The following is a 72,089-nucleotide window of genomic DNA, read 5'->3' on the forward strand; positions in this document are numbered from 1 at the left end:
TTATCCTTGAACGATTCCTGTTATATAAAGCCTGATTTTGAAATCGAAATTTTTGGATCTGAAACTTGAATTCAAAACAGGATGCAGCTCTGAGATGATTTGGGAGGCGATTTAACAGTTTCAGAGAGGATTTGATCGTTTCTTCATCATATCTCAACTCAGGTTACGTTCGAGTGTGTTCTAGAGTCGAAAATTCTTAATCTCAGATTTGAAGAAACCACAAAGTGAGAGATAGATCGTTCCAGGTTTTAATTCGGAGGTGATTTAACAGATTCTAGGAGCTTAGATTGGATTTGATTGCTAATGGAGCAGAGTTCAGCCTCAGGTTAGTTTTCTTTTGGTTGTAATTTAGTCTAATTTTTCAGTTTTTCTGATTTTATGAGTTGATGGTATTAATTCGTATGATCACGAGTTGATATTTTGTTATATACTAGCTTTTGATTCTCGTGATGATGATGATTTACTATTAATACTAGATAAATTTGATTTTTGTTTACTGTTGTTTGATGTTGATTTTTTAGTTTTATGATGCATGATATGAAATCGAACTGATACTAGATTCTAGTCTTCTATTTTATTCAATTATGTGTTCCAGTAAGATTCTGGAGCTTAATTGATGGAGTATTTTTATCTAGGTTTACTGTTACTTGATGTTTTTGGCTTTGATTGAATGTGTACTTTCATGTACACTGTTTACTTTTTAGGTTTTATGAAATTGAAGCTTCAGATGATTTTAATCATTTCTTTTGTAATATGTAGGGATACCAAAGAATCCTGACAAGTTTATTAATGTTGTTTTGAATCATGGTGAGCATTCTGTGATTTTTCGTGTTAATACTAAAATAACCGTAGAAGAATTGAAGAATTTAGCATGCAAGCAGTGGAGGTCTTTGTCCCCTGGGAGTATATGTTTCAGCTATATGGACAATGCTCAAGTAGTTTTTGTGACAGGTGATATACAACTACAAAGCTTAACTGGTTTCATGATTCTTATTGATAATGAAGATGTGTATTTGCGTGTGGGTATGATTCTGAATCATACTTCTCGTTCAAAGTCTGGTTGTAGCAGAAGTTCTGGTTCTAAGTCTGGTTGTGGTTCTTGTTCTAAGTCTGCTTGTGAAACTGAAAGTCCTAAGATGGTAAGGGTGTTAGATCATGATGCAGACAAGGGGAAGCCTCTTATTATCGCTGAATGGAATTATGTATTTGACGAGATTGATAGAGAATTCATGGGTGGTGTTAAAGCTGTTAGGATTGCTCTCGATAAGTACAAGATGGCTACTGGTCACAAGATTGTTATTCTTAAAAATGACACAACTCGTTTTACTGCAAAATGCGAAGAAGATGGTTGTGCTTGGAGGATTCACTTTGGGCCTGTGAATGGTGATACTTCTCGGTTCGTGCTGAAAGATTCTAACGCTCACAGGTTAGTGGTTTTCATACTAGTCCACATTAGTTATGTTTAGGATTTTTGATTTATGTCCATAGTGGTGGACATAGTTGTGCATCTCATATACGTATATTAGTTTTAGGCGTACATTGGGGTGCACTGTACTTGTTGTACTCTTAAAATACATGTTCTTGCTTGGTTTGTGTGTATGTTCATAGTGTTGGTTTTCAGATCTTTATTAGGTGTAAATTGTGGTGCACATTACTTATTCCAGCTTTTTTTTTTTTTTGTAGTTGTGGTGTTGGTTTGAGGTTGAAGAGTCCTACGGTGACAACCAAGTTAGTCAAGCATTTGATCGCTGACAATATACAAGGTGATCCTAGCTTAAAACCCAGACAGATCATTTCACTATTCAAGAAAACTTATGGGTCCAATATTAAGTATCACCATGCCCGTAGAGGGAAAGAAGCTGTATTTGAAGAACAGTATGGCGATGATGAGAAGTCGTATAGTGATTTTACTTGGTATGTCAAAGAAATTGAAGAAACTAATCCCGATAGCTATGTGAGGTTTGAAGTTGAGGATGGAACCAATAGATTTCAGAGGATATTCGTTTGTTATGGTGCTTGCAAGCATAGCTATAGGTATCTCAGGCCTATGATTTACTTGGACGCTACTTTCCTTACTGGTAGATACAGGGGTACTCTGATGGCTGCAACATGTATCGACGGAAACAATGAGTTTTACCCATTTTATTTTGCTATTGTTTCTTCTGAAAACAAAGATAATTGGTTTTGGTTTCTGGAGAATCTTCAAAAACTTGTCGATGGTCGTCCGATTGTTTTCCTTAGTGATCGTGGAGAAGGACTTTTACAGGGCATTCCAAAATATTTTCCTAATTCACATCACACCTATTGCTTTTACCACATCAAATGCAATCTCCCCATTGGATCATGTGATGCGAATTCGAAGCCAGTTCTTGATTTGTTTTACAAAGATGCGTACTCTTACACACTAGCAAACTTTGGGGCATGCATGCAATTGGATGTGGGCATGTTGCTAACTATATCAGGACTATTCCAAAGGAGAAATGGGCAAATGCATTTTTCCCTGTATGCAGATATGGTGCTCACTCTTCAACTCTTGCTGAGTCCTTCAACAACTGGGTTCTTCCTTTCAAAAAGTTGCCTGCTTTTGTTCTTCTCGATGTGATACGGTGAGTTTTATGTTTAGTTTTTTATTTATGTAAGTCTGTCTAAATTGTTTGCATACATGGATTTGCTTTGATCTGTAGATACTTGTACACATGTTTTTATCTGTGAATCTGCAACTGTGTGTACATTGCTGTACACATGGATTTCCTTAATGTGTACATTGTTGTACACATGTTTTATCTGTATTCCTTTTTGGATCATGTGTTTTGATTTTATGTTTTGTGTTTTTATTATGTTAGTTTGAAGGTTATGGAGAAGATGTCTGAGAGAAGGATACTAGGTCTAGAAACTTTCAACACTAGGCTCACTCCTGAATATGAGGCTTTACTAAAGGAAAACATTGACATTGGTCGTACTTGGACTGTTGTTCAGTATATGGAGAGATTGTATGAAGTCAGGTCTCCTCGGAATCATTCTGTAGATCTATTGCAGAAAACTTGTACATGTCACAAGTGGCGAGTTAATGGTTTTCCTTGTGCCCATGCTTGTGCTGCCATTCAAGCTACGAGAGAAGACATCTATTCATTTGTTGAGCCATACTTCACCACTGAATGGTACAACAGGACATACCAGCACATCATCTTGCCAATCCCCAATTATGACAAGCTGAAGTCTTATGATCCTAGTGATAGGGTTATTGTTCCTATTTCTGTTCCTCCACCGGGTAGACGAAGAACACATCGCATCAAGAATGCATATGAGAAGCAAAAGAGGGCTATGATGTGCACAAAGTGCTTCACTCTTGGTCACCACAACAGAACTACCTGCCCCATGATTTGATGATTTTTACTATGTTTCATTTGTTCAAAAGATTCTATGACTTTTGGTAATGTCTTTTCAATTTTCTTTTGGCTTGGATAATTAGTGCCAGTACATGTGTACCATTATGTACACCTTCCTGTAAACTTCAGTTTTTCTTACCTGTCTTTTTACAGGTGTACCTCTATGTACACCTTGGTGTACAATGGATGCTTCTAGTCTATTTTTGCTTAGTAGTATTATATGTTTTCAGATATGTCTAATTAGTAATTACTTTTGCTATTTAGAACGATTATGTACACCTTCTAAACATTTTATGCTCTTGTAACATTAACAGTAACTGTGCACAATCAAGTACACCTTAATATTTCAATACCTGGTGAATGAGATAAGTCAAAAACTTGTAACATTAATATTGAAACTAATAAAAATATATTAATTCAAGGTCTTTATAGTAGTGATAAGTCATAAACAAATTGATAAAAACTGAAATTTGAAAAGAGATAAGTCATAAACAAAGTGACAAGTCATAAACAAAAGAATAAAAACTGAAATTTGAAGAGTTGTCTGAAAGATAGAAAACTATTAGAAAAGACTATTCTTCTTACTCAACGGATTCTTTTCCATACTCAGGCGCCACTGCTTGTGCTCTTCATCCGTTGCTACATCCCACACCTTTTCAAACACTCCAACTTTTTTCAGCATCTTTGCCACCAATTTTGCTCTCATATCCTGACAAATTTTTTCGGCACTCTGCTGATCTCTTTCCATACTCTTTCTCTTCTTCATACCTCGTTTCATAAAGTAACAAGTGTACAAGAGGCAATCTGGATTGATTCCTTGTGTAGGGCACTGCATGATGTTTATTTCGTGCGGTTCTATAGGTGCATCACCATTTAACACTCTCTTCTTGTTGAGTTCCAACTGCACCACATTTGTCAGTTGCTGTGCATCTTTTTTATAGTCTTCATTTGAGTGCAGCGAGTTGTACCACTTCCACTCTTCAGCTATGAAATCAAACTTCAAAAGCGACCAGTGAAGTCCTACTGCCAATTGTACTGTAGAGTGATTGAGGGGGATTAGAAAAACTTCCAGATTGTCAGGCATGTCCCGTATGAAATCTACCACAAGCCTTTGTACCTCGCTGATGTTGTTGTTCTTCACATAATACTGAAATCAATAATTTGTTGGAAAATAAAATTAATTAGGTATACCTAAATCAGACCTATATAAAATCTAACAATCAACCATTCGTGCAAACACTTAACATAGCATTCGTCAATCATATGGCATACTGGTGTATATCTATGTCCATTCCTAAAGAAATCTACAAAGGCATACTGGTGTATATCTATGTCAATCAGGTGTATTAGTATATACACATCATTAAATTATCTATATATGACATTTTTTATTTGTTTTTTGAGAAACTTACACATGCAGTAGGACTCATAATTTCGCATCTCATGTACTTTTGATCATCTGGATGACGGATGATGTCTCTGACCATTGCATTGCAACATCGATGGATGTATAACTGCAGTACCGCTTGATCCAGATACTTGTTGAACATCAGTTCAGCAAGTACTTTTCCCACAGTCATAACATCTTCCCTGACTCTCGGATCTTCGAGCCTTGTTAGTTCCCAAGCTACAGAACTGCGGAATCATAAAGGAAATGTTAACATGGTGTACATAGTGGTGCACATAACTTTTTTTCAATAATATTAATCATTCATATAGTGCGAGGTATTGTTTTGTGAACTTACGTCAGGCTTACATAGTCAAAGAATTTTTGTACCCTTTTTTTGTCCTGTCCTGCGTCCATGGCATGGTAAAGTGATGATTGACGGATATCTGGCAGTGGGCGATAAGGATGATACTCATTGTCCTTTCTCCTTTTAGGTGCAGGATACAGTTGTTGTTCTTCCTCTTTTTGGACCCCCTTGCCTTTTTGATCCACTTTCGTCCTAACTTGTTTGTTTTTACCCTCGACAGTGAAATCAGCAGGAAGTTTTTCTTTGCATTTCTCTTTGGTGGTGTCTTGGACACCCTGCCAGCAGCTATTGTCTTTAACATCTCTGCTTCCTTCATCTTCCCAGCTCTTGTCTTTGCTGGTGGTGTCCTCTGCTCTTCTACTTCTTGACTGCTAAAAAATGCATCTCCATGTTGTTGAATGAACTGCACTTCTTCATCAACGATCCTTTCTCGTACATCGTCATTGGATAATGATCTTTGCGATGACTCTTATTTAGGATCTTCTTGGCTCAACAACTGAAAGCTTAGACATTTGTGGATCACGATTGCCATCTTTTCCTTCACGTCAGATGCTGCCATTCTGTAACAACCTTTTTCAAGCTTTATGAAAACACTTTCATACAAGTTGTCTAGGAGGTCCTCAATTGATGTATAAGGATCATTCTGCTGATCTTCTCCCTGTGTGATTAAAAGCAGATCTTCTTCAATCGGCAACATGCCTTTAGGGTCCAGCTGAGATATGGCTTCAGCTGCGATTATAGTAGCCTCATCAATTTCAGCTGTTTCAGTGGCATCCTTGTATGCAGCTGTCTCTGGCAGAGAAGTTCTGAAAAAATGCATTTTTTGTTAGGTTTACACCTTGGTACACATATATAGAAAATGAAAAGAAATGAGATCATTTTATACCTAGGCTTCTTAGCAGTTTCAGACTCAACACCTTGCCTTGTTCCATCTTTGCCATCCTTCTCTTCATTTGTCTTTGACAGAGGAGTGCTAAAAGATTCAAGTTTATAGAAAGGGTATGAGTTATAGCACACTGGTGTACAACTATCTACACACATAAAAATAAATGACTGCCACATTTAATAAGAGTGATTTTATACCTTCGCTTTTCAGATTTGCCACCCTCGTCATAACCACCTTTGCTACCCTCTTTGTCAGTGTCATCACCGCGCATATCACCACCTTTTCCACCTTGCAGATCATCATCATGAATATCACCACCTTTGCCACCACCCTCCTCCTCATCATCCTGCTAATCATCGCCACCTTTTCCACCACCTTTGCCACCACCATCCTCCTCATCCTCATCACCCTCCTCCTCCTGATCCTTATTACTGTCATCCACATCATCAGCTTTTCCACTTCTATTGCCTTCCTGACCTTCCTCATCATCATCATCACTGTCATCCACATCACCAGCTTTTCCACTTGTCTCACCTTTCTCACCTTGCTCCTCCTCCTTCTCATCATCATCACACTCATCCTCACTTTGTAATTCTTTGTTTAATGAAATGATTTCTTGCAAGGTTTCAACAAATAAATCAACAACATCCTTATCATTTTTCACATTTCTCAGATCAGCTTCATAAATTTTCTTGGCTTTTTCTTCAATGAAGCTAACAAGCTTTTGATGTTTAACCTTCAAGTCTGAAAGTTCTTCCAATGCTTCATCTCTTTGTTGTTGTGCTTTGCACAACTTTTCCTTCAGTGCATCTGTGCTATCTTGTTGCATGCTCTTCCTGTACTATTCCCTAACTTGTTGCTGCTCATCACTCCAAGGTTTTACCCATCCAGGTTGCATCTGAAAACATGCCAAAGTATCAACATGGATAACAGGTGTACATCTTATTACATCTATGTTACAGGTGTATATTGTTGTACACATGACAAAATTTTGTCACCATTTTGTAAACCTTATCAAGGTGTATATATAATGTACACATCTAGGAAGAAATCACTATCGTAAGAAAGTTATCGATTTACATTTTTCATAGCTTCATTAATGTCTTTCTCTATTGTATTGCTGATGTCACTTATCACCCACCTTAGAAACCTAGGAAAACCTTGTTCATTGCTTGGCGTCATGCTGTTGTTGTGTCCAGCAAACCAATACTGCATTGACAAACATGTAAAAGAGTTAGAAATATTAGGACCCAACAAATACAGTGAACAAAAGCATGTAAATTAGTACAACTTAAAACTTGTGTAAAACAATGTACACATGTAAACTCACCAACAGGTAAACCATACAACCATTAACTTTAAGTGGTTCCTCAACATTTTTTCTTATGCTATCCATTAAATATTTATGTATATGCACTGGCCAATTGGTTTTTTTCATTCTTTCGAACGATTCAAAGTAGGGTGCAAATTTGCTCTGGGTAATCCCGCTTCCATTTGCTGTGGTAAAAAAAACAGTGATGCACAGATACATCGCAAACAACACTACCAAGTCCTCAGCATTCCTCTCAATCTCGATATCCAACTTTGGTTTTAACTTCATTATACGCAAGATTTCATTCTCGACATCTAGTTTCCCCAACTTAGATTTTTCCTTCAGTTTCAATCGGTTTATTAGTGAACCGAATCTCTGCTCAGCTCTAGTTTTGGTACATTCTCCTTCAAAAGGTTCTGATCCCACCATTTGTAATTCAAAAATGAAGAACAAATCTTCTGGCATACTCTATACTTCCACAAACTTTTTATCCTCGGCAGTATTGAAAACAAAGAAATTTTTTCCTGAATGATCATGGCGGAACTGGTTCACAATCTTCAAGATTGATTCTGGAATCTTGAACCACAAATCTCTCTTCTTCTCCTGTTTCTTTTATGAATTTTCCTCCTCCTTATTTTCAGCTTTTTTGTTAACAAAGACATCAACTACAGGCCAAAAAGGGCTCTCCTTTTGTTTCTCTAACTGAAATTCTGTGAACCATACTTTGTCACGTCTCTTTTTACGCACTTCTCCATCCTTTTCAAAGTTCTTGTTCACAAACTCGTTGATTGCATTAAAACCTGATCTATAAGGTTTGTTTGTATCTACGAAAATAGACAAATGGGAATAACAAAAGAGAAGCGTAGCACATGATACTCATACAAAAATGCTGGTGTACAGACCAGTACACTGGTACAGATAATGAGTACGAACCAGTACACTGGTACAAATAGTGATTACACTAGGAAAGATATGAGTAAAAAACACATAGCATGCCATGAATCACATTTAACATGCCATGAAGCACTGCAACAACATGGTGGTGTACCAGTATTTACACACAAACAACAATTCTCATAAAAATCGCTAAAAAACAGACACAACATGAAATGAAGAACTGCAACAGCATGGTGGTGTACCAGTATTTACATACAAACAACAATTCTTACAAAAATTGGTCTAAAACACAAAGAACATGAAATGAAGCACTGCAACAGCATGGCGGCAACAACACACATTAAGCCGGAAAAATAAGGGTGAAATAGCATGCTGGTGCAAAGGAGTGTACACCAGTAAACACAAGTGACGGCACAACACACATTAAGCCGTATGAAGGTGAAATAGCATGCTGGTGTACAAACCAGTAAACTGCTACAGAAACATCTTTAAAACAGACAGAACATGACATGAATCACTGCAACAGTATTTGTGGTGTACTAGTGTGTACACACCAACAACAATTCCAATAAAAATTGCTAAAAAAAAAGATAGAACTAGACATGAATCACTGCAACAACATTGTGGTGTACTAGTATGTACACACCAACAACAATTCCCACAAAAATTTCTCAAAAATAAGATGGAACTAGACATGAATCACTGCAACAACATTGTGGTGTACATATCTGTACACACCAACAACAATTCCCACAAAAATTGCTCAAAAACAAGATAGAACTAGACATGAATCACTGCAAAAAACATGGCGGTGTACTAGTATGTACACACCAACAACAATTCCCACAAAAATTTCTCAAAAACAAGATGGAACTAGACATGAATCACTGCAACAACATTGTGGTGTACTAGTATGTACACCGATACAAGAAATTGAATAAGAATTGCTCAAAAATAGACAAAACTGGACTTGAATTGTTACCTTTTTTTCTTTTAACAGATGTTGAAGGATTTGAAGACTTTGGAGGCTTTGGAGGATTTGAAGGCTTTGATTTCTTCTTAGCTGGTGATGTTTTTGAAGTTTCTTGTACTGAAATTGATGGCGAATCTTCTAATGATCTCTTCGATCTCGTTTTTGGTCCTGTTGATTTCCTAATTTCTTCTGCTGGAACTGATGGAGTTGGGGATGAAATTGGGGTTAAATCTTTTAATGCTGACTTTGATCTCGTCGTTGGTGATGCTGATTTTTGAATTTCTTCTACCACTATTTATATAAGTTACACTACAACTACATCCTATAATCTTACATTTTAATTTTAAAATGTAATCAGTTTTGTATATTTCTTGTTTCATCCTCTTAGAATTAAAACATTCTGTGAAAATCCATCCTGTTACCATTCGCAGGATTTGATAGTGGAGTTGACAAATGTAAAACAGACCTTCTTTATTGATGAAGAAAATATGTCAACCAGATTAGAGTACCTAAACGCAATGTTTATGTGCGAACAAGAAACAACTAAAACTTAAATAACATACTCAGGAATATCTGGGATGGGTCCTAAAAGCAAACATCTCTGAAAAGAAAGAGAGGCAAGTCATCCGAGGCGAGCTCAGATTCAAAATTGCTCAACCATTCTCGGGGTACATTTATCATTTAATTTGGTAAACCTTGTAAAATCAGATGATGGTTATTTGTATTTTTCAAATATATATATATATATATATATATATATATATATATATATATATATATATATATAAAATTAAACTTCGTATTAAAAAAAACTTAGCGTTACAAAAATAAAAACAAAAATGAATTGGCGTATGCTTTTTGTTATGTATGTTCATCCATCTTTTTGTTCTTCTTTTTGTATTTCCTTTCTCAGCACTTGCTTTTTTAGTCCATGTACTTATATCTGTTCCACGTAACTGGCTGTGAGTTGTGCGTAAATTCTTCCCTCCATAAACTCTTTTTTAAATTCTTTTTCCGACGATAGCGTTTGTCCCTCATCTTTTTAATTTGAAAGTGAGTATTCCCGCCAAATCATTCTCACAAAACATTTTAATGAAAATTACTAGCCAGACGAAACACAAAATTGGTTAAAAATACCAAAATTAACAATTCCTGGGTGAAAAAGAACATTTAAATTTTGATACTGTGTAAATGGACAAAAATTTAAAAATAGTCAGCATGTAAACAGTTTCATCCTACCCATTTTCAAATACTTTTTCTTATTTTTAATTTACATCAGGATGCATCCAGTTTTATCCTTGCTATTCTCAAATACTTTTTCTTATTTTTAATTTACATCGGGATGCATCCAGTTTTATCCTTGCTATTTTTTTGGTGTCCATTTCAACCATACAAATTTTTACTAGTTCATTTAAACCATGTTTTAAATATACTTAGACAAATGACCTATTTTCCGCGAACCAAAACAGCATAATTAATTGTTGGCACATCTCGGTTTGATACACGATTGACAAGTGATCCCAGTCCCGGGTTCGTATCTTCTGTGCCAAAGCATTGGTGAGCCACCTGTGCCAAGCCAATAAATTGGTGACACCTGTTCCATTTGATTTGTAACAGCAAAGCCAGGTGGAGTTTCCTTTTTCTACTCTTCTCTGTTAGGTAACAGCATCAAAGTAATGCTTTGGCACAGAAATCAAATGGAACAGGTATCACCGTTTTATTGGCTTGGCACAGGTGGCTCACCAATGCTTTGGCACAGAAGATACGGACCCCCCAGTCCCACGGTCCCCACCTGACTTACTATATTAAAATGCTGTTGTCAGAATTTATTGTTGCTAATAATAACACAATCATGGTTTGTTGTTGCCAGGATTTTAGTTGCATGGCAATCACGATCTGCCGCGTTACGTATCTTTATCGGTTGATTCTACCATAAAAGTTCATTTTGATCCGGGGATGGACCCACCCCTGGGCTAAAGGGGCTAAAAATCTTGCTAGTCCACATGCCTAAACTTTTTTTTTTTTTTTGCTCGACCAAACTTCTAGTCTAGACCTTAAAAGAAAATTTATACTTTCTGGATCCATCCCTCATTTTTGATCTACATTTTACAGTATTTTTTGGGGTTAATAGTTCGATGAAATTACATGTAATATACCAACTTTCTCACTATGGGCTCGGATATGAAATATGGAATAAGCACTCTAATGCTGTCGTGTATCACGAGAAAAAACATTACCCGCGTGACGGCTCGGCTTATGAAGTGGAAAGAGCGAACGAGTGACAGAGAATAGAGTGAAGAAGAGCCACAAAGAGGAGAAGTTAAAGAAAAAAACAAGCATGCATGCTAGCCTCGTGCATTAAGACGTGAATTACGTTGGGCTGTAAAAACTTCGACAATCAAATCAAACCCTTGATTTAATCTAAGGAATGACTTCACATTCCATCATGTGATGTTATGCGTATCCCCTTTACTTTGGACAATTTGGATCCAGACGATTTGGAAAGGTTTAATACAAATGGCGTCATGATAGGTCGTGACAATTCCCCATAGGCCACCTTCCATATCATCATCTCAATTATAACAATAAGGACAAGTTAGTGAAAGAAAAACTGTTAACCCTGAACCATTCATACTACTCTCTTAGAAATGCACATTCGGACAGATCTTGCTACAATCATGTAATAGAGATAGTGGGCCCCATCACCACTGGAGTTTAGCAGGGGGCCACTACTATTAGAGCCCGGCACATGTAGAAGTGTAAAAACTTTGGTACATCTATCATTTTGCAAATATTATTGGAGTTACTAATTAATACCATGCATGGGGTAGCAGGTACGTACGTCTCTTACTAAAACGCATTTGCAGCAAAGGCCTTGGCAATATTAACATCAGATTTATCATTTATGATTTCCAACCATAACTTCCCAACGAATTATGAAGTTCTTTATTAGTTACCGGTGGAATGATATTCTTCACGTTAATAGAATAAAAAGCGATGACAGACGTGCTCATTTGTAATGTTGGAAGCTTTGTACGCAGTTGACTAATATGAGCAAATTGCAACTTCAAGGACCACAGATGTATCAGCTCCAGCCACATAGTCTATGAGAAAATCAGAAATTATCGACCGGATCCATATAATTAGAGGTGAATCTTCTGTTAATCTTAACAATTCCATTATTTTATAGTGCGACCTTTTCCCATGAAAAACGAAAACGAGTACGTGGTTAATAAACAAAACAAAAACAAAACAAAAAAGATTTGCGAGAGTTAATCAAGATTTGTGTACTAACAGAGAAGGTCTCCAATTAACTACATTGTTATAGATCTTTGCCAAGTATGAAGCCGGAATTTAGCTAGAATATATTTTAAGAGATTCGGAATGACGGGTTGGTACATTATGGGTTGACATTATATTGCTCTTCCATTACTTTTTCTGACGTCCAAGACGAGCATAAACCACGTAAAGGTGGCCTGCTCATGAAGCCATTAATATCGTATCGTATCATATTGAGATCTCGTGAACGATTAAAGGAAGAACGTGGAGGGGAAGAAGAGAAAGACAGCCATCCCAATCTACGTATATTATTGGTGGCAAAAGTCTCTGTTCTTTCAAATTTATATTTTTTGATTTTATATCATTATTATTATACCATATTTGGTATATTCTTAGCATAAGTGTTGCTGCACACATTACCCGAGAACTACTCGTTGTGTGGAAACGAATGTGTGTAGTGTATCTGTAATGTGATTACAAGAAGAAGCAAAAAGTCCAAGGTTGCTAATGGGGTGCCAGGTTTGGTGAGATGTACCAAACGTAAAAAATTGTATGTCCTATATAAAAATTTATTTTTTCTTATTATGATTTTGGTACAACCCACCTAATCTGATACTCCTATTAGCAAATCTTGAAAAAGTCTATCAAAATGATGAAAATCGTAGAGAGATAGAGGCGTAGGAGCCATGGAATGTATTTGCAATTTTGCACCGTACAAGTGTTTTTCCTTGTGTTTCACAAGCCTAGGCTGTTGACCCACATATACGATTGTCTTGATGCATGGAGAAATTTTTATCATGTTTGTAGTTGGGTGGTGGACTACGAACTCATAAATTAAAGGTGTAGCATTGTTTCTATACGATATTAAGCTTTTTCCGTTTCAATACGAGTCCCGCTACATAGTTGCCACAACATGTTTATTTTATTATTTTGTAACAGGAGACATGGTAATACTAGAATCAACTTAAAAATTTTCACGAGATTCTATAAAAGAAATATCAAGTGGTCTGATTATTGGTTTCATTGCGGAGATAAGGGTTTGAATTCCGTAATTATCAGAAGTAACTCCTTAAGGATTTAAGATGTCGTCCAAGATCACTGCTCCACACCAAAAAAAGGAAAGATTATAATTAGAGAAACATTCCTACATACTAAGGTAAGACGATGGTAAATTAAAATACTAGAAAAACATAGTATATAATTCAACATGGAATTTTTTTTGTTATTCATATCTATGCTCATTAAGGTATCTTCTGATGTTGGCAGTATGCATGTCCTACAAACAAATTAAGAAAAATGCACGTTTCCAATTGTAATAAACCGATTAAGATAGGTTTTAATCCTTAGTAACACGAGTGATACGAAGGATTGTAATACATGCGAGTCTTATTAATAATCGAAAACATCTTCGGTTTATAAAACCGAACCAAGATAATACATAAACAACAATGATTTCAACATCATGTTATTTTCTAGGAAATTTCGTTTTCCTAGGCAGTGGAGAAAGATATTAATCGAAATAGACTACAAAACACATACTGATTGCAAAAGTTTCTTTAATAGATACTGAATTTAAATAACATATTACAGATAAAAAAAGTAAAGACATTATTTGTCCCCTATTTGTAAAGATTTAATGTAAGACAAACTAGTGTGGTCGAACAAACCTGGGAGTTGTTCTAGGAGACAAGTGAACAAGGAGTTGGTACTGATTTTAACCATTATTTTTGGCTACTCAGATATCTTAGGAGCATTTCTGACATTAACTAGAAAAATATTTATGATGTTCAAAGTTAAAAAAGGAGGAAAAAAGAAGATAAAAATGGGTCGACATGCCCCGAAGTAAAAGAAGAGTTAAATTGGAACACCGGAAAATAAAATCTAATAAATTTCTTAACCAAGGCCATAATTGATTTGAAATCTGACTCATTTTCATTTTCAACCTCAACTATTCATCTTCCATAACAGTGTCGACCTAATCAATACCAAACTTATTGTACGGTGCAAATTAAAACCCGAGAAGTGCATAACTTACTATGATCTCATAATCAAATCCACATTCATTTTTGCTAGATTTCTCTTATATTACTTGTATTACTCTTGTTTTCTCTTTTACGTATATTGTTAGGTGAGTCATTAAAAGTAAATAAAATGGAACTGAGCATACTAAAGAAGTGAAGTGATGTAGGGGTGGAAGAACCAAGACCAAGTAAGGGATGGATATGCGACAAAAGTGGAGAAAGAAAGAAAAGTAACTGTCTCGATCTACCTTGATCAAATATACCATGAGTCGCTACCTCCATCTTGTAGAGAATGAAAAGATGGTTCCGATGAGCTAAGAATCATTCAATTCCAACATTGAAAGAATAAGTTATGGGAAAACCAAGGAAATTAACCAGCTTATATTTGTTTTTGTTGTAAGATGTTGGGCTTTTTTTGGGCCTGTTGGTGGGCCCGGGAAAGCGTATAAAATTGAAGCGAAATGAAACGGGCCTACAGTAATACCGCAAGTGCACGGTCGTCAGTTGTAGCTCGTGCAAGTACGGGTCGATCCACAGAGACTGGGAGTGTTTTGGAGTTTTCTAGCTATTTTGGGCTCCTAAATTGTTGTTGGTTAACTATGAAGCCTTTTGGGCTTTGGGCTTAGGGTACCTTTGGATTATAGGCTTGTTTGACAATGAAGTGAACTGAGCTTGGGCTCAGTTGGTCTTGAAGTGCACTAGGCTTGGCCTTTGAAGTGCACTGGGCTTTGAGTGTCAATGGGCTTCTAGATTAACCCAAGACTGAACTGGGCTTTGTAATGAATCTGGGCTTCAGTAGTCTTTGAAATGAACTGAACTGAACTGGGCCTTAGGCCTTAACAGATACAGTGGGCTTTTGTAATGACTGGACTTGTAGCCCAGAATTGAACTGGACCTGGAGCAGCAGCAGTGGTGGCTTCAGCAGCAGCAGAAGCACTGCACAGCAGCAGCAGACAAGGCTGGGCTGGAGAAGAAGCAGCAGCAGGGGAGGAAGGTAAGCAGGCAGGGTTGCAGGGCAACTGAGCAGAACTGGCAGCAAGGCCAGGGAAATAAGAAAATGGTAGGGGAGGTGGAGCAAACTAAATGTAGCAGTGGCACTAGGCCAAGGTAAAACATGGATATTTACAATGGCAAAAGCAAACAGCAAACAACAATGATGATGGTGAAGGTGACAATGGCATAAAGAATGACAAAGAGATAAACCAAGGCCTAAGCCAAGGGCAATGGCAGGGGAGCAAAATTACAGATACAAAACAGAGAAACAACACAACTAGGTTATGAATCCACCTTGTGACCTAGCCAGATAGTGTAATTCTATGTTAAATCCTTGTCCCTAATGGAGCTAGGTGAAGGTTCAAGCCTGCCTATGTTCCAGGGCATACATAAATGGAATGGAAGGAGAAGAACCTTGCTCAACTGTTTACTCCTAGCATTGACTGTCTTTTGACAGAACAATCAATCACAAGCACAGTTGAGCACTAAATTCCTCCATTTCTCAATCAGCTCAATTTACATGAATTATAACCTAACATTCCACCACTAACAGTAACTTAAGGCATCATCTCAGCCTAGCTATACACATACACATGTGAGCACACATAACAGCAACAAAAACAAAACATTTACTAAACAGAGAACTACAAACTAACATGTGAACTAGAATGAAATGTGAATTAAAACATAAAACAAACTGAATTGAAACAAGATAAACTAAAACTGAATTTGGAATTAAAATTGAAAATTAAAATTAAATCTACAAATACAAAACAGGGAAGAAAAATCTACCCAAGAGGAACTGGCTAGTCCAGCCCTCATGGGGATACACTGGCTAGTCCAGAGATATCCAATACAACACTCCAAAGCCTCTATTTATACCCAATTCCCCCAATTTAGGGTTTTACACAATTCCCTCAAAAATTCCCAAAACAGTTGAAATTAGGGTTTGGTATTCTCACCTAATTCGCTGAAATCAATCCCAATTAACGTCGACCCATGCCTTGTAATCTCTTCCTGCTCCATTCCCATGCGCCAACTGCTACTCTAGACTCACCTATTTGACTGATTTCTCACCTAGGGTTTCAGAGAAAAGAATGGTGAGAAATCAGTGAAATAGAGGGCTAGAGAGAGGGGTATTAGGTGGTTTAGGTAATATAGGTGGTTGTGATGATGGTATGGTGGTTGCATGGTGGTTGTATCAGGCGAAGAAGGTGGTGGTGATGATGGTGGTGCGGCAGGTGAAGGTGGTGGAGTTGCAGAGAGGGATGAGGTCGATGGAAAGAAGGGGAGGGGCTGTTTGTTTGGGTAGTATAGGGTTTGGTGTTAGAGTGTTGATCGGGGATATCAAGTTGGATGATCTTCGAAGCTAGGCCGTGGGCTGTGGAGTTGATAGAACAATCTTACGGCGAGATGGGGTGGAGCTTGTAGCTACTGTCGGATGCATAGATACAACGAAACCGACGGCGCAAGATGGAGTTAGGTACTGTGGTGTTAAGCGGAAGTATTGAGATTTGATGCATAGTCAAAGAAGCGACCGTAGGATTCAAATGCAATCTAATCTGAAGGCTTAGAATTTAGGCACTATGATGTTTGACAAGAACTTCAGATTTTGATGCACTATAGTGAAGCGACCATCGGATTCAGATGTAATCTAATCTGACGGCTGAAGATGGAGGCGGGTATGGATATAGAAAATGGGTTTGGGTAAGGGTTTTGGGCCTTGGGTATGCCAAGCCCATATCTTCTTTAAGAACAATTCTTCCTTCTTGAGCCCATTCCTAACTTTTTGGTCTTGTGCGCACCATTCTTTGCGGCTTCCTTGCGTAATTTCTTCCGGCTTTTCACCACTCTTCAGATCTTTTCCGCTCCGCAAGTCATCCAGACTTTATTTATTACCTAAAAATATAAAATTAAGTAAGAAAAATATTTATTCTTGAAAACAATGAAAATACAGAATATGGGATAAAATGTAGAATTAATGCACAAAGGATGAGTTAAATGCCAACAAAAAGGGATAAATATATACAATATTTGGCACTCATCAAATACCCCCAAACCTGAATTTTACTTGTCCTCAAGTAAAACAAAACTAAGGAAATCCTACCTATACCACTGTCGCTGGTCTCTCGAATGCATTTAGCATATGCACTAAGTCTTTTAAACCACTAAGTGTCCCTAGTGGACGAGTGAAATCTCGTGAAGGTTTGCTTAGAACGTACCTACAAAGTTCTAGGTCAAAATATAAGCTCAGATTCCATCAAATGTGACATGTGCAAGACAGTTTAAGCTCACAGCAAAATGGAGATGTCAATCTAGCTATCAAAGGCACAATCCTAGCACTGATAACAAATAAAGACATGTGATAAGAGTGTAAAGTGTATCTACACATGTGTAAAGAATGACCTGAAGTTATGACTACTAACCACCAAGAGATAGTTTTTAGGCTAAGAACCGAATTCTAAGCCAAGCTAGCTGTCCGACTTTACTAGAATTGTGAATGTTCACCCAATGAGTTGGTGATATTTCAGTTTACCCGCGTTATACATCGATGGCTGCACCCTCCTTGCTTATTACAAGACTATTTACAACAAAAAGATGACTCTTTACATGACTCTTATTTACATTGATTACTCTCTTTTATTTTTGGAATAAGAGAGAATATTGTCTTTAACATGACAAAACATGGAATAAATACTTGATTGATTTTTTTTTTTTTTTAATTTTTTTTTTTTTGAAGAAATAACTTTGATCTTTACAACATAATGACATTTTTGATACATGAACAAAAAGAAAAACATAATTACATGACTCTTAGCAAGAGGTGGCCTATCGAATGCATCCGGTCAAATTCTATGGTTGCTTTTCTTAACGTATCCTCCAACTTCTACCCCAGCCAACCAAAGAACAAGCTAGTCAAGTCTCATTCAGTATTCTAAAGTGATTGGCAATCTAACTTCCTATCAAACACCTTGAAGATCGAGGCTATACATGTATTGGTAGATCGTGCGCGTGCAAGTTTCTTATCACTATGTGAATTGTGCTAGAATCAGGGTGCCTAAATATCTAGACTAAGACTCCTAATAATTACATATTTGCACAAGAGTCAACATTTCAAGGTAAATGAGCTCCATTTTTATGTTTTTATCATTTTTTTAATTTTTGTTGGAATTTTTCAATTTTTTTCAAAAAGATGGAGTTTTGTTTTCAATTATGGCATATTATCGTGGTATCTACTCTATACCCCCAAACCTAAACTAAACATTGTCCTCAATGTTTAAAAATATGGAAAGAATTAAAATGCAACATATGGAAAGGGACATGCTGAGTAGAGTAAAAGGAGAGAGAATACGCGATTTCGGCGAAAGCAGAATTAAAACTCCGTTATCCAAGGCAAAACTCCAACATATTTGGAGTCACAATGGATGAGCACAAAATATATACAAAAGGAAATTTAACTAACACATTATCTACAAGAAAATTTGGTTTTTAATGGGATTGGACTTTTTGGGAAAAATTTGGTTTTGTCGGGAGACATTTGGAAACTTTTTTTTTTTTTTTTTTTTTTTTTAAAAAAAGAAAATAAAATTTGGTTTTTGAATGGGAGCAAGCCCACTGTTGGTTTTGTGTTTGCTTTGACTCAGCTGGTTTGAAAACGCTTGGTGAAACTGAGTCCAAAATCTCGGCCTAGAATTTGGGTACTCGGCCCACTAACGAGTTAACCTAGCGTGATCGGTTACAAGCTCAGCTGGGTTTAAAAACCCAGACTACAAAATACCAGTCCAAATTAAACAAGCTCACAAAAATTAAATACAAGCCCACAAATTAAACAAACAAGCCCACAAAAATTAATTACAAACCCAACAGAAAATAAAAAGCCCAAAAATTGGCTTTAATATTACAAGCCCACAATTAAAAATTGGAAGCCCACAATTCGGGTTCTCTTAAATGAGTTACCTTTTAAGCACAGCCCAGCTGCTCTGATATTGTTGCAAAAACCCAGTTGGGCTTTGGTTCTTTTCCTTGGTGGCGTCCCAGCAGAGGAAAAACTGGTTCAGAACAGCAGGTCCAACAGCAAATGAAGTGAAGCAGATGCAGATGCAAATGCTATGCAGTGAAATGCAAAAATAGCTAATAAAACTACTAGAGAAACAAACCCGAGTCCCCGGCAGCGGCGCCAAAAACTTGGTGGGCCCGGGAAAGCGTATAAAATTGAAGCGAAATGAAACGGGCCTACAGTAATACCGCAAGTGCACGGTCGTCAGTTATAGCTCGTGCAAGTACGGGTCGATCCACAGAGACTGGGAGTGTTTTGGAGTTTTCTAGCTATTTTGGGCTCCTAAATTGTTGTTGGTTAACTATGAAGCCTTTTGGGCTTTGGGCTTAGGGTACCTTTGGATTATAGGCTTGTTTGACAATGAAGTGAACTGAGCTTGGGCTCAGTTGGTCTTGAAGTGCACTAGGCTTGGCCTTTGAAGTGCACTGGGCTTTGAGTGTCAATGGGCTTCTAGATTAACCCAAGACTGAACCAAGGCTTTGTAATGAATCTGGGATTCAGTAGTCTTTGAAATGAACTGAACTGAACTGGGCCTTAGGCCTTAACAGATACAGTGGGCTTTTGTAATGACTGGACTTGTAGCCCAGAATTGAACTGGACCTGGAGCAGCAGCAGTGGTGGCTTCAGCAGAAGCAGTGCACAGCAGCAGCAGACAAGGCTGGGCTGGAGAAGAAGAAGCAGCAGCAGCAGGGGAGGAAGGTAAGCAGGCAGGGTTGCAGGGCAACTGAGCAGAACTGGCAGCAAGGCCAGGGAAATAAGAAGATGGTAGGGGAGGTGGAGCAAACTAAATGTAGCAGTGACACTAGGCCAAGGTAAAACATGGATATTTACAATGGCAAAAGCAAACAGCAAACAACAATAATGATGGTGAAGGTGACAATGGCATAAAGAATGACAAAGAGATAAACCAAGGCCTAAGCCAAGGGCAATGGCAGGGGAGCAAAATTACAGATACAAAACAGAGAAACAACACAACTAGGTTATGAATCCACCTTGTGACCTAGCCAGATAGTGTAATTCTATGTTAAATCCCTGTCCCTAATGGAGCTAGGTGAAGGTTCAAGCCTGCCTATGTTCCAGGGCATACATAAATGGAATGGAAGGATAAGAAGCTTGCTCAACTGTTTACTCCTAGCATTGACTGTCTTTTGACAGCACAATCAATCACAAGCACAGTTGAGCACTAAATTCCTCCATTTCTCAATCAGCTCAATTTACATGAATTATAACCTAACATTCCACCACTAACAGTAACTTAAGGCATCATCTCAGCCTAGCTATACACATACACATGTGAGCACACATAACAGCAACAAAAACAAAACATTTACTAAACAGAGAACTACAAACTAACATGTGAACTAGAATGAAATGTGAATTAAAACATAAAACAAACTGAATTGAAACAAGATAAACTAAAACTGAATTTGGAATTAAAATTGAAAATTAAAATTAAATCTACAAATACAAAACAGGGAAGAAAAATCTACCCAAGAGGAACTGGCTAGTCCAGCCCTCATGGGGATACACTGGCTAGTCCAGAGATATCCAATACAACACCCAAAGCCTCTATTTATACCCAATTCCCCCAATTTAGGGTTTTACACAATTCCCTCAAAAATTCCCAAAACAGTTGAAATTAGGGTTTGGTATTCTCACCTAATTCGCTGAAATCAATCCCAATTAACGTCGACCCATGCCTTGTAATCTCTTCCTGCTCCATTCCCATGCGCCAACTGCTACTCTAGACTCACCTATTTGACTGATTTCTCACCTAGGGTTTCAGAGAAAAGAATGGTGAGAAATCAGTGAAAGAGGGCTAGAGAGAGGGGTATTAGGTGGTTTAGGTAATATAGGTGGTTGTGATGATGGTATGGTGGTTGCATGGTGGTTGTAGCAGGTGAAGAAGGTGGTGGTGATGATGGTGGTGCGGCAGGTGAAGGTGGTGGAGTTGCAGAGAGGGATGAGGTCGATGGAAAGAAGGGGAGGGGCTGTTTGTTTGGGTAGTATAGGGTTTGGTGTTAGAGTGTTGATCGGGGATATCAAGTTGGATGATCTTCGAAGCTAGGCCGTGGGCTGTGGAGTTGATAGAACAATCTGACGGCGAGATGGGTGGAGCTTGTAGCTACTGTCGGATGCATAGATACAACGAAACCGACGGCGCAAGATGGAGTTAGGTACTGTGGTGTTAAGCGGAAGTATTGAGATTTGATGCATAGTCAAAGAAGCGACCGTAGGATTCAAATGCAATCTAATCTGAAGGCTTAGAATTTAGGCACTATGATGTTTGACAAGAACTTCAGATTTTGATGCACTATAGTGAAGCGACCATCGGATTCAGATGTAATCTAATCTGACGGCTGAAGATGGAGGCGGGTATGGATATGGAAAATGGGTTTGGGTAAGGGTTTTGGGCCTTGGGTATGCCAAGCCCATATCTTCTTTAAGAACAATTCTTCCTTCTTGAGCCCATTCCTAACTTTTTGGTCTTGTGCGCACCATTCTTTGCGGCTTCCTTGCGTAATTTCTTCCGGCTTTTCACCACTCTTCAGCTCTTTTCCGCTCCGCAAGTCATCCAGACTTTATTTATTACCTAAAAATATAAAATTAAGTAAGAAAAATATTTATTCTTGAAAACAATGAAAATACAGAATATGGGATAAAATGTAGAATTAATGCACAAAGGATGAGTTAAATGCCAACAAAAAGGGATAAATATATACAATATTTGGCACTCATCACCTGTGTCTGAAGTATTAAGGGAGCCTTATTTAGATGGGCTTTAGCTTAGTTTTGAGTTTTGGCTAGCTTTCGACGCGGGATTGGATGCACCGACACTCTAATTCCAAATTCGGGAGTTTTTGGACATCAACCGAGGAGGCAAGAGAAGAAGTTAGAAGCAAGGAGATTAGAATTTACCCTAAAAAGGGGAAACCTTCCTATTTTGTAAATTGTCTCTTCTTGTTTTTTTAGTATAACTTCCAGGGATTCCCGGAAAAATAGGTAATTACGGGTTATAATTAGCATCAATCGTAGAATTTGCATGGGAAAAAATTAAACCAAAAAGGAAAAAAATCATTGTTAATAAATATATTTGTATCATATCTAACTCCTTTAAAATCTTAAACTCCTTAGGCTCCATGTTGAACAGTGACCGTCATCTTCTCACAGAATTGCTCCGTTTCACTGTTACTCAAAGGAGAGAAAAAAAGGATTTTTTCTCAAAATATTTCATCCCATAAAAATTAAGGAAAAAAAAGAATAAAACCCTAAAAAATATTATTACTCCATTTTTTCCCTCTCTCCGTGTTGTAGAGATGCAGAAAGAGGTTTTCATCTTCCACATCTCCAATTCAACTATTGTAACCTAAACCTTCTTATTATCTCACATCTTTGATCTTCAGGGAAACGATTGTATCTTGGTACCTCAAAAACTAAACCTAACTCAGATACCATCGTATCGTGTTCTCCTCCAACGCTAAAAACCATTCTTCTTTGTCGCTCTCCATCTCTCGCCTCTTTTCTTCTCTGTTCTCCTTCGTCTTTTGATTTCTCTAACATGAAAGAAGAAGTAAGGCACATCAGGTATGATTGTTCATCACATGTTCTTATTTTTAATGAACACACTTTGTTTTCTATTTTGTAAGTTAGGGTTTACTTCTTTTTTGAGTCCTTAAGTATGGGTTTGTTTGATTTTTAGCATAATCATGATGTAAACTCATCCCATCTCGCCTCAAACAGTCATCATACTTATTGATTTACTAGCCAACTCATTTTATCTTTAAGAATCCTTATCTAATAGACTAACATTTTTTTTTGTTGCAGAGATTAATGTTGATTCACATAAGAAAAAATCCTATCGAGACCAAGCTAATTGGAAGCAATTATTACGTATTATTTTCCTTACCTAATTGGTGGAGAAGTTGTCAATTTACTGACTCAAATAGGTATTACATCTGAATTCTATTATTTTTATTACCTAATTGATCGAAATTTGATTGAATTGGTCCATATGATTTCCTTATCAGATGAACCAACAATACTATTGATTTTCAAAAGATTATTAATTAGGGTTTACTATTGATTTCCCCTAATTTGATTGAATTTTTGTGAATTAGATTTAAATTGGTAAAGTCTTTTTAATTTGATTATATTTTTGATTGAATAAAAAAGGTTCCCACAATTGGGACATCATTTGATATGAAATTCTTAGATGGTTTTTCAGTAGAGGTTGGGAAGCATGGTGAATCATTTTTATACCCGTTCCCTTTTAGTACCATATCAAAGAATTTTCGGGAGGTGTGATTTCGTATTATTCAGCACAATACACGCAACAAATTTTGCCTCTAATTTGTATATTCTATGTGTTAAAATTTGTAATAAAGAGGTGTTGTGACTATTTCTTCATTGGAAGCAGATATGATACTTTTGGAGGGGTGGGAAAAGCATCGGTGTGAACAAAGAGAGCTGGCAGGAAATGATCTATTCAGATATAGGTGGGCATCAAAGCAGATATGAGACTCTTGATGGAGGAATTGTCAGAGAGGACGATTTACTCTCTGATAAATGCAATTGCATTCTACTCTATTCCCTAGTTAGCAATTAGGTATTCAGGAAACGTACGGAACGGCAAACGTACGGATATTATTCGGATTTGTAGAAGTCAGATTCGGTCAATAGTCCGGTCAACTGTTCGTGATTCGGCTATGAATCGGTACGGCATACGTACGTGTATAAGTCGTTTCAGAAATATGAGGTCGGCACGCAAAATTCGGGGTATGTTAAATGATAAGAAAACACATTTTAGTGGAGAAATGTATGTGGATGGCGTGATTTTGCAATATCTAGAATATATAGGTATTATTTTCAATAATGTGCACCAACAAGGTCGTGGAACAGTGATGTGGATGTTGTCTAACGAGCTTTGGACACTATGGTTCGACTCCCCTTGGAATCAGTTTTTGGGGAAATTTGGAATAAAAAATCGTTTGGGCTGATTATTAATAGTTGGGTTGCGAAGATGGGCCTATATGTTTGGAGCTAAGCTATTCAACTGTATCCGAACCAATACGGAGAATTCTTATAATCCGCGTATAATTCGAAAAGTTCATAAAACACGCGTACAGGGGTCGGGGTTCCATTCGGACGGAAGTATTATTCGGAAACGACGGATACGGAAAAATTCGCGTATTATTCGTGAATGATGCGGAGAATTGCTAACTAGGCTCTATTCAGGTATATCCACAATCATTCAGATAAAGGAAAAAAAAATTACCATGAATTTGCGCATTGATCTTCAATTGCCTCTGCTCCCATTCATCGAGGTTCGCACATTCTCTCATTATACTCTTTGCTTTCATTTTTTTAAGGTCAGAAAATTTGAGATTAGTTAAACATTGGGTATTATAATTGATCGTAGTCTGTGGTTTGCGTTGAAAAAAGCATGCAATAACAGTGTTTAGAGAGTGCCTATAGGAGCCATCATCTTGCGTGTAGTGGTGGGGGTTTCCTTATGGGTGCCTGCCTCTTCTGTTGAAATTAAGACTATTAAATGGATATCCTCCGTGTCAAACTGAGACGGACATTTTTATCTGATCCGTAGTCTTCAAGTTTTTTGTTTTAAGATTTATGATGGACATAAATGTTTATGCTCCCAGGTAGCACTGGCATCAGGTCAAGGACATTTCCTTGGAGCTGTGAGGAAATCTCGGCTAGAACTAAACCTACCGAATGGTCGATGTGTTGAGGCATATGAAGTTCCACTGTCAACAGTCTACGTTCACATTACTACATAAACTCAAGTTAGAGTAGCAAATTGTTAGCAAAGGCGTTTTATTCCTTCAACATTGCTTGATTATCAATGCAATAGCTCTCCACTTATGACATATTGATCAACATATTCCTGATTTGTGAATATATATATATATATATATATTGGTTTCTCCCACAAAGAAACAAGGTTCCTCATGGGTACATTCACATTTGTTGTTTCTTTATTGGGGGCTTTTTGTGGGAGGTATACTCTCGGATCTTCTCCCAAAGATTTTTTTCATTTTGTAATTTTTTTTAGTTTGTTCAACTATAGCACAGCTTCCTACTGGACCATATGATCCAGGATTAAGAAAACCAGTTGGTCAACTAAATGTGATTCTTCTTAGATCTGCATGCTGCCAAGGGACACACAACTGTTTTTGGCTGATGGATATATTGTAAAACCATTATTAGAAGTGTCAACTGTTTTTGCTTATAAATCACTATGTAAATATCCCGATACATTTTGGTTCGCTATATAATCTTTTTTTCTTAATATATATGTTATAGTTACTCTTTCTAACCTTTATAACATTACCCTCTTGGATCCCTACATCCTTAATCTGCCGTGTCTAATCTTTATTTACATCAAAAACATTTTGTTATTAAAAAACTGTTTCGGGTTTGGTTTTGTTTACTAGGATTTATAGTTTTTAATTTGATTTCATCTACTAGGGCTTTGTTAGTTTATTGGTATTTTTGAGTACTATTGGAACTATTGTTTTTGCATCTGTGATTCTAGAGTTTATTGAACATTTGATTTGCACTTCGGCCTTTTCTCTACAGGTCTGCAGAGTTGTGTATGCTTGGAATTACTATTGGAGCAGCACTAGGTACTCATCTAGGGTAAATGTCAAGACCAGCAAGGAGGGGAGGTAAAAAAATTGTATTATCATTTTGTGATGAGGCTGAGTGAGAATACAAGTCTCTTAGTTGTGGAGCATTCTTGGGAATGCTTCAAGTAGTTAGACATAACAGTATATGCATGTCTAATTAATTAGTCATTTTGTTTTCTTCTGCTTGAGGCTTCCTAGAAAAGGAGGGAAGTCGTGGCATCACCTTGAAGTCGTTCAGAATGGGTAAATTTGTACGGCAACCGACTTCAACTGCACAGTTTATTAAGTCCGTGAAAATGAAAGAAGCTATTATTTTGGCTGCCAAGAAGTTGTAGTGGAGACTGGTGAAGACTTTGGAATGAATCCCAATATTGTCAAAATTAATATCAAGTTGTAGGAAATTCATTTGTAAAATTTCTCTAATTTTCATGAAAATTGATTTATGTAGTTTTTCCCATGGATTTTAGGTGATGCATATTCGTAACGTATTTCATATGGAAAAAACTATAGGTTTCCTTGATACTGATAGTTGGTCCTGCTCTTGAAGATTCCTTACCCAGGTATCTTAGAAAAATTATTTCCTTGCAATCATGGGTCTCATATTTGGGAATGGTTCTCCTACGTGTATGTACATAAATCTGAATGGTGATTACTTCAATTTATTGTTTGGTTCACAGTGTGTGTCGAGACGGAATTCAAGGTGAAGTCCTGCCAAAGCTTTCTATTGAAGGTTTGACAAGTCCCTTTGATGAAACATTTTTTAGTATTCTAAAACATTCTTAACATGAAAATTTGTAAATATGCCCTCTGCTTTTCTGCAAAGGTTAACCAATTTGGTTCTGTGCCTGTGAGCATTGAAGCTGGATAGGATGTATTTAAAAACATTCTTAGCAACAGATGGTTCTTTGCTGAACTTTATGTATTTAAAAATATTCATATATAAGATGTTATACTAACTTCTCCTATTTGGGGTGCAGTGGTGAAACCGGAGATACATTTGTTGTTGATCTTTCTTTGGTTTTGGCCATGGTGAGTTTTTTTTTTTTTCTTAGTTATTGTTATTTATCTTTTATATTATCATTTCTGCTTAAAAATTGCTCCTTCTAATTTGTGCGTAAATCTGAATGAAATTTGTGAAGCTCACATATATTTGTCACATAGAAATTTATGTTTTTGTTCCTTGCAGAACGCAATTGGTAGATTGGATGATTGAGTTGCACCACAGGGAATGCTGGTGAATATTTTTTTCCCCTTCTATTATTACTGCAGGATACAACTAACGACTACCAGAGCCTGCAACTTCTTGGTTCCCTTCATAAAATGGATGAATCCATGAGACGTCAACCCATAATACCTATAGTTATAGGGTTTTGGTAGCTCTGATCTCATATCTTTAATGTTGATTTTGTATGCAATTTCTTATCCTATAAGAAATTAGAGGAGGAATTGTAGTTGATTTAAGAGAGGTGGAGTGAGTGAGAGAACGAAAAGGATCAGAAATACAAATTCAAAAACTTAACGTTTGTTTGTCTAGATGTTTCTTAAGTTTGAAGTACGAAATTCAGAGTCCATATACCATTCTCGAAGAAGCAAAGGTTTCTTAAGTTCTCATTTAACTATGGTATGATTTTGTAGGAGCAGAAGACATAACTATGTGGAGGTTTCTGAGAAATTTTACTTCCCAAGTCAGAGCTTCAAAGAGGTTGTCGTATTTTGCTGCTGGCCCGGGTATTAATGTGAACAGAATCCCAGACATGGACCAGATTATGCAAACTTGCAAACAGAGGGCCTTTGCTAAGTCAGTCAAGGTATACAAACAATTTGTTACCTCTCTCTGTGTACCTTTATCTTCTTTACTTTTTTTTTATTGGTTAGATAAAAACCCAACGCATGGGTTTTACATCCTACACCGTCTAAAACATCTAAGCCCTAATACTCTTCACAAACGTTCTCTACTGACATTTTAACTTCGATCTTCAGTGATTCTTCCATCTAGGTAAGTCTTCTTTTGTTACATGTAAGTTTTCTTTTGAAATTTTGAAAAGAAAACTTAAATAAGGTTCGGTTCTAAGGTTTATACGGTGGGAAAAGGCTGAAACTTGCATATACATTTGCAGGTCAATTCACAAAATCTCTAACTTGGATATACGGAGGCACACCTAGTGGCTGCCTGAATTCCCAAACCTTTACCAAATCATACCGGGACTGGGGCGAGGCGAAGCCGAGCTTTACCAAATCATATTGGGACTGGGACGAGGCGAAGCCGAGCTTTACCAAATCATATCGGGACTGGGGCGAGGCGAAGCCGAGCTTTACCAAATCATATCGGGACTGGGCGAGGCGAAGCCGAGCTTTATCAAATATAAAATATGGTTCAAAGAAAGAGGCATTTATGCATTGTATTTATAGTTGTAGATTGAATTGGTGAACCACGTTTGAGAAGCTGCCCGGGCGTAGCACGGGCATAAAATCTAGTCTATTCTCATTAAGGTAACTTTTAATGTTGGCAGTATGCATGTCGTACAAACAAATTGAGAAAAATGGACACCCCGAATCGTAATAAACCGATTAAGATAGGTCTTAATCCGTAATAACACGAGTGATACGAAGGATTATATAGTACATGGGAGTCTTATTAACAATCGAGAACATTTTCGATTTATAAAACAGAACCAATAAACAACAATGATTTCAACATCACGTTATTTTCGCCAACTCAAATATTTTAGGAGCATTTCTGACATTAACTAAAAAAATGTTATGATGTGCAAAGTTAAAAGAGGGGAAAAAAGATAAAAATTGGTCGACATGCCCCAAAGTAGGAGAAGTGTTAAATTAGAACATCCAAAAAGGAAATCTAATAAATTTTCAAACCAAGGCCATAATTAACCTAAAATCTGACCCATTTTCGTTCTCAACCTCAACTATTCATCTTCCATAACAATGTCGACTTAATCAAAACCAAACCACTGTACAGTGCGAAATAAAAACCGAGAATGCATAATTTAATATGATCATAGTATAATTCCACATTCATATTTGGTAGATTTCTCTTATGTTACCTATATTACTTTTTTTTTTCTCTTAGGTGAATCCTTAAAAGTAAAGTGCTATAAAGGTGGAAGAACCAAGACCAAGTGAGGGATGGATATACGGCGAAAGTGGAGAAAGAAAGAAAACTGACGTGCTCGGTCTACCTTGGCCAAATATACCATGAGTCGCTACCTCCATCCGGTAGAAAATGAAAAAAATGGATCCGGTGAGCTAAGAATCACTCATTTCCGACATAAACAAAACTAATCATAAAAATCCAAGGTGACCAAATTTGTGGTATAAAAACCCCACTCAAATGTTGGGATCTATTAAAACTCCATCGTAAACAAAATTAATACAAAAACTCCCAATTTTTAAAAATTGATACAAAAACCCCAAATTTAAATATTGGTTTCATCAAATTTTATTTTGGTTTCGTCAATTTCGTCATAAAATTTGATGAAACCAACATTTAAATTTGATGAAATCAACATTTAAATTTGGGGTTTTTGTGTTAATTTTGTTTTGATGGGGTTTTTGTGTTACTTTTGTTTTGATGGGTTTTTTGTGGAAGGATGGTGACACCTTTGGGGTTATAACTCACGGACCGCGACATAAAAGGAATAAGTTATGGGAAAACCAATGAAATTAACTGTTTTGGATTTGGTTTTTGTTGGAAGGTGTTGGGCTTTTTTTTGGGCCTGTGTGTGTGAGGGTTAAGGGAGCCTTATTTGGATGGGCTTTAGCTTATTTTTGAGTTTTTGGCTAGCTTTGGATGCGAGATTGGATATGCCGACACTCTAATACATGAGTCACTTTTAGAGACACTTCTATTCCAAATTCGAGAGTTTTTGGACATCAGCCGAGGAGGCAAGGGAAGAAGTTAGAATCAAGGAGATTAGAATTTACCCTAAAAAGGGAAAACCTTAGTATTTTGTAAATTATCTCTTCTTCTTTTTTTTTTTATATAACTTCCAAGGATTTCCGGGAAGATAGATAATTACGAACTATAATTACCATCAATCGTAGAATTTATATGGGGAAAAAAATTAAAACAAAAGGAAAAAAAATCATTGTTTAATAAATATATTTGTATTTTTACCAACGTTATCAGTCGATATAATCAGAATATTCATGTACTGTCAATATTTTGAGTATTATCTAGGTTAGATGTTGATACATGATAATATTCGATATTATCAGCTGATATGGCTGATATTAACTACATTGTTTGGCATAGTAAAACTGTTAGTGAACAATGATTTTTATTAATTAAGAATGAATTCAAATATTTAAGCATGAAATTTAGAATACGATGGTTCTATTTTGATTTTCTTACATATAGTCGCTTGTTTTTTACTGATCCAAATGAACATTGTTAATTGTTAAATCGTTTAGTTACGCAATTAAATTAATCTAAACTTTAACTTAATGATAATTGAGGGTTGGAAGATACGTAAACCACCAAACAATTCTCTAGACAAGTAGAAAACGTGAAACTTTACAAAGGGATTCTATGAAACAATTGCATGTAAAAACAATTATTGATTTGCATATTTTAGTTTAGAAACCAGCAAAAACCCATTATTTACATAAGATATTGAAAATAGTAACAATAACAATCACTCTGAGGAACGAAGTTGTTCTTAATACTATATTTTAATCTATATTTGTGAAGTAAAAACTTGAAATAATTTTGACTGATTATGACACCAACCACATGACCAATTCAGTTCTACAATATACGAACATTACCGAGACAACAAGGAGAAAACATGACAAAATTCCCTTTGCACATTTGAAAAATAGGCCAATTGAGAAAAGATACCACAATCCAAAATAAATATGGATACTTGTAGATATCACAATTTATATACACCAAAAAGGATCTGTTACGGATTTGCTAACGAAAATCAAACTAGACATAACATTCACTTCGATGAGAGATTAAGCACGGCTAATCATAAAACGTACAACCACAATAAAATCTCTCATTGAAGCCCTCATATAAAAACCTCTAACTACAAGAAAACTTGCAAAGATAGTAGCTGAGTAAAAACATCGCACACAGAATTACTAGAAGAAAAGTTTTAGGAATCATCCTGAAGGACAATGGATACCAACATCAAGACGTGATACTAGACTATTAGAGCATTGCTCCGTTAAACCCACCAAGCGTTGGTATGTCAAGGTTGGTTGTCATATTTTAGTTTCGATACTCAAGGTCACGTGATTAGATTACAAAAATATGTTAGGTTAGGCAAGTGTAGAAATGTTGAGACATACAAGTATTACTCTGAAGACCTATAGAATCCGAAGACTTATCGGCAACAACGAACACATCATCCTGATGCTCGAGGTCAGTAATACAAGATTTGACTTTTTTTTCCATTTTTATCTACGTTACTTTCAAGTAATTTAGATTGAAAACATAACATGCGAAGTTATATATATGAAAATCTAGTATTAGAGACTTGATCCTCTTATTGTGATCAAAGTGTCAAGGAAAAATATACTAGTTGTATCACAACTTTAGTATATTGAATTACGAAGTATAATGCTTATCTTATGAACTTTCTAATCTCGACATAGAAATTATTTTTGTAACTTGTTACTAGTTTATGTGATGAACTTAGGATTGATTCCATGCCTAGAAAACTATGTTTGATTACATGAGTTTAAGAAAGTAGACTTACGGAACTTGTTTTGTAGTTAAAGAAATCAATGGGATTGGTGGTTCGGTTTTTATTGGGGATCTATAGCAGGACCGATCCCTACCTATTGGTGATCTATAGTGGGACCAATCCCTATTGGGGATCTCTAGCAGGAGCGATCCCCATAGCAAATCAAATTTCTGGTATCATGTATTCTTTAGGGTTTGTGTGATTTAGGGAATGTGAGTTTGCTAAATATGAAAGTTCAAAGATGTTGACATAGTGAGTTATTTGACCACGTATAAAATCTTATCTTTTATTTTTCAAAGATATTCCTTGATACTCAAGGTGAGATCCCAAACCGAAATGTTTGAGACTCTTCTGAATTTTTTTTAGAATTTATATGTTTTATCTTTCCAGCAAGTAAGACATATCTCTGTAAGATATATTAGTAAACTATACTCTTATGTTATCTAATATTGAGTTGTAATCCATGAGAGATATCTGTATGACAGTTGGATATTGGTTGGAATTAGAGAAAACCGAATATTGGAGTTTACTTCATATCTTGAGAGTATTTTCGGTTATCGAAAGTCCTTGGTGTCCAAACTACCTTGGTCTATATGTAGTGAAGTTTTTTCTTCTTACAAACTTATTCTGAGGCAGACACTTCATTTTGTAGTCACAGCTGTAGCCAACTAATAGTATTACTTGTAATACTTTATTGGAGAGAAGAGTAATCTCATTAGGCGAAATCTCTTACATCCGCTAGTTTAAAGACTAATATGGGATAAAGAAGCGTCTAGATAGTACAGTTTGTGGGAAACTAGAATTTGCATTGTTATTTTAGTTTTCGATTATTGATTTGATTGACTAACGGTTGTTAAACCTTCATTGCACCTAGTTTGATTATTCTTGAGAACCTTCTTTTTTGACATAAGGTTACTCAAACTAGATGAAGGGATTAACGGTAGTTCAAATCTGTCTTTAAATCTGATGGTATACTTGTGATCATCCATCATTAACAGACTCCGTTCTCTGTGTGATCGATCATAAGTGGAACCAAGTTTATTTGTACAGGTACGGGAGAATTGAAGATTTGAAGGCAAGAAGATTTCTTATTGGTTTTGTTTCTTTTGTGATTTGCTTCGTGGACATACTTGATTGGATGATATCCAACTTAGTGATTTTTATCCTTGATAGACATCTTATTGCTAGTCGTATTGGATCGACAAACTATCATTTGGTGGTACTCTTCAGTATCTGAATCTGATAGTTTTGTATACCTAGATCTGGTTATCTTGATAATCTAGACCTTGGTAGCTCTAACAAACAAAGGAGTTTATTAAATTAAACAGAAGAGCCTTTGTTAGACTAAACTGAAATCTCTGATTTACTTCTTGATATTGAATGAGAATTTACTGAATAAAGTTTAGTCCTTTAATATTTCGGATTACGATTTAAAATATTTGAGTGCAAGAAGTCTTCATGACTGGTGAAGCAACTTAAGATAATGTAATCTATCTTAGGAATAATGTGTGTAGACCAGATTGGTTGAAGACGCAGGGATACTGAGAAAACTAGGTAACTATGGGTAGTTTACTTTGAAGTTGGTAGTGGTCTTTGTATAGTGGCTTAATTATAAGAGTAATCAAAACATGACTTGATCCCGGGGTTTTTCTGCATTTGTAGTTTCCTCGTTAACAAAAGGTTGTTTTGTTATTTTACTTTAATTTTCGTATTATAATTATTGTTTTAGTTATAATAAAGTAATTGCGCTTGTACGTTAATCAAAAGCACTTGGGTTGATCTTTGTGGTTAAGGTTCGATTTCAGACTTTTACTATATACCAAGCATATACCTTCTTGTTGCCATTTTCTTGGCAGTCTCTGTCTATATTAGATCACGCAAGGTATCCGTTATATAGGATGATATCGAAAAGATTATGGTGTACTTGGTACCTTCGTCATTTCAATTGATATCGGAGCAGGCAAACACGAAAAAAAATAATAATTTGTATTTGGTGTGATCAAACCTATAAGATAATGAATCTAAAGGTTTTGATAAAACCTATAATTGATTCAGTTAACGTATCATCAATATCTGGTGGCTTCAATTTTCGTGGTGGAAGACATGAATGAATAATGAGAAACTCTCATTCCAAAGTACCTTTGGAATATGAAATAACACCATAAGTATATTTAGATTTTTGGTTAGAACAGTCATAAGTATAAACTTCATAGGATGTCTTACAAATTCATGTCAGAGAGACAGTGCACATACCTATGTGATATTTGTTGTGTCAAAAAATGTTGTATGTAAAGCCTATCAAAAGGATATACTTATAGTATCTCATGACTATTGTCTTTTTGAAATCCCTATTCTTATAAAAAGAACGAATGTCTTTTCAATTAATTTGTTTTGGATAACATCCTTCTAAACAATTATTTGCACATATTTGGTAACAAAATTGTCTACATGTTTCAATTCAACCCACTTTATAGCAACATATTGAGCATGTTAAAATTATGAAAGGTAAACTTTCGATTAACCATTTGGTTAACAAGGGGCTACTTCACACTCCTTACAACTACTTTTATGAAGCGTGCGATCTTTTAAAGGATTTTTGTTCCAAATATTTTTTATTTGAAAACATCCAATATATCATTGAAAGTGGAATCCTTCTTAGTTGGTACTAGTAGTTGTGGGAATGAGGCTTTGGGAACAAAGCCGAGCTTATCAGGAACCTCATTGGTATCCTTTGAGACTTTACCAGTCTCTTTAGTTTCTGATTCAGAAGGATGAACTACAGTATGTTCACTGTTAGGCATGGCCAACTTATTGTCAACTTTCTTTCAAGTCCTAAGGGTTGCAACAGAATTTACATGATTGAACGGTTTCTCTCCTTTGGGATCAAGATCAACATGACTAGGGAACCTTCCGTTATCTCTCTCACTTAGAGTCTTAGCTACTTGACCTACTTGAAGTTCTAACTTAGCAAGAGTTTTGGCATTATTTTGAAAATTCTGCTTAGTTTCCTCTTGAAAATCAACATGGATCTTTTCTAATATTTCATGGGTATTTAATAACATATTAGTATTAATAGATTGCTCTAAGCTAGTCATTTTTTTCTCTGAAGAGGTTTGGAACTGGGCTGGACCTGAAAAGTTCTTAGTATAACCAAAACCTGCGGGAGCCTGAGAAGTAGTAGATTGACCTTGACTCTGGCCCTTAGACCAAAAAACATTAGGATGCTTTCTCCAACTGGGGTTGTAGGTATCTGAGTATGGGTCAAACTTATGACAGTTTTCAAACCTAGAGTTGTTATAGAGAACATGGGCTTCTTCTTCACTAACCTGACCTTCCAAAATGAGTTATTGGGCTCTATTCCACAACTAGAGACTTGAGAGGCTCTAATCCTATCATCAGGTTCAAGAAAAGACTTATGTTTAGACTGACTCAATTCTAGAGCTTCCAACCTTCTAGACAAAGCAGCAAACTTAGCTTCTGACTCAAAGCCTGTATCTTATGTTGGTGTTACTTCTATTGACCAAGTGTCTTTTAGGGGTTCAACACAAGACTCCCACTGTTGGGATTTTTCAGTCACTTTAATATAGAATATGCTTGATCAGTAGTTTTATTTTGGAACCTACCATCACACAAAGACTTGGCCATGGCTTTGGTCGAATAGTCTAAACCATCATAAAAAAATCTCCACTAGTTTCATTTTCTCAAACCCATGGTGGGGACATTGCGACAAGAGATAATTGAATCTTTCTAGAAACCTATAAAGAGATTCTCCTTTGTGTTGCATACTCGCATTAATTTTCTGCCTAACAGATGGGGTTTCATGCATAGGGTAAAACTTTTGAAGGAAGGCGGCAGTAAGTTCATCCCATGTTTCTATAGACTCAGATGGTAGGTTATGCAACTAGTACTTAGCTTTATCTCTCAAGGAAAATGGAAACATCCTAAGTTTCAAGATTTCATCTTGAAGGTCTTTAATCCTAATTGTTCCACAAAGTTCCTCAAAATCCCTCACATGAAAACAAGGGTTTTCATCATCTTTTTCTAAAAATATAGGGACCATCTGAATAATATCAGGTTTCAACTCATAATTAGCCGTAGTGGCAGGAGATTTAATGCATGAGGGTCGGTTGGACCTAGTTGCGTACATGAAATCTTTCAAAGTTGCCATCGCTTGCACAGTCGAAGCATTAAGGGTACTTTCTTCATGAAGAGACAGATTCTCAAAGCTGAAATTTTCGAAAACATGGCTCTCAAAAGAAGAATCTTCGAGCTCCATGTTTCCACAAGAAGAACTACTAGGCTTTTCACTAATCAGGCGAACTAGATATCTGTTTTCCAAGCCCGCTCTCTAATGACCTCGGGCATACACTAGAAAAAACAAAACTAAAAAAAAAAATATAAAAGGGAAGGAAGTTATAAGTAAACACACACAAGGATGACTCCACCACAACAAGCCTATTGATTCAAGAAAACAAAAAGCATGATGGCTCCTTAGATTGTTTCTAAACAAGCTTCTATTCTTCCGAATGACAATTCGTTACAATTTCAACAAACCTCTCTGGAATCAATCTGAGTAAAAGTAAGTTAAATAAAAAAAAGGAGAAGCTCAAGGGAGCTTGAATACTCCCGCCTCATTGGCAACTTTTCCTTGGGTTACAAGGAGGCTCGCTCAACTTACAGTAATCATCATGAATTTCGAGTTAGGCTAATAGAGTAACCAATATGTCTTTTGAACGACTTTCCTATAAGCTCCTTACCCTATCGGTCTCTTTATAGTCAAACTTTTAAGGCTTAGGATCGCATAGGCTACATGTTCCTAAGGAGGTCAAAAAGGTAACAGTGATGAAATCCGAGTCCTTATCTTGTATTGGCCAGGCCTTTCCCTTTACTAGAAATTAAAACCGTATTCAGATTCTCAACATATATTCAAACAAAGGCGTCCAGTAAACCTGCTGACAGGGGATTCGCGGGTGTTTAGAAAAACTTACCTCCCGCATTATACTTTTATATAATTGAAATATCACAGGTTGTGCGTAGTTCAATCAATTGGTAAATCCGACCTTTGGTTGTTGATTGAAATTGATTGACACTTGAACATTGGTTTTTGAAACTGTTCAAGTTATTTTTCATATCAATCGGGCTCACAGATTTCTATCTGTTCGATTGCATATTGTGTTGAGAAATTGAGATATAACTCTTGGACATATTTCCTTGATTGTGTCTGAATGTCTAGTTGATTCTCTTGGAATTATATTCGAGTTAGTCCATACAGATTTCCGAACGAAATATTGGGTGTGGTTGTTAGACCCCCGCTTTTTCAATTGGTATCAGAGTAGGAAAACACGTTTAAGACCTCATAAGACTGTATTTGTAGAAATCTGATTTTTGTGGACGAGTATAACTCTAATAACGTAGCAGTTCAGAAATTACCAGATGTTTTTCAAAGCTTAAATTCACATGAGAGAACTATCATATCTAGGTCAATATGTAAACATTCTCATGATGTAGAAACTATTGATATCTGGGAAACACACCTAGAAGAACAGTTGGATGAACTTTCTGACGAAGGTGACTCAGATATTCATAGAGATATTGATGGGAAAATCTCAGAGTATGTTAAGTTATTGAAACTGGTGGGAAAGTTGGCGAACTCTTCTGCCACTCCTTTTCTATCCAATCTCCGTCGAGAAAACAAGAAGTTGAAAAGGATTTACGGAGTTCTTTATGTTTTGAATCGATTCTCAAAGATTCTGAGGAAAACCTGAGTAGAAAGTCACTTGAATGTGATAATGTTTATCAAAAATACACCTTGTTGGAAGAGAAACTTGCAGAAACTGAAGCAAGGATTAACTCTCAGCAAGCAAGTTTTGATGACAGAGAAAGCGCTTATCTCGCTCGAGAAAAACACCTTGAGGCTGATTTAGCTGCTGCTCTTGATAAAATCAAGATGTTGCAATATGACTTGAAAAAGTTCAATTCTAGTTCAAGCAAATTAACCACTATGCTAGGAGCAAGTAAAAATCATCATGATACACAAGGATTGGGCTATAAGGGAATAGATGCTCCAAGTTCTCACAAAGAGGTAAAAATTTTCAAGGCTAGTGATTCTTCTCAACAAAAGGTTTACACTGATGGCAAAAGTGAAATTCCTTCACCGGAAGTTAAGCTCGAAAGAGCAAAGTATATCAACCTCCAAAAATAGCACACATGAATCCAGGTAAGAACATTCCTTATGTTTGTCATTATTGTGGAAACAAAGGTCACCTCGAAAGAAGATGTCGTTTTCGTATAAGGAATGAGAAACTTCATGATATTCTTGTTTGGGCATCACAAGAAGTTGTAAAACCAAGATCTTATGTTAAGGCTAATCCCCTTAACACAATAGGTTGTAACTATCCAACCTTTAGGCAAATGAATCAGTGTTGTGATAAACCTAGATTTGCCTATAAACGTCATACGAATCTTTTTCACAATCGTAATGGTTATCACAAGGATAACTTCGTCAAGGCGAAGATAAGATCTGATGCTCCCAATTGGAGAAAGACTAACTTGCAAAAGAATAGTCAGTCCAATTCTCTTCCGAGAATTCTAGAAGAGAGTAATGGGAAGAAGGGTACAGTTGTTCCTAAACTCACTCAGAAGTGGATTCCAAAGGAAGTCAATGATGCTTTTAGTGTGAAAAGGAATGATCTCCCAGAAAATTCCATGACTATAGAGAAGGCAGTATCCATGATGTTGGAACTTAAAAAGTTCTTTGGAAAGATGAATTTGGATGTGAAAGGTTCTAAAAGCGATCTCTTTCATGATAATCCAAAAGTGAAACGGAATAAGCCAAAAACTATTGATGGTGAAAAATCCATAGTTGCGGAAAAGTCTGTTTCAATCACTTGTGGTGAGCAAGACCTTGTTCACCTCAACACAACTTGATTGTGTTGTAAGTGCATCCTCACCAAGGAATGCCCGACTATGTATACGGTGAGGGAAGCACGAGAATTGGGGCGCACATATTATGTTAGGTATGACTTTGAATCTTTGGTAAGGCTGTAGAGTTCGATTGGATTCTTCTAAAAAGGTATGTCCATAAACTTGAGCAAGATTTATGATTTTATTATTTTCTTAAAGTGCTTATCCTGATCCATGTACCTTGTGTATTGTTCATGTCTACCTAACTTGATTTGTTTTTAAGGTTCTTAAATGTTCCGCTTTGAAAATAGTTGTTCGGGGTGTTTGGCCTTCTCGGTACACTTCAGGAATGCATACCAGTTTCCATACCAGTTTGCAAACTGATTTTTTTGTAATAAAATCCAGGGAAATTCGTTTGCATACCCGTTTGCAAACTGAATTTTCAGTTATTCGTTTGCATACCCGTTTGCAAACTGGCTTGTAGACATCAATATTCGGTAAACTTGTTGTGGTTGTAACTTCTTAGTCCGAACTCGGAATGACCTCATTCTTTTTGCATTCTCTTCCTCTTTGAATTATATTGAAAATGGGATTGAATTTCATGGATTTGGATGAGTTAAGATTGGTCTTTGTCCTGTTTATTGTTTTTGATTATTTTGCTCCGTTTCGTCGCACTTGTTCCACTTCTCTTGGACTTGTGCACTTGGATTCTTGGAGTACTTCTATTCTAAGCTTATATGTAGCTTTTACAAGAATGTTGTTGGTGAATCACAAAGAAGAAAGTTCAAGTGGGCAGTAGTATGCATTTCTCTAGGATTCTTGAATATTCACAATCCTCTTATGTGAACTATGGTGCATGGTTGCTAATGACTTTGTATGTTCTTCTTTGTTAAGAAAATATTTTTATACGCCTTTGGTAGCGATTTTTGGTGTAAATCCATGCGAAAAAGATTGATTTTACCTTCTACGGACAAATCATCTTGTATGTTCATTACGAGTTTGTCTTGATGTCTAGGAAACTTCTTATAAGAATTTTATTCTCGTGTTTTTAAGAAGGATAACTAGGGTTTGGAATAACAAATATTGTGATTACACATAGCTATTGCCAACGATTTTTGTCTTGAAATGTTTTAAATTTATCTATTTAAATTATAAGTTATTTGGAAGATGATTTTGCAGTATGTAATCTTTATTGGTTTTATATATTGCAAATTATGTTATGGGATATGTGTGTTTACGCCCGTGAACTATGATTGTCCCATATATGTCAAAAGTTAAGTCTATCATGTCATTATGCAAATATTAATGGAAAATTGAATGAACTTTTGATGTCAAAGATTAAGTCTATGGTATCATTATGCAAATATTGATGAAAAATAGAATGAATCTTTGAATATTCCGCAATATTGATGTTTCCCTGATCCACTTCTATGTGAAAGTACTGTGTGGCTCTGTAAGTTTTCTTATGTTGAGCATTTCCGATTAAATTAATCATTACAGTTCCTTTATGGTTAATTTAATTGAGTTTTCTGGATACAAATTCATGTTTCATGTGATTTGTTAATGTCCAAAGAAATCCTTCTTTTCTTGTAAAAGTAAGGTCTCTCTTGTTGTTCTTTCGGGAATGACATTTTATGGGGAAGAGTTCTTAATTGAACTTGTGCTTGATTGCCAAATCTTTGTGGGGAGTGCAGTTGTAGAATATTATATGAGTTTTCTTGTATCTTTATAAATTCCTTGATGATATGTGAAATCATCGAAACAAAGTTGATATGTTCTCTTTTAGTCATGAAGTATCTCTATGAGAATTTCATTATGATCCTGCTAGTTTTCGTACCTTTACTAATTTACATTGAGAAAAAGAGGGAGAATTGTTGTGTAGTTCTGTTGATGGTGGATTTTCGGCAAGGGCTAAAATCGTAAAATCATGATACTGCATGTTTCTGGCCGGGCTTCAGGAATGTATGTGACAATTCATATTTTATGATTCATGACCATTTCATGATCTCTGACTGAGCGAACTTCCTCTCAGAACTATGATGAATATGTTTCTTGAAAGACCTCTCAGCTGAGATTTAGATGCTTCACACATTTCATCATCACATCTACGTAGAATAAAAATGATTGGGAGGCTCTTAGACATATTGCATGCTAGTATAGAGCCTAACGCCTTCAGGACGCCAAGCTGCTCGTTGTTCCCTGACTACGTAGAGAGACCGTGTATAGAATCTCTTAATGATTGAGAGGCTCCTAGACATATTGCATGCTAGTATAGAGCCTAACGCCTTCAGGAAGTCACGTTATTTGTTGCTACCTGAATATACACCCTCCTTGGAACGAGTATAATGCTTCAATTATCTCATATCTCAATTCTGCAAATGGGTTAATTGTAGCGTGTCATTCATCTACTAAATTCCTAGAAAATAATCCATTCTATCTCATTACTCTGTTTCATGGATGATCCTCAGCTGGATTCCATGGATTAATAATAAATATTCAACTCATTTTATTACTCCGTTTCATGAATTTCATGAATTAGTAATGAATACTCAAATAATTTTTATTACTCCGTTTCATGAGTTATTCTGAGCTGAATTTCATGAATTAGTAATAAGTATTCACCGATCGGGCATCTGGGCCACCTAAGCCCCGAGAAAATGGTGCGAGCGTACATTTAGCAATAATGCACAGGCGAGTGATGATTTTTCAAAAGTTGTTGTAGTGATAGTGGTAAAAAGATTCGTTTCAGATTTATGAAGGAAATAATTTTTAGATTTAATAAAAATAAAGAAAATTAATTTTCAAAGAGTGATGTCAAGATTTAAAATGGACTAAGGCTCCGGATTCACTATTACTTCAAGTTGATTGGTTACAAAAATATTTCATAATTATTATCTAGCTCTTTTTCCATTAAATCACTTATTAATCTATAAGGTGTCCAAATATTAAATTGTAATCCTTAAGCATGATTTATCAAAGAATTAATTCTAAGCATAAAACATCAAACTGATTCACAACTAATTAAGAAAACCATTTTTATCTCTTTTTTTTATTGATACAAGTGAATTAAATAAAATAAATTATTAAGAAATTATAAAAAGAATATACCAATCAAACATGAGTGAATAGCTCCTCCGTCGCCTCAGTCACCAGGTATTTTAGCCGCTCATCATGTTGGAAAACCTCTCAAAATATTTCATTGATGCTCACAAGTGTTTTACAAATGATGAAAAGGAAAATAATTGAGTAAATCGGGTGTTTGCAACACTTATAATTGTTGTAGAGCACTGTTACAGAAACGATAGAAATAAACTGTTGCTGACGGTAATTCTAAGATCCTCACGTGTTAGTCGTTATCACTGTTGAAGAACGACCGCCCTGGTTTGTCCGTTCTTCGTGTTCTTCAATGGCAGCAGCAACAACAGAAACTTTCCTGTAACTTGATTTTCTCGCTTTGTTAATGCTCTATACTTCTCCCAAACTCTCCATCCCCTCTATGCTAACCCAAGAGTTATATTTATACACCTTTGGACCAAGAATAACTTCTCATTAATCCAAAATATTTTCCCATTACTCGGCAGTGAATGAAAATATTCCCAAGAAATTTTCTTTCCATGCACGTGTCTGCTGGCTTGTTTTAACCTCTCCAAAATCTTCATAGGATGTACCCAAATCAAACAGAATATCTTTTTACCCATCTGGTCACGTAACTTCCATAATTGGAACCAAACAGGACCCGTAATAACTCATGGCTCTGTTTTGCCGAGAACAAATTATCCAGCCTAATCTGCTTCGTGAAATCACTTGCACTAGCCATGTTTAGCTTAATCACGTTCAGCCCAGCTGTTTCTAGCGATTGAATCTCTTCAAATCTGCTCCAAAATTCGAGTCCAAAATTATCCAGTGAATATGCATGAAATAACCAGTTTTCCCGCCAAAATTCTGTTTTGAATTTGGTAAGAAAACTGACCTCCCCCTAATCCATTTATGGTGTCCCTTTAGCACATGCCCCCCATGGGGTGCCCCTTATCCAAAGTGAGAGTCCGAATAACACTTGTCCTCCTGGGAGCTTTTACCAAATTTTCGAGCCGAATTTTCCAAAAATGTTTATTTTCCAAAGGTGCCTACAAACATATAAAACACCAAAATTAGTACAAACTCGAGTGCCAACAATATACAGTATTGAGATCAAATTAGACACAAAAATGTGTCTATCAAATACCCCCAAACTTATTATTTGCTAGTCCTCGAGCAAATCTAATCTAGAAAGTAAAATGACTACACTTAACACGTGCAACAAGCCGGTAAACCACTAGGTGGCCCTAGTGGCGGAGTGTTGTCTCCGGAGGGTTTACCAGAGGTGTACCCACAAAACCATTACTCCAGACCCTAGCTATCTATGTCGAACCTTGGAAGGCACTAAAGAATCTCCTTGGTTGGCTTACAATCACTGACTACAGGAGGAAGTACCCTGATGCGAAATTCCAATTGTTGTACACGAGTTTACACTCAAGCATACTGAAATTCATATAAAGTGACAGAGCTCTACTCAGATAGTTGCACTATGGACATCATACTCGGAGTCAAACTAATCATATGGATAGAACAAAAGAGATGGAAATAGAAAAATGTAGATGGTTTTGATGTTAACCAAATGATCGATGTTTCACATATCTGTCTGAAGGCCACTGCCAGAATGAATCTATCCTAATGGACTGAGATACCGGTCTGACTAATATCAACACAACTGGCATATACAAGGGAACCAGTGGTCAATAACTTAAATCTAGATCAACAAACTGGCAAATACAAGGGAACCAGCAGTTGACTACACAGAACAATAACCATTTTTTTTAACTTAACGGCATGAATAGATCTTTTTGATCCAAGCGCATGCTTCTTGTCAGCAGATTACACGATAGTTCCCACGGGTCCTGCATTCCACGCTTGCTTAGGCGACAGAAACAGGGACAACACACGCATATTGCTATCCAAGTGTTAATACTTATTCCGATTGGTCTAACTGGTCCGGTCTTTTTTTTTAGTAACTCAGTCATTCTAATTCACCCTAGCAGTGGTAACAACTTGAATCGTATGCCCCACCTAATCACTTAGAGAAACATAGTTTAAAATGAAAAAAAAAAAAAAATGAAAAGGACTCAACGAGATATGGTGCAACTATCATGTTATTTCTAACACCTGAGCTCTGTGCTTTTATGAATAGACTCTATAGATGTTTCCATCTAATCAGATTGGTTCCTCAACTCCTACAACCAAGATGCTTCCATCCACTTAGATTAGTTAGTGCCATCCTGAATACGCATAAATCTCTAGGCTCTGGAGCGTATTTATTTATTGCAACTGAAAGATTTTCCCATACTCCCAAACTTAAATCTAACATTGTCCTCAATGTTTCCAATGATAAAATTAACAGCATGAACGAGGAGAAATTGTTACCACTTGAAGCAAAAAGGATTGAGGAAAGATATTACCGTGTTGCGTGAGATTGGGTTACCTCCCAAGAAGTGCTAAGTTTAAAGTCTTCAGCCAGACATCAAATACCTCAAAAAGGATCTTCACCTTCCAAAGTCATATACCAATAGCCGAAAAAGTTGTGGGTCCATAATACCAAATTGAGCCAACACCAATATGAGACAACTGCACTGGTTCAGAAAAATGAACAGAAGGAGCACATCCTCATCTAAGGTTTCTTGCAAGACAACCGGATCTATCCAGAGCCTCCAGTTGGGCTTCATAAGAGTGTCTTGAAAAATAGATTCATCCGAAAAACGGGTTTCTAATATATGGATTTACTCCTGAACAGTATCAGGCGGATCAGGTTGTGGAGTCTGAATAGACTCAAGCGATACCTCAGATGCACTAGGCTTGAGTCCCAAGTTAGGGACTTCTACTGGGGATAATTGACAATCTCTACCCCCAAATTTAAGGTAATCACTATTCTCCGTAAGACATTTAACTATGGCTTGAATTTCCGGATCCGGAGAGTATTTAAAATACTCTAGAGATTCTTCTAGTTCACTACCCCCAAACTTAGAGTTTTGGTTGTCTCTAGATAAACTAGTCACAATATTCCTAATTTCTAGACCATCCGGTTCCTCAAAAAGGTCAATTGCTTTCTCTGAGTTATAATCAGGTGGTTCATCCTCTAAATTCTTTTGAGGTATACTATATATAGGACTTATATGTTTCATATCCTCTATGGTCATCCCTAGAGTTTCCTTATTGTGTTGAAGCACGGTTACTGGACTAATCTCATGATCACTATCCAAATCGGAAGTTATAGGCAAAATCTCAGATGGGACTACAAATGCATAATTGGGGTCCAACTTAGGAGGATCTTTAGGATCTTCGAAATAAGGGCTTAAGGTAGATTCGGTAGCTAGTAATGGTTCAAAACTAGATTTCCATCTATCGGTATCTAACATAGGAATGGAATCCAACAGAGCATTTACTTGTTCAATGTTGCTATCATCGTCGAAATCCATGCTAAAACGGGCTATACAACTCTCTAATGGATCTTCCGACAAAGTGTTTGGTAATGACTCCTCGACTAATGTTCCTATCATGTTCACCTCTTCTATATTCGAGTCATCTAGTTCAGAGGGTAGCTTACTAATATTAAAAATGTTCAGCTCAATAGTCATATTACCAAAAGACAAATTCATAATACCATTTCGACGGTTAATGATCGCATTGGATGTAGCTAAAAACGGGCGACCTAAAATCACTGGTATTTAGTTCTCTGGGTCAGGGACAGGTTGGGTATCTAGGATAACAAAATCCACCGGATATATAAACTTGTCGACCTCTATGAGAACATCCTCGATCACACCACGAGGAATTTTAACGGACCTATCAGCTAACTGAAGTGTCATCTGTGTAGGTTTCATCTCACCAAGCCCTAGCTTAAGGTACACATGGTATGGCAGTAAGTTCACACTGGCTCCTAAGTCAAGCAACGCTTTCTCAACACGGTAGTTACCTATTGTACAAGCAATGGTAGGGGACCCTGGGTCTTTATACTTAGGAGTAGTGGTATTCTGAATAATAGAACTCACATGACTAGCTATGAAGGCTTTCTTCTGGACACTGAGCTTACGCTTTCGCGTACACAAGTCCTTAAGGAACTTGGCATAAGAGGGAATCTGCCTAATTGCATCTAATAATGGAAGGTTGATATTAACCTGCTTAAAAACCTCCAATATATCATTAAAGTTGGACTCCCTCTTAGTCGGAACTAGCAGCTGGGGGAACGGGGCTCTGGGAACAAAGCCGGGCTCATCAGGACCCTCATTGGTCTCTTTGGAGACTCTATCAGTCTCCTCATTTTCTGGCTCAAAAGGGTGAACTACAGCATGTTCACTTTCAGGTATGTCAACCTTATTATCAACTTTCTTTCCACTCCTAAGGGTTGTAACAGAGTTCACATGATTGTACGATTTCTCTACTCTAGGGTTAGGATCAGTATAACTAGGGAACCTTCCTTCTTCTCTCTCATTGATAAACTTAGCTATTTGGCCGACTTGAAGCTCTAATTTAGCAAAAGACTGGGCACTATTCTTAAAATTCTGTTTGGTTTCCTCTTGAAAATTACCCTGGCTTTTTACTAACATTTCCTGGCTTTGTGATAGCATCTCCTGGCTCTTCCTTAATATACGTAGGGTTTCCTCTAAGCTAGTTATTCTATTCTCAGATGGGTTCTGGGTCTGACCTGAAGAGTTCTTAGTATAACCAAAACCTGGAGGAGGCTGAGAATTACTAGACTGGCCTTGATTCTGGCCCTTAGACCAAGAGAAATTAGGATGGTTTCTCCAACCAGGGTTGTAGGTATCTGAGTAGGGGTCAAACTTCTGACGGTTTTCAAACCTAGCATTGTTATAGACAGCATGAGCTTGCTCTTCACTAACCTGACCTTCCCAGAATGAGTTATCGGGCTCTATTCCACAACTAGAGACTTGAGAGGCTCTATTAGGTTCAACAAGGGACTTATTTTTAGATTGACCCATTTCCAATGCTTCTAACCTTCTAGATAAAGCAGCAAACTTAGCATCTGACGCAAAACTCGTATCTACTATATTGGTGTTACTTCTATTGACCAAGAGTCTTTTAGGGGGTTCAACACAAGACTCCCACTGTTGGGATTTTTCAGCGATAGCTCTTAAGAAGGTAAAAGCATCATCAGCATTTTTACTAGTGAACTCACCAGCGCACATAGACTCGACCATGGCTTTGGTCGAATAATCTAAACCATTATAAATAATCTCTACAAGTTTCATCTTATCAAATCCATGGTGAGGACACTGGGATAGAAGATCATTGAATCTCTCTAAAAATCTATAAAGAGACTCTCCCTCTTGTTGCACACTAGTACTAATGTTCTGCCTAACAGCTGCAGTTTTATGCTTAGGGTAGAACTTCATATAGAAGGCAGCGATAAGTTCCTGCCATGTTTCTATGGATTCAGACGGTAGGTTTTTCACCCAGGTCTTGGCTTTGTCTCTCAAAGAAAAGGGAAACATCTTAAGTTTCAAGACTTCATCGGTAAGGTCCTTTATCCTAATTGTTCCACAAATTTCCTCAAAGTCCCTAATATGAAAATAAGGGTTCTCATCATCCTTTCCTAAGAATATAGGGATAATTTGGAGAATACTAGGTTTTATCTCGAAATTAGCCGTAGTGGCTGGCAATTTAATGCAAGAGGCTCGGGTGGACCTAGTTGGGAACATGTAATCTTTCAAAGTTGTCATTGCTGGCACAACAGAAGTACTAGGGGTAATTTCCTCACGAAGAGACAGATTCTCAAAATTGAAGTTTCCAAAAATAGGGCTATCAAAAGAAGAGTTTTCGAGCTCCCCACAAGAAGAACTTCTAGGCTCGTCACTAATCAAACGGCCAAAAGTATTTATTTTCCAAGCACGCTCTGTAAAGGAATCGAGCGCTCTTGGCATACACAAACAAAAATCCTAAGGAAGGGAGGTTCTAAGCAAACACACAGCAGGCCGACTCCACCAAATCAAACCTAAAAATTTCTAGAAAACAAAAAGCATGATGGCTCCACTTAGATTGTTTCTAGACCAGATTTTAATCCTTCGAAAAGGAATTTGTTACAATCTGAGAAAATTCTCTGGAATCAGTACGAGTCAAAGTGAGTTGAATAGAGGCGAGGGAAGCTCAGTGGATCTTTGATACCCAAGGCCTCACCGGTATTCAAGGCGGCGCAATCACGCATTCAACTCACAGAAACCATCCTGAACTTCGAAGTATGCTCAAAAGAGTAACCAATATTTTTCGAATGACTGTCCTATTAAGCTCGTTACCCTATAGGTCTCGTTCTATTCAAAATTTTAGGCTTAGGTTCGCGTTTGGTTTCGTTTTCCTAAGGCGGGAAAGAAGGGAACGGTGATGAAATCCGAACCCTTATCTTATATGGCCAATTCTTGCCCTTTACTAGGAATTTAAAGCAGCCGGTTCAGTCCCCAACATATAATCACCTTAAGGCATACAGTAAACCCGCTTGCAGGATATTCACGGGTGTTTCGAAAGACTTACCTCCCGTACCAGACGTGCGAAGAACCACTGAAGTCGACTCGGGCCACGACTCCTATGTCGTGTACGAACCCGAGGGGCTGAGACGATATTGTAATCGTCGTCCTTCCCTGCAAACAGTTTGTATTTAAGGGTACCCTTCCGTAGGGTTTAAAAAAAAAATTGTCCAAATGTCCAAAGTCCAAAGTAAAGTGCAAAAATATCACAAAAATTTCCTAATACAATTCTAAAATAAATTAAAAAAAATAATAATAAAACTAAATCCTAAAAAGTTATTTGTCTTCTTTTTTTCTTTTCTTCTAGCTTTGAGCTTTGTTCCAAGTCCTTAGTGTCCAATCTTCAAACCTGCAAATCAAAGACACAAACAAAAAAACGTAAAGAGGAACAAATGAAAATAATAAAAAATAATAAAAACCTAAAAATTCTACCTAAGCACAAATCCGCGTCGGCGGCGCCAAAAATTTGATGATTTTTCAAAAGTTGTAGTAGTGATAGTGGTAAAAAGATTCGTTTCAGATTTATGAAGGAAATAATTTTTAGATTAATAAAAATAAAGCAAATTAATTTTCAAAGAGTGATGTCAAGATTTAAAATGGACTAAGGCTCCGGATTCACTATTACTTCAAGTTGATTGGTTACAAAAATATTTCATAATTATTATCTAGCTCTTTTTCCATTAAATCACTTATTAATCTATAAGGTGTCCAAATATTAAATTGTAATCCTTAAGCATGATTTATCAAAGAATTAATTCTAAGCATAAAACATCAAACTGATTCACAACTAATTAAGAAAACCATTTTTATCTCCTTTTTTTATTGATACAAGTGAATTAAATAAAATAAATAATTAAGAAATTATAAAAAGAATTTACCAATCAAACATGAGTGAATAGCTCCTCCGTCGCCTCAGTCACCAGGTATTTTAGCCGCTCATCATGTTGGAAAACCTCTCAAAATATTTCATTGATGCTCACAAGTGTTTTACAAATGATGAAAAGGAAAATAATTGAGTAAATCGGGTGTTTGCAACACTTATAATTGTTGCAGAGCACTGTTACAGAAACGATAGAAATAAACTGTTGCTGACGGTAATTCTAAGACCCTCACGTGTTAGTCGTTATCACTGTTGAAGAACGACTGCCCTGGTTTGTCCGTTCTTCGTGTTCTTCAATGGCAGCAGCAACAGCAGAAACTTTCCTGTGACTTGATTTTCTCGCTTTGTTAATACTCTATACTTCTCCCAAACTCTCCATCCCCTCTATGATAACCCAAGAGTTATATTTATACACCTTTGGACCAAGAATAGCTTCTCATTAATCCAAAAAATCTTCCCATTACTCGGCAGTGAATGAAAATATTCCCAAGAAATTTTCTTTCCATGCACGCGTCTGCTGGCTTGTTTTAACCTCTCCAAAATCTTCATAGGATGTACCCAAATCAAACAGAATATCTTCTTACACATCTGGTCACGTAACTTCCATAATTGGAACCAAACAGGACCCTTAATAACTCATGGCTCTGTTTTGCCGAGAACAAATTATCCAGCCTAATCTGCTTCGTGAAATCACTTGCACTAGCCATGTTTAGCTTAATCACGTTCAGCCCAGCTGTTTCTAGCGATTGAATCTCTTCAAATCTGCTCCAAAATTCGAGTCCAAAATTATCCAGTGAATATGCATGAAATAACCAGTTTTCCCGCCAAAATTCTGTTTTGAATTTGGTAAGAAAACTGACCTCCCCCTAATCCAGTTATGGTGTCCCTTTAGCACATGCCCCCCAACATTTAATCATCCTTTCACCAACTTGTCAACAAAGGACTTTGGTGCATGCTCACTCTAGCGATTAGGCGCTACATGGTCGTCCATCATCCCATGTAGCCGGTCCCTCCTTCACTCAGTGATTGATTTTCAGTAAATCATCAATTGATCAGCAATTGATCAAAATTAGGGTTTCGAACTGAATGCTCTGCAAATCATAATTCTTAGCAAGTCTAAACACTAATAATTTTATGTTGATCCAGCAATCAACATCTTAATTAATTATATAATATTTTTTCCAACTACCAATATTTTAATTAATGTTTTATTTGGTCATGCTACCAATAATTCATCAAACGAGCAATATTTGCTCAGACAAGGAATATTGATTCAACTATCAATATTCAATAATTTATAAAATGAGCAATATTTTCTCAGACAAGGAATATTGATCTAACTATAAATATTCAGTAATTTTACTCAGACGAGAAATATTTGCTCACAGTATTAATATTGATTCAACTATCAATATTCATCACGTTTATTCAATTATCAACATACATTCGAGAACTATACATATGTCCCAGCAGACATGTTCAATCCATGAATCATAGAGCATTCGGCAATCATGCTCGACTCAACAATATTAAGATTCATCGTCTAATCAAGTCAACAATTGACTAATTAAATACACGTCTACCTTGCAGATTCCACAAATCATGAGATATCAATCATTTCACATGGGGGGATATTAATTAGGCTTTTGGTCTGGCGGCCTACGGCACGTGTGTTCATCCACGATGAGAAATGTTAGTAATTCGTGCAAGAAGTTGAGGGAGTTAGCAAAGTAGTGGGTGGACAATCAACCAAGTCTTTGCACGACCTGGAACTGGTTTAACCACGATTTCCCACTTTCCAACTCTTTCACTCGAGTAACCATCACACTTACTGGAGATCAATGTGTCTACATTCTAGCAATATAAATAATTTTTTGAATCCACAATTGAGGACAACTGGTAACAGACAGACAAAATCTATCGTCTAACAAAAAATCATCGTGTGAGCAAAAATCTCTTAATTGAGCAGAATTCAAACTTATTTGATCTCTCGAACTCAAAGCACTCCCGTGCAGTGCATCTTGTTAGAGCACTGCTCGGTCGAACTCGCAAGTGTTGCTATCTCAAGCTTGTTTGTTAAGTTTAGTTGCCAAAACTATAAGTATTAATTTCTAGTCTACTTATAGCTAAGTCTCGGACTAGGATAGTAAGTGTAGTTGAGCTCTAGACTCCACGGAGTTCATCATACAAATACGTAGAACTACTCAAGGAATTGGTGGATCTTCGTCTACAAAAAGGTATGCTAAGGCGTGAACTTATCTATCACTCAAAAGTCCATCTATTATATCTCGTATCTTGAGACAAAAGTCGTATTGCTATATAGACTTCAATTATACACATTTGCTATTTCGAGCCGAGTTTATCTCGCTTATCTATTTTTCGAAATATGTGTTGGTAAGCTTTCACTTTGACCAAGTTCATCTTTACTCGTGACGAAAGTCATGTTGATCATTTCAATATCTTGAAAATCACTTTGATGAAAAATAGTGTGTGAACAACAACTATATAACATCCTCTAAGAATGTTTCAATGATTGAAATGAGAGTTTAGAATATATAACCATGAATGGATATAAAAATTGTATGTGAACTCATACGTGTGTAAGTCCAAAATCCTTGAAGCCAAGTATGCGTACTTTACTTATTTAGGATGACCGGAGCTAAGTCCGCGTACCTGTACGCGTACTATCGGAAGTTCACATCCCGTGAATTTCTGCTGGAGTTTGTGAACTGAAAAACAAGCTCAATCCGGGTACTTAAGTATGTGTACCGGCATGCGTACTTAAGTGGGTTATTTTCTAAAAACAGTTTATTCGTGAACTATGGCATTTATAAATTAAGGAATGCAATCTTTGCAAACCGTGACTATAATGTTCATGAATCAATTCGAGTGAATCAAAATCGTTATTGTTTCGATTGTATCTTATATACTTCTATGAGATCTAAGCAATTGAACAACTCTCTAACTAGTTCTTTTGAGTCATTTGAACTAGTTATGGTTAAGATGAATAAGGTTGATATGAAAGTGCTCATATGGCTAACCATTGGTTAAATATTGTTGAACCAACTAGGTGTACACGTTTAGGTATGGTTACTCAAACCTAAATGAAGTTACATTTCACTTGTGTATAACAAGCTAAGTTCGATCTAACGATTGAAATATATTAGCTTGAATCTAATCATGTTTTCATCTAACGGTGAATATTGAATGCTTTGTTACCAAGGTAACTTAGATTACAAACCCTGATTTGGAGACTATATAAAGGAGAACTCTAGCAACTGGGATACCTAATCCCCACACCTCCTGTTGGATAATAGTTGTATAAGCTAGAGTCCATTCTCCTTTATCCTTAGGTATTTCACGAAACCATGTAGGTTAACGACTTGAAGACTTCATTGGAATTGTGAAGCCAGACCCAACTATTTTCTCTGTAGTTGTGTGATCTGATCTTGCTGTTTCGATCGTGATTGAGTGAAACCGTAAGATTGGCTTGAGATTTATATCTCCGATAGGCAAGATAGAGATGTAGTCACAAACACCTTCGTCTCATCGTTTGTGATTCCACAATATCTTGTTTCTCTAGTCGATTAATATTATTGTTAGGTGATTGATATTCTAGGATGTTCTTCGGGAATATAAGTCTGGTATATCAATTGGTTCCTGTTCACCTTGATTTATCAAAAGACGGAACAAAACTTGTAGGTATTTCCGTGGGAGACAGATTTATATATTCCTGTAGACTTTTCTGTGTGAGACATATTTTTTATTAAAGTCTTCGACTTTGGGTCGTAGCAACTCTTAGTTGTGGGTGAGATCAGCTAAGAGAATCAAGTACGTAATATCCTGCTGGGATCAGAGACGTAAGGATCTCAACTGTACCTTGAATCAGTGTGAAATTGATTGGGGTTCAACTACAGTCCAGAGCGAAGTTAGTTCGTAGTAGGCTAGTGTCTGTAGCGGCTTAATAAAGTGTGTATTCAATCTGGACTAGGTCTCGAGGTTTTTCTGCATTGTAGTGATTTTACCTACAAAACTTCTGGTGTTTGTGTTATTTCTTTTATGCATTATATTTTGTTATATAATTGAAATATCACAGGTTGTGCCTTGTATCGATCAATTGGTAAATCCAACCTTTGGTTGTTGATTGAAATTGATTGATCCTTGAACATTGGTCTTTGGTATCGTTCAAGTGATTTCTCTTATATTTAATCAGGCTCGCAGATTTTTATTTTTTTGAGTGAGGATTGAATCGAGAAATTCAGATATAACTCTTTGATATACTTTTTATTAAGATTGAGTTTGACTGTCTAGTTGATTCTCTTAAAAGTATATTAGAGTTAGTCCATACAGATTGCTAAGCGAAATATTGGGCGAGGTTGTTAGAACTCCACTTTTTCAATTGGTATCATAGTAGGCAAACACGTTTAAGACCTTATAAGTTTGTGTTTGTAGCGATTTGACTCTATGGACGGCAGTAATATCTCTGATAAAGCAACATCAGTTCTGAGTTACTCTGAGATATTTCAAAATCCTGAGACAGCAAAGAAATCTCATGTATCTGCTTCCTTGATTGAATCTGCCTTCAACTTTGAAAAGTGTCTTGATGAACAGTTGGATAATCTTTCAGATGTGAGTGATTCAGAAGAAGGACAAAGTATTGATGAGGAAGTCTCTCAATATATCAAGCTCTTTGACCATGCTTTGAAAGAAAAGAAGTCAACAACTTGTTTGAGTAAATATTTGGCACATCTTTGTCAAGAAAACAGAAAGATGAGAAAACTCTTTAAAGGTTATGATTGTGGGTATAAACTCTGACAATCTACCGTTAAAGATTGAGAAGAACATATACGCTCAAAAAGGTCTGAAATGATAATCTTCTTCGAAATCTCTTTGTGTTGAAGGAAAGACTTGCAGAATCTGAAGCAAGATATGACTCTGAACAAAAGTGTTTTAATGACAGAGAACTCAGTCTTCTCGCCAGAGAAATTTTTTTAGAGACTGACCTCGCTGCTGCCCTTGATAAGGTAAAATCACTGGAAGAGAATCTGAAAAGATTCAGTTCTAGCTCTACAAAATTGTCTTCTATGCTTGGAGCATGTAAAGTACATCGTGATACACGTGGTCTTGGCTATAAGGGAATAGACGCTCCAAATACTAGTAAGATCAATTTTATTGGTGCTAATGACAATTCATCATGTGAAAAAAATTTCCAGTAGCTGACGTTCCTAGGAACAAGGATTGTGCACCTTCGAAATCAACTCGCATGAGAACAGTCAAGAACAAATCCTTTAACTGCTATTATTGCGGAAATAAAGGACACCTTGAACGGAGATGTCGTTTCGACTGTGGAATGAAAAACTTTATAACATTCTTGCATGGATGTCCAAAGAAGTAATTAAACATGTCTCTCATTTGCTGGAGTAAAAGGCACTGTCTGCAGTCAAGAGAAATGCTGTGATGAGTCATTTCTTGATTATGATTTTGAGACAAAAAACTTCCTCCAATTGTAAAAGGGAGAACGTCATATGAACAACTGACTCTTCAAATTACTCTGAGAAGAGAAAAAGGCATAGGAGAAAGAAAAAAGGTTCAAATTCCTTTACACTCTCTGAAAAGGGACTTGAACCCAAAGTGTCTGCTCCGGACTTCTTCCACATCAATAATCAAGTCTCGGAACTCAAGACCAACATAAACAGACTCAAACGGAGCATTAAGAAGGCAAGAAACGCAGCAGTTTCAGGTATCCCTCGTTCTCCTCTGTTTAAATCTCTTTCGACTAATCCTGGTGATTTTTCTAAAAATATTCATGAATAAAAGAGAAAATAAGTCAATATTCTTGATGAGCAAAATTCTCATCAAAATACAACTTGACTGCTCAATGTAGCATCCTTCTTGTACTTGTGGAAGGATGCTCATAATTCTCAAGAAGTTTTTTTTTTGAGAAAATAGTCGTTGTTATATTGTTCTTTTCATTATCTTTTCCCTTTAAGTAATGATGATCATAAAATTGTTGAACCTTGCTCCAGTACTTTACATGATGTAATGTTTTTGGTCGTCCTCTCTTGAGAAATAATTCCCTGTTGATTGCTTGAAAGACTTTCTTTTCCACTGACCAATCAACTGTTGTTCTTTTGAACTAAGGTTGTCGTCAATTTGTTTAGAATGGGTCCTTGAGTTGTTTTCAAGACTACTTTTAAATTTCGCTTCATTACTCTCTTGGTCTTGTACCAAGTTTGTAACCATAAGTTCACATGCACCTGACCCGCACGGAACGTATACGAGTAACCCTATGTTTTCCTATGAAACACTCACATATATATATGTGTGTGTGTGTATCTTGCTCCTCTTTGATACATACACATTCCGTAACGTCAGAAAGTTCACCTGAACTTTGTGTGCATAATGAATGGATGCAAAAAGGAATACAAAGTTGAGAAGGGCAAGACTATCGAGTTTCACGAGAACCCTGTTTTCATAACCTGCTATCATGTTGTTGATAATGAAAACAAACTACCAGTTCAGATGTCATCACAACTGGTAGGAAATCTTCTTCGAAATTTTGAGGTCGTACGTGAACAACTTGGAATTGCAACAAGGAATCTTGAATTTCTGAAAAACAAACTAAAGAAAGCAACTGATGAACTCGTCCTTGTTCGATCTCTGGTTGTTGGCCATGTTTAATGTTTTTCGAATTGTGTTCTCTAAGGGATGTTTTTATTATGTCTAGGAATCTTCTTATGAGAATTTATTCTTGTGTTTTTTAAGAAGGATAACTAGGGTTTGGAATAGCCATTATTGTGAGTACACATAGCTATGTCCAACGTTTTTCATCTTCAATGTTTTTAAATTTATTTATTTAAATTCTAAAGTTTGCTTGGAAGATGATTATGCAGTATTAATCTTTATGGTCTTATATATTGCAACTTGTTATGGGATATGTGTGTTTGCGTCCTTGAACTATGATTGTCCCATACGTGGTCAAAAGTTAAGTCCTCCATATGTCGATATGCAAGTATTGATAAAAGATTGAATAAACTTTTGACAAACAAAAGTTAAGGCCTATTATGTCATTATGAAAATATTGATGGAAGATGGGATGAGATTTTTTTTACAAAGATTAAGTTTATTATATATCATTGTGCAAATAGTGATGAAGAATAGAATGGATCTTTGTTTATTCCCCAGTATTGATCTTCCTTGATCCATATTTTTATGTATATACTGTGCGGCTCCGTAATTTCTCTTATGTGAGCATTTCCGATTGAATTAATCATGGATTCTCTTGTGGTTAATTTAATTGAGATTTTTGGATACAAAATCATATTCCTATGTGATTTGTTAATGTCCAAAGAAATCCTTCTTTTCTTGTGAAAGTAAGGTCGCTCTTCTTGATCTTTCGGGAATGACATTTTATGGGGGAGAGTTCTTAATTGAACTTGTGCTTAATTTCCAAATCTTTGTGGGGAGTGCGTCTGTGGAATATTATAGGGGTTATCTTGTATCTTTATAAACTCCTTGATGAATGCGTTTAGATTTGGCTATATGATTGCATCTAAAAAAGTTAATATGTACTTTCTTTTGGTCATAAAGTGTCTCTATGGAAACTTCATTAGGATCCCACTAGTTTTCGTACCTTTGCCAATTTTATTGACAAAAGGGGGGAGAACTAATGTGTAGTTCACACTACAAATACATATGGTTTTCGGATCATTATGTAAGGGGGAACGGTTTTTATGTGAGATGAAGTATTGACTAAGGGAAGTGATACATATCACCATAGTATTGTTGTCGAAGTTGTGATACAATTGAACTTTGATGTTGTGTAATAATACTATGACACTGTGTAACAATGATTGAGAGCTTTTGTTTTCTCATTGTTATGGCTGCGGATCTTCAACAACGATGATATTGATTTAAATATCTTTGGAATCATTGGAGTACTTGGAAATGACGAAGATTTAGAGTAATGTTGAAGGACCAAGAAGATCAAGCATGTGGATGAGAAGCTGCAAAGTTTATTTATTTTGTATTCCATATGTATTGATAGTTTTGTCATTAAAATTTACAAAGGGGGAGATTGTTAGAGCACTTCTTGATCGAACTCGCAAGCGTTGCTATCTCAATCTTGTTTTTCAAGTATAGTTGACAAAACTATAAGTCTTGATTTCTAGTCTACTTATAGCTAAGTCTCGGACTAGGATAGTAAGTGTAGTTGAGCTCTAGACTCCACAACGTTCATCATGCAAAGACGAAGAAATACTCAAGGATTTGGTGGATCTTCATCGACAAAAAGGTATGTGGAGACTTGAACTTATCTATCACTCAAAAGTCGATCTATTTTATCTCCTATATTGAGACAAAACTCGTATTGCTATATAGACTTCGATTATACACATTTGCTATTTCAAGCCGAGTTTATCTCGCTTATCTATTTCTCGAAATATGTGTTGGTAAGCTTTCTCTTTGGCCAAATTCATCTTTACTCGTGACGAAAGTCATGTTGATCATTTCAATATCTTGAAAATCGCTTTGATAAAAAATAGTGTGTGAATAACAACTATATAACATCCTCTAAGAATGTTTCAATGATTGAAATGAGAGTTTAGAATATATAACCATGAATGGATATAAACATTGTATGTGAACTCATACGTGTGTAAGTCCAAAATCCTTGAAGCAAGGTATGCGTACTTTACTTGTTTAGGATGACCGGAGCTAAGTCCGCGTACTTGTACGCGTACTATCGGAAGTTCACATCCCGTGAATTTCTGCTGGAGTTTGTGAACTGAAAAAAAGCTCAATCCGGGTACTTAAGTATGTGTACCGGTATGCGTACTTAAGTGGGTTATTTTCTAAAAACAGTTTATTCGTGAACTAAGACATTTATATATTAAGGAATGCAATCTTTGCAAACCGTGGCTATAATGTTCATGAATCGATTCGAGTGAATCAAAATCGTTTTTGTTTCGATTGTGTCTTATATACTTCTGTGAGATCTAAGCAATTGAACAACTCTCTAACTAGTTCTTTTGAGTCATTTGAACTAGTTATGGTGAAGATGAATAAGGTTGATATGAAAATGCTCATATGGCTAACCATTGGTTAACTATTGTTGAACCAACTAGGTGTACACGTTTAGGTATGGTTACTCAAACCTAAATGAAGTTACATTTCACTTGTGTATAACAAGCTAAGTTCGATCTAACGATTGAAATATATTAGCTTGAATCTAATCATGTGTTTCATCTAACAGTGAATATTGAATGATTTGTTACCAAGGTAACTTAGATAGCAAACCCTGATTTGGAGACTATATAAAGGAGAACTCTAGCAACTGGGAAACCTAATCCCCACACCTCATGTGTGATACTAGTTGTATAAGCTAGAGTCTATTCTCCTTTATCCGTAGGTTTTTCACGAAACCCTGTAGGTTAACGACTTGAAGACTTCATTGGAATTGTGAAGCCAGACCCAACTATTTTCTCTGTAGTTGTGTGATCTGATCTTGCTGTTTCTATCGTGATTGAGTGCAATCGTAAGATTGGCTTGAGATTTATATCTCTGATAATCAAGATAGAAAAGTAGTCACAAACACCTTCGTCTCATCGTTTGTGATTCCACAATATCTTGTTTCTCTAGTCGATTAAGATTATTGTGAGGTGATTGATATTTCTAGGATGTTCTTCGGGAATATAAGTCTGGTATATCAATTGGTTCTTGTTCACCTTGATTTATCAAAAGACGGAACAAAACTGGTAGGTATTTCCGTAGGAGACAGATTTATATATTCCTGTAGACTTTTCTGTGTGAGACATATTTTTTTATTAAAGTCTCCGACTTTGGGTCATAGAAACTCTTAGTTGTGGGTGAGAATAGCTAAGAGAATCAAGTATGTAATATCCTGCTGGGATCAGAGACGTAAGGAGCTCAACTGTACCTTGGATCAGTGTGAGATTGATTGGGGTTCAACTACAGTCCAGAGCGAAGTTAGTTCGTAGTAGGCTAGTGTCTGTAGCGGCTTAATAAAATGTGTATTCAATCTGGACTAGGTCTCGAGGTTTTTCTGCATTTGCAGTTTCCTCGTTAACAAAACTTCTGGTGTCTGTGTTATTTCTTTTCTGCATTATATTTTGTTATATAATTGAAATATCACATGTTGTGCCTTGTATCAATCAATTGGTAAATTCAACCTTTGGTTGTTGATTGAAATTGATTGATCCTTGAACATTGGTCTTTGGTATCGTTCAAGTGATTTCTCTTGTATTTAATCAGGCTCGCAGATTTCTATTTGTTTGAGTGAGGATTGAATCGAGAAATTGAGATATAACTCTTTGATATACTTTTTTATTAAGATTGAGTTTGACTGTCTAGTTGATTCTCTTAAAAGTATATTAGAATTAGTCCATACAGATTGCTAAGTGAAATATTGGGTGAGGTTGTTAGACCCCCGCTTTTTCACATCTGTTTGAGGTTAGACATTTTGCTCGGTTGAGGAGTCTCCGTCCGCACGGTCGTCTCTCCACTTCCTGACGAAACAGCAAATCGTTTTTCCCCATCAACAAGTTCACACTACAAATACATATGGTTTACGCATCATTATGTAAGGGGGGGTGGTTTTCATTGTGAGATGAAGTATTGACTAAGGGGGAGTGATACATATCACCGTCGTATTATTGTAAAAGTTGTGATACAATTGAACTTTGATGTTGTCTAATAATACTATGACATTGTATAACAGTATTTGAGAACAATGGTTTCCTTATTTTTATGGCTACGAATCTTCAACAACTATGATGCTGAGTTGAACACGTTTAGAATCACTGGAGTACTTGGAAGTGACGAAGATTTCGAGTAATGTTGAAGAACCAAGGAAATCAAGCATTTGGATGAGAATCTACAAAGTTTATTTATTTTGTAATCCATATGTATTGATAGTATGGTCACTAAAATTGACAAAGGGGGAGATTTTTAGAGTACTGCTCGGTCGAACTCGCAAGCATTGCTATCTCAAGCTTGTTTGTCAAGTTTAGTTTCCAAAACTATAAGTCTAGTCTACTTATAGATATGTCTCGGGTTATGATAGAATGTGTAGTTGAGCTTTAGAGTTCATGGCGTTCATCGATAGAAGACGAAGAATTACTAAGGGATCTTGTGGAACTTCATCAACAAAAGGTATGTGGAGACTTGAACTCACCTATCACTCAGAAGTCTATTTCTATTTTATCTCCTATTGAGACAAAAGTCGTATAGATATATAGACTTTATATTATACACATTTGATATTTCGAGCTGAGTTTAACTCGCTTACATATTTCTCGAAATATGTGTTGGTAAGTTGTCGCTTTAACCAAGTTCATCTTTATTCTTGACGAAAGTCAAAAGATGATCATGTGAAAATCGCCTGGTAACATCTTACATGATTTGTTTGAGACAGTCATTTGATGTAGACTCGGAATATTTCTTATTGATCTATTGATCAGTTGAAATTGCTTTGAAGTAAATAGTTTCTGTGAGACAGTTATTCCCGTCTTCCAAGAATGTTTCAATGATTAATATGGAGTTTAGAACGATTAACCATTGATTGGATATAACATAGTATGCGTACTTGTATGCTAACTTTTGCAAGTTATTCAAAGTCCGGGAACCATAGTATGCATACCCGTATGCATACTGGTTTGATAGTTGAAGTCCGGGATCTTAGTATGCATACCCGTATGCGTACCGGCTGAAAAGTTCAAGTCCGGGAATTCAACTGAGTTCGGACACATACGACACTATGCGCACCCATTCGCATACTGACGAACCCAGACCAAGTCCGGAACTCTAAGTAGGCGTTCCCGTTAGCATACTTGAGTGGGTTAAGTTCTAAAATCGGTTTGTTCATGAACAAATATATTTATATATTAAGGAATGCAATCTTTTGCAAATCGTGGCTATAATGTTCATGAATTGATTCAAGTGAATAAAAATCAATTTTTCTTCAATTGTGTCTTGTATACTTCTATGACAATATAAACAATTAAACTGTTAGAGCATTGCTCGGTCGAACTCGCAACCGTTGCTATCTCAAGATTGTTTGTCAAATTTAGTTGTCAAAATTATATGTCTTGATTTCTAGTCTACTTATAGCTAAAGTCTCGGACTAGGATAGTTAAGCTCTAGACTCCACCGTGATCATCATATGAAGACGAAGAACTACTCAAGGAACCAGTGGAACTTCATCGACTAAAAGGTATGTGGATACTTGAACTTATCTATCACTCAAAAGTCTATCTACTCTATCTCCTACTCTTGAGACAAAAGTCGTATAAGTATATAGATTTCAATTATACACATTTGCTATTTCAAGCCGAGTTTAACTCGTCTATCTATTTCTAGAAATATGTATTGGTAAGCTTTCACTTTAGCCAAGTTCATCTTTACTCGTGACGAAAGTCATGTTGATATTTCAATATCTTGAAAATCGCTTTGATGAAAAATAGTTTGTGAATAGCAACTATTTAACATCCTCTAAGAATGTTTCAATGATTGAAGTGTAGAGTTGAGATTATGTAACCATCTTTGGATATAAACATATTTAGTGTTTTCGCACATTAGTGTATAAATCCATGAACCGGGAACCAAGTGTATGCATATGTGTGTGTACGAAATTGGTGAAGGAGACAAGTTAAGTATGCGTACCCATACTCATACTGGCGGAAGTTCACGTCCGTGAATATCTGCTGAGTTTGGGAATTGACAAACTCTTAACCAATCACCTTAAGTATGCGTACCCGTACGCATACTGACGAAAGTTTTCTACCCGAGAATTTCTGCTGAGGTTGTAAACCAAAACCAACTCAAATCCGTTTGCTTTGGTACGCATACCCGTACGCATACCTAAGCTGGTTACTTGATCAAATCGGTCAGTTCACGAACTTAAACATTTAAATTATAAGGAATGCAATCTTTGCAAACCGTGGCTATAATGTTCATAAATCGATTCAAGTGAATCAAACCGATTTTGTTTCAATTGTGTCTTCCAAAAGATCTAAGCAATTGAACAACTCTTTAACTAGTTCATTTGAGTCATTTGAACTAGTTGTGATAAAGAAGAATAAGGTTGATATGAAAGTGCGCATATGGCTAACCATTTGGTTAACTGTTGTGAACCAACTAAGTGTACACGTTTAGGTACGGTTACTGAAACCTAAATAAAATACATTTCATTTGTGTATAACAAGGTAAGGTTCGATCTAACAATTGAAAGATATTAACTTGAATCTAATCAGGTTTTCATCTAACGATGGATATTGAATGCTTTGTTACTAAGCTAACATTGATTGCAAACCCTGATTTGAAAACTATATAAAGGAGAACTCTAGCAACTGGGAAACCTAATCCCCACACCTCCTGTGTGATACTAGTAGTGTTAGCTAGAGTCGATTCTCCTTTAACCTTAGGTTTCTTCTCGAGACCCTGTAGGTTAACTACTTAAAGACTTCATTGGGATTGTGAATCCAGACCGGACTACGTTTTTTATAGTTGTATGATCTGATCTTGTTGTATCTATCGTACGAGTACAATCGTAAAATTGGCTTGAGATTGGTATCTACGATAGGCAAGATAGAAAAGAAGTCACAAACATCTTCGTCTCATCGTTTGTGATTCCGCAATATCTTGTTTCGCTAGTCGATTAAGATTATTGTGAGGTGATCTATAATTCTAGGATGTTCTTCGGGAATATAAGTCCGGGTTATCGATTGGTTCTTGTTCACCTTGATTTATCAAAAGATGGAACAAAACTCGTAGGTATTTCTATGGGAGACAGATTTATCAATTATCGTAGACTTTTCTGTGTGATACAAATTTGTTTATTAAAGTCTCCGACTTTGGGTCGTAGCAACACTTAGTTGTGGGTGAGATCAGCTTAGGGAATCAAGTGCGTAGTATCCTGCTGGGATCAGAGACGTAAGGAGATCAACTGTACCTTGGATCAGTGTGAGATTGATTGGGGTTCAACTACAGTCCAGACCGAAGTTAGTTTGTAGTAGGCTAGTGTCTATAACAGTTAATACAGTGTGTGTTCAGTCTGGACTAGGTCCCGGGGTTTTTCTGCATTTGCGGTTTCCTCGTTAACAAAACTTATGGTGTCCGTGTTATTTATTTTCCGCATTATATTTTGTTATATAATAGAAATATCACAGGTTGTGTGTTTTATCGATCAATTGTGAAATACAACCTTTGGTTGTTGGTTGAAATTGATTAATCCTTGGATATCGGTCCTTGGTACCATCCAAGTTATTTCTCTTGTATTCAATTAGATTCGCAGATTTCTGTTAGATCACTGCTCAGTCGAACTCGCAAGCGTTGATATCTCAAGCTTGTTTGTCAATGTTAGTGATCAAAACTATAAGTCTTGATTTCTGGTCTACTTATAGTGATGTCTCGGACTAGGATATATTGTGTAGTTGAGTATTAGACTTCACGACGTTCATCAATTGAAGAAGAAGAACTACTAAGGAGAGCTTGTGGAACTTCATCAACAAAAGGTATGTGGAGACTAAAACTCATCTATCACTTGGAATGTCTATTTCTACTCTATCTCCTATATTGAGACAAAAGTCGTATTACTATATTGTATTCGATTGTGCACATTTGAGATTTCAAGCTGAGTTTAACTCGCTTACATATTTCTCGAAATATGTGTTGGTAAGCTTTCGCTTCAACCAAGTTCATATTATATTCTTGACGAAAGTAAAAAGATGATCATGTGAAAATTACCGAGTAACATCTTACATGGTTTGTGTGATAAAATAATTTGGTGTAGACTTGGAATGTTTCGTTATGATTATTTCAATAACTTGAAAATTGCTTTGATACTAATAGTGTGTGAAAACGGATATTGTCATCCTCTAAGAAAGTTTCAATGATTGAGATAGAGTTTAGAATACTTAACCATCATTGGATTATGAACATAGTATGCATTCTTGCTTTTATGTGATCCATGACCGGAACTACAGTATGCATACCCGTATGCGTACCTGTTAGTTGTGAAATTCCGGGTACCTAAGTACACATACCCATACGCGTACTGGCGAAGGGTTTGGGTCCGGAAATTTCTGTTGTGTTTGGAAGTATACGTACCCGTTTGCATACTGGCGAACCCAAACTTAGACTGGGTACTTAAGTATGCGTACCCGTTTGCATACTTGAGTGGTTACAGTTCTAAAATCGGTTTGTTCATGAACTAATACATTTATCTATATTAAGGAATGCATTCTTTGCAAACCGTGGCTATAATGTTCATGAATTGATTTGAGTGAATCAAAACGATTTTGCTTCAATTGTGTTCTTGTATACTTCTATGAAAACATAGCAATTGAACAACTCTATAACTAGTTTCATTTGAGTCATTTGAACTAGTTGTGGTTAAGATGAATAAGGTTGATATGAGAGTGTTCATATAGCTAACCTCGGTTAACTACTGTTGATCCAACATAGTGTACACGTTTAGGTGCGGTTACTCAAACCTAAATGAAGGTACATTTCATTTGTGTATAACAAGCTAAGTTCGATCTAACGGTTGAAAGATATTAGCTCGAGTCTAGTCATGTTTTCATCTAACGGTGCATATTGAATGCTTTGTTACCAAGGTAACTTAGATTGAAAACCCTGATTTGAAAACTATATAAGGGAGAACTCTAGCAACCGGGAACCTAATCCCCACACCTCCTGTGTGATACTAGTTACGACTAGATTCGATTCTCCTTTAACCTTAGGTTTTTCACGAAACCCTGTAGGTTAACGACTTAAATACTTCATTGGGATTGTGAACCCAGACCCAACTATTTTCTCTGTAGTTGCGTGTTCTGATCTTACTTCTACTATCGTGATTGAGTATTATCTTTGCTAAGATTTGCTTGAGATTTATCTCCGATAGGTAAGATTAAAAGTATAGTCACAAACATCTTCGTCTCATCGTTTGTGATTCCACAATATCTTTTTTCGCTACCATACGATTAAGATTATTGTGAGGTGATTGATAATACTAGGTTGTTCTTCCGGAATATAAAAGTCATGTTTATCAATTGGTTCATGTGCACCTTGATTTATCAAAAAACAGAACAAAACTCGTATGTATTTCTGTGGAAGACAGATTTATCTATTCCAATAGACTTTTCTGTGTGAGACAGATTTGTTTATCAAGTCTTCGACTTTGGGTCGTAGAAACTCTTGGTTGTGGGTGAGATCAGCTAAGGGAATCAAGTGTGTAGAATCCTGCTGGGGTTCAGAGACTTAAGGAGCGCAATTGTACCTTCATCAGTGTGAGATTGATTAAGGCTCAACTACATTCCAATCCGAAGTTCATTGGTAGTAGGCTAGTGTCTGTTGCGGCTTAATATAGTGTGGTGTTCAAAGCTGGACTAGGTCCCGAGGTTTTTCTGCATTTGCGATTTTCCTCGTTAACAAAATTCTGGTGTATGTGTTATTTCTTTTCCGCATTATATTTTGTTATATAATAGAAATGTCACAGGTTGTGCGTTAAGATCAATCAATTAGATAATCCAACCTTTGATTGTTGATATAAATTGATTGACACTTGAACATTGGTCTTTGGTACCGTTGAAGTTATTTCTCTTATTCAATCGGATTCGCAAATTCCTATTTGCTGATTGTAGATTGAATTGAGAAATTGAGATATAAACTCTTCGATATACTTTTCTCTAGACTGAGTCTGACTGTCTAGTTGATTCTCTTGAAATTATATTGGAGTTTGTCTATTCAGATTGTCGAATGAAACATCGGGTGTGGTTGTTAGACCCCCACCTTTTCAGTTAATGAGTATGTGGACAAGAGATTCTGTATGAGATTCCACAATCATCTAAAAATTCCTTAAGTTTTCCGTTTTACTAGTTCAAGAGCTCCATCACATTGAAATAATTTTATTGATGTGATAATACATTTTCGGACATATTTTTGAAATGTTTAAAACACTAAACACTTTCATCTCTTGTCTTTAAAGGATAAATCTAATGAAATCTAGAAAAATCATCCACAAACAAAATATAATACTTGAATCCTAACCTAGATGCAACAGGAGATGTCCTCATATATTACAATATATCAAGTACAAAGGTTCAGTTGTGACTCTATTTGAATGATAAAAAGGAAGCCTATGATGCTTGCCCACTGACAAGAAGTATACAATTGACTATAGGATGAAGTGTTAATAGAAATACCAGCTGAAGAAGCCACCTTATGTATAATAGTTGATGAAGTATGTCCTAACTTTCTGTGCCAAGGATCAGAAAAATGTAAAGAAGCTGAATGAGCAGCAACGTGAGAAGCTTGTAGAGATGTAAGAGGATATAAGTTGTATTTCACCAAGCCTTCAGCCAATATCTCTTTAGTGTGCAAGTCTTTAATATGATATCACCAAGGAAAAATTTCAAAAGAGACAGAGTTCTCCTTAGTAAATTGAGCAATAGAAATAAGATTTGCTTTTAAGCTTGGAACATACAATACATCATGAAGGTGAAATTGCACAGAATTAGTATCCAATATAGTATCACCAGTTTGTAGAATATTAAGAAAATTACCATCACCCATCATAACTTGTGAATTACCTTTGTAGGATTTAGAATTGGTGAGACAAGAAGGATCATTATTCATGTGACTTGCATCTCCAGAATCAGTAATCCATGTAGAAGCAACATTTGGATTAAGACATACATTTGGTGAGTGAGTTTAATACTATGAAAAGCTTGTTGAAGAGAATCAGCAGAAGATGTTGAAGTAGATCCAAAAGAAGATGCATTTGAAGAACCACCCTTAGAAGAAGCCTTTGAATTGTCCTTAGAACTAGGTGTATATCTCCACCTACATGTATTTGTTGTATGACCTTTGATCTTGCAGATTTGACAAGGATTAGAACTAAAGTCATGTTTGACAAAAGAGTGCTCACCAGATTCATTAGCTGTTGGCTTAGATTTAGAATTTTTGTTAGTGTAAAATGCAAAATTCTGAGATTCAATCACATTCTTCATGCTTAAGATATTGTTCATGACGAAGAAGTTTAGAATGTAAATCTCCAAATATAAAATCAGTCTCTCGATAGCTTGCAGTAATAACAAATTGGCTATATTCTCATCCTAATCCATTCAATGTATACATAACAAGATCTGAATCATCCACAGGACAATCAATTACAACTAAGGAATCATAAATTGACCGAACCTCATCAATATAAAGTAGAACGGGTACCTCTTTTAATCGAGTGAAGATGACTACGAAGTAGAGATTTACAAGCTGAGAATTGTCGAAGAATCGATTTCTGAATATATAACCAGATGTCTCGAGATATTGAACAACCAATAATGCTTCGAGAGACACGATCTGACAAGGTTGCATTCAAACAGACATAACAAAGCGATTCTTCTTTCTCCAAGTATAATACTCAGGATTCAACGTTCTCGCACCAGCAACATGAAGAAACTGAATAGGTTCTTTAATTGTTCTACCAACATACTCAAATAGATCATAAGAGATAAGGATAGATTCGAATTGATTTTTCCATATTAGGTAATTTAATCCATCAACTTCAAGTTTTACAGAGACAAAATGTGAGAGGTTTGGAAAAGAAGATGTAAAAGATGTAGGGAAAAACTGTTGTGATTGATTTGATTATTGTGATTGATTAGAGTGTTGAGATTGATTAGAATGTTGTGGTTGATCTGAAACAGGTTCTAAGATATGTCCGATCGCCATTGATATACAAGATATGAAAAGAAATAAACTCTCTCAATGAAATTCATGGAAGAGCGGAAGTGGATCGAGATGAATCTGAAGAATGAAAGATGGATGATACCATGAAAGAAACTCAAAGAGAGAGAATAATCTGCAGAGTTTTATTGATTTAAGAAATATAAAATGGGATAAAAGATATCCAGTACAGACACCGACTATTTATATTCTGACATTGTAACATAAAGTAAAGAAACCGTTAACACAAACAGACAGTAACGGAAACTAAAACAGAAATATGAAAAACACAAAAGGAAAGAAAAAAGACACATGGATGACACTCATTAGTTCTTACAGTAAGTGCATAATTTACTACATTTAGCATCTATTTCATGGGCTTAATAGTGAATTTTTGTGTAAATTACTTTATATCATGTTATTTTATATCTTATGTGTTACAGCTCTCTGGAAGAATGAAAACGACTTTTAAAATGTTTAGGAAATGAAGTACTACAAACGAAAAATGGATCAAAGACCAAGTACAACGAAAGACCAAGTAGCTGCTAGAAATTGTTTCGACACTTTTTCAAATCTAGGAGTCACTACCTTCGTCTTGTACAGTATTAACCCTGATCCAATCATTAATTTAATTCGGATGAGAAATGAAGTAGGAAAACGGTCAAACCATTGAAGTTATGGGCTTTAATTTCCTGAGGCGCAATCAAGCTCAGTTGGGCCTTGGTGCTTTCTCTCACTCGTTTGGTGCTACATATCGTAGTTGGAGTCAAAATTAACGGGCAAGTGAAAAACACTGATTTTTTTTTTTTAACGAAACATCTTGATTTCATTAATATGGTAAAATTGAATACATCAATTCCATATACATCAAAGATGGGAACAATAAAAGATTACATGTATCTTGTTTCATAGATGAAACTGATATTTGAAACATGGCATGTGAAATAAATTCCTGCCATCTGAATTTGTCTTCTACATTAAGAGTTAAATTTCCCGGAGGGGGATAATCTGCCCAATTTAACTTTTCTTCTCCTTTAAGAGTAAATTGTCCCAGAAAGGAATAGTATGCCGAAATCATCGCTATCAAGATCACTTTTTGTAGCCATGTATCATCAGAAAATCGTAGAATCATGGCCGCTTTTGAAAAATCGTTCCCGATGACATATCTGTGATGAAAGCATTCAATGGAAACGCCATTACGGCTGATATAATCTTCTAATTGGCATATAGGAGCCATTAAATATGAAATCAATTGATAACAAAATACAAATACCATAATCATATTTACACCCTAAAATCGTTTGAGAAAACGATGATTTATTTAAGATAATACTAGTAGCTAATGGTTGTACCCAAATCAATCAGAAAGATCTGAAAAAATCAGATCAAATCCGATAGATTTGGTCCACAATTGAAAAAAATCAGGAAGTTTGTATACCAGGAAGAGAAAGATGAGAGAAAAACACTGATTTGGGCAATGTAAGTTAGATAGTCTTACGAATTTACGAATATTTTAGCATAGCGGATCATGTTTCTCCATATATAATGTTGTCGGATGATGCGAGATTGTATAAAAAAAAGGAAAAAAAAAAGTTGCCAGATGTGAGAAAAAATAAAGAGGTAAACTTTATTAATCCTGTTATAGGGCCTATGGCCCATGGATATGCGGTCCATTAGATGACTAAGTTTTCCCCTTCCTATATATAAAGAACATTGTATGTATGTAAAAGATGATGCCTCTTTATCAATAAGAAGTTCTTCTCCTTCCCTATCTCTATTTCTTGCTTTAACCTAATTGATACTACAAAACGTTATCATGCACGAAGCTATACCACAGAGCTATATTGGATTGGTTGAATTTTTTTCTACATATGTATTATCGTCGAGCTAATATCGGAATCAATGGAATCAAATCAGCTAAGTTGGATCTATTTTGTCCTATTTTTTTCTTTCTTTATCTCCGTGATTGATTAAATTATTTTTTTGTTAATTATGGATATATGGTCTATACCAATCGTGAAAACTGTTTTGAGTCTATACCCCTACATACACCATGATCATATTTCACATTTCATAATAACATATTCATATGTATATTCAAAATTTCAAACGATTATATTCTAATCCTAATCTGTGCTGTACTTGAAAAAGAAAAAAATTTGTGCGGGCGGTTGATATTCTCATCCACTGTATGATCGAGGAAGAAGAAACTAGGGCAAAGAAAAAAGAAATCCCAGCCCGGTCCAACCCAACCTAGCCGAACCGGTCCAGCCCGATCTAGCCGAACCGGTCCAGCCCGACCCAGTCGAACCGGTCCAGCCCGACCCAACCTGTTCCAGCTTTGGTTCTGGTGTCCTGTTCATGCCCGATTTCAGGATGTGCGCGGTAAATCTATTCCGGTTCTGTCCATATATAATGGGAACCAAAGTATTAGGTATGTAACTATAACGTGGATTATTACATTGAAAACTTGCTAGGTTTATTTATTTGTTTTTAGAGCATGCCTAGTTTTGTTTATTTTTGTCTTAAGATAATTCCACGACATATAAGCGGTCAATTTAAATTATGATTGCTGATCTCAATCATTAAGAATTTTGGCCGTAATGCTATTTTGTTCTCTTGAATATGATATTGGCTATAGTTAATGGTGTCTTTTATTCAATTGGTTATACCTATTCTATTCCAATATATTTATTTGGGGTTTAGAAGTACTTGGACCATTATTGCGTACTTGATATTGTCCCCCAAATTTGAATGTTCAGTGGGATGTAATCCACTTGCTCGACTATTAATGAGTCGGCATTTTCAAAAGATACATTGCAAATAAAATCACATATATTCCAATTTTTTGTGGAAGAACTCACAAAAGGCGATATGAATCAGAAAATTTCCATTTCTCTACTTCATCCATGATACTAACGAACCAATATATTGAAGTATGATAACAAGAGAACTATATTTAGTAATATATTTAACCTAAAGTAAGTGGTTGACATGTGTTGTAAGATTCTCTAGGTCTGTTGAAATAAAGATGTATTTCTCTCCCCCAGCAGTAATGACACCAAAGTAAAGATATCAATTGAACATGGGATGAAGCTAAGATGTAATTCTAGCTCTCACCAAAGAGTTGGGAATGAATCTTCTTACCGGTATTGGTACAAGCAATGTAATACGGGCGCCATAATAAAAACCAATTTCCATAGGAAGATCATATTTTAGAAATCAACTTTAATGACAAAAAGAACTTTACTTGGCCAATTGATTATTTAATTGAACTAAATCCAATATCTGCGCTTATGAAATGAAAAGTACATCATTCCCACGAAGACATAAATTCTCTAAAGCACTTGAGATATATCTGGATGAAAAATATATCATCCCCCTGAAATGTAACATATATTCACTCTAAAGTAATTGAGTTAAATCCCAATTTTGTTACGTAATAAGGCCACACCACTTGTTAAATCTCTCAAGACTCAATGTCTAACTGATAGTGGTTTTTCTCCCACTAATTTAAGGAATATACACTAATTGTTCAACTAGTTCCTTATAATGTGACTACGATGATTGGATCATCGAGCGAAGCAGTGCTCAAATTTTGTTTCCAAGATAGAACAAAGATTAAAAGTCACGAAAGCTCTACATGTACCGAGAGCTAATCACCTTGTTAAATTCCAAAGAGACCCATGCAAGTGGATATCATATGGAAACTCACAATGATGAGAATGTAATTGATTGCATCTTTTAGAGTCTCTAATATATTTGGAAGGAAATATATCTTAGAGAAACTAATGAGTCAAGTCAATCTAGTGAAATGTAAATCACTATAATATTTGGATTATTGAATCCATATGACACCGACGATGAACTGTTGGGAATTGACTCATATAGGCTTTGGACATAACCATAAAGCAACTTTGGTTGTCACATGATGATCGTTTTGAAAGGACTCATACGAACACCACTTTATTTGAGTGAACAAAACGGGAGAAAGATTGACAAAATGCGAAATGACGGCATATGTCTCAATAAGTGTTCTCTAAAGAACTAGATACACCGTCCCCTAGTTCCCATTAT

At 36.2% G+C, this 72,089-nt stretch overlaps 2 protein-coding genes and 3 long non-coding RNA genes across 8 annotated transcripts; 3 read left to right on the top strand and 2 right to left on the bottom strand.

The window, feature by feature from the left end:
* The first annotated feature begins 303 nt into the window (after positions 1 to 303).
* Positions 304 to 3,384, top strand: LOC113279634. Its single transcript, XM_026528310.1, has 5 exons — positions 304 to 325; positions 760 to 1,426; positions 1,774 to 2,391; positions 2,511 to 2,606; positions 2,844 to 3,384. The coding sequence occupies exons 1-5, from the start codon at positions 304 to 306 to the stop codon at positions 3,382 to 3,384; spliced, it is 1,944 nt and encodes a 647-aa protein (XP_026384095.1).
* Positions 3,385 to 6,375: 2,991 nt separating this feature from the next.
* On the bottom strand, positions 6,376 to 6,855 carry LOC113279635 (glutamic acid-rich protein-like). Its single transcript, XM_026528312.1, has one exon. It carries the CDS (start codon positions 6,853 to 6,855, stop codon positions 6,376 to 6,378), a length of 480 nt encoding a protein of 159 aa, XP_026384097.1.
* A 16,044-nt stretch (positions 6,856 to 22,899) lies between these two features.
* On the top strand, positions 22,900 to 24,093 carry LOC113277837. The gene is made up of 3 exons (XR_003325161.1): positions 22,900 to 23,143; positions 23,384 to 23,505; positions 23,976 to 24,093. It is a non-coding gene; the product is annotated as an uncharacterized LOC113277837 (long non-coding RNA).
* A 1,066-nt stretch (positions 24,094 to 25,159) lies between these two features.
* Positions 25,160 to 28,710, top strand: LOC113277838. Of its 4 annotated transcripts, none has more exons than XR_003325165.1 (8): positions 25,160 to 25,574; positions 26,156 to 26,765; positions 26,883 to 26,935; positions 27,183 to 27,234; positions 27,392 to 27,439; positions 27,841 to 28,013; positions 28,186 to 28,201; positions 28,323 to 28,710. It is a non-coding gene; the product is annotated as an uncharacterized LOC113277838 (long non-coding RNA). The 4 variants fall into 4 exon arrangements; XR_003325163.1 differs by lacking the exon at positions 28,186 to 28,201 and having other exon boundaries at positions 26,156 to 26,549; positions 26,673 to 26,765; XR_003325164.1 differs by lacking the exon at positions 28,186 to 28,201 and having other exon boundaries at positions 26,156 to 26,244; positions 26,395 to 26,765.
* Positions 28,711 to 66,175: 37,465 nt separating this feature from the next.
* On the bottom strand, positions 66,176 to 68,200 carry LOC113282800. The gene is made up of 2 exons (XR_003327167.1): positions 66,878 to 68,200; positions 66,176 to 66,670 (listed from the first exon to the last, which is right to left on the bottom strand). It is a non-coding gene; the product is annotated as an uncharacterized LOC113282800 (long non-coding RNA).
* Between the last annotated feature and the right edge of the window lie 3,889 nt (positions 68,201 to 72,089).

This window comes from Papaver somniferum, chromosome 5 (assembly GCF_003573695.1).
Source record: "Papaver somniferum cultivar HN1 chromosome 5, ASM357369v1, whole genome shotgun sequence".
Lineage (NCBI taxonomy): Eukaryota > Viridiplantae > Streptophyta > Magnoliopsida > Ranunculales > Papaveraceae > Papaver > Papaver somniferum.

Excerpts from the sequence above, each read along its gene's own strand:
- LOC113279634 (XM_026528310.1), top strand. The coding sequence starts at position 304 with ATGGAGCAGAGTTCAGCCTCAG. Across the intron at positions 326-759 it reads GGAGCAGAGTTCAGCCTCAG|GGATACCAAAGAATCCTGAC; the intron begins GTTAGTTTTCTT and ends TGTAATATGTAG. Across the intron at positions 2,607-2,843 it reads GTTCTTCTCGATGTGATACG|TTTGAAGGTTATGGAGAAGA; the intron begins GTGAGTTTTATG and ends TTATTATGTTAG.
- LOC113279635 (XM_026528312.1), bottom strand. The coding sequence starts at position 6,855 with ATGCAACAAGATAGCACAGATGCACTGAAGGAAAAGTTGTGCAAAGCA.